At 37.4% G+C, this 72089-nt stretch overlaps 1 long non-coding RNA gene across 3 annotated transcripts; it reads right to left on the bottom strand.

The window, feature by feature from the left end:
• Window positions 1-37255: 37255 nt before the first annotated feature.
• On the bottom strand, window positions 37256-55409 carry LOC136794668 (uncharacterized). Of its 3 annotated transcripts, none has more exons than XR_010841744.1 (6): window positions 55074-55409; window positions 45327-45405; window positions 44563-44728; window positions 43189-43396; window positions 40292-40375; window positions 37256-38232 (listed from the first exon to the last, which is right to left on the bottom strand). It is a non-coding gene; the product is annotated as an uncharacterized lncRNA (long non-coding RNA). The 3 variants fall into 3 exon arrangements; XR_010841745.1 differs by lacking the exon at window positions 45327-45405 and adding an exon at window positions 39417-39625 and having other exon boundaries at window positions 37269-38232; XR_010841743.1 differs by lacking the exon at window positions 45327-45405 and having other exon boundaries at window positions 37259-38232.
• Between the last annotated feature and the right edge of the window lie 16680 nt (window positions 55410-72089).

Here is a 72089-nt window from a genome sequence, read left to right as displayed (position 1 = left end):
TTATTTGCATTAATTTTTCTAATCCACACAACAACCATATGAGTATTATTATTTTTATCAACTGTTTACTGATGAGAAAATTGAGAAACAAATAGTGGATTTTTTGCGGTACACGGGCCTCTCACTGCTGTGGCCTCTCCCGTTGCGGAGCACAGGCTCCGGACGCGCAGGCTCAGCGGCCATGGCTCACGGGCCCAGCCGCTCCGCGGCATGAACCCGCGTCCCCTGCATCGGCAGGCAGACTCTCAACCACTGCGCCACCAGGGAAGCCCAAAATAGTGGATCTTGGATTTTAACTGAGGCACAGCAAAACTATGTAAGGAACTAACATGATGTATTGTCTTCCTTACAATAATGAAATATTATAGCCGTTCTAGTCATAAATAAAACCAAAGAAAGCTGTTGGTACTTAACCCACACTTTTGAATACATTATGTTTTCAGATAAACTATAAAAATCACAAGGAAGTCTTTTCCTCTCTTGGAGTATCTGGGAAATGAAATGCAGTTACTATCATTGTCTGTAGTCAACAGCAATTCTTTTACAATCTAATGAAAGATCTACAGCATTTGAATGCACATGAAACACTTTAGAAATTGATATTAGCAGGGAAATTGAAAGGGAAAAAGTCTGTTACAGTTTGTAGGAAATTCAAACAATGGCAAATATCTAATGGGTTGCAGCATTAGAAACATGCATTTCTGGAGAAAAATCACTGCCCAAGTGATGTGTAAATAAACAGAATAGGATAAAAATTATATTAAAAGTAGGAACACATGAAGAAACAAAACTAAGAAGGAGCATTTGAAACTCTCTCTGCCAAGATTTTGCTTTCTGTGGGAAAGTCATTCTTTAGCAACTAAACATGGCTCATAAATGGAAAGGATTGAGAAATACACTCATTTTGACCAAACATAACACTACAGGTAACCAACTATCTCCACAAACAACAGTATGAGTGTTCAGAATTGCCCTTTTGTTATCCCTTTCTTCATTTATTTGCATATTCTTTCCAAGATATCTCTTAATAATATTCAAGATGGAAATGCTGTCAACTGTTAATTATATTACTAGCAACGGCTCAGACTTAAATAATTTAGTAAGTTCCACCTTTCAAATAATAACTGAAGAAATGTTGGCTCAGAAAGAGTGTGTCTTTTGTTTCTAAGGCCACATAATCAGGAACTGACTAGGTCTAGGAACTGACTAACATTTTATTTATATTTAAAGAAACAGATGCCTTGAGTAAGGACTTTATTATTCTGTCACTTCACAGAATCTCGATAGAAACTACTGCTCCAACATCTATTTTTGATTCCTGCTGTTTCTGCAACTTAAGACAGTTAAGCAGGAATCATGGTTTGTAAAATAGAATTTTGGCTAAAATGCATTTGTTCATTCAACAAAATGTAAGATTTGTGCTAGGCACTAAGAACACAAATATGAAATCATGATACAGCACATTCAAACTGAGCAAAAGAGAAGAAATTGATTAAGGACAAAGGATGATGTAGTGCCCCATAGTTAGTAGCTGTGGGGTGCTCTTTCCAGCCCTAGCCTGAAGGGCTAGAATCTAGAGAGCCCTAAACAGAATGGGCAATCCTTCAAGAGCCAGGGAATCAATACGAGTCTTAACTCCATCTCTACCCTGTGATCTCCTGCTGTTACCTCCTGCCAGTTGAACCCAAGCTGAAGCCCCCTAGAGCACAGAGCAGAATGGCTAAGATAAAGATTGGATCTGAAGAAGCTAAGGAGAGATATATAGCACAAACAGTCTACACCTTTCTTTAAGTAGCTTATTGGATAATGGGAAAAGACAGACATATAGACAAATTAAGACAGTGAAGTATTATTGGTTCTATAGTAGTTGAACAGTATACGAGAGGCTCTAGGAAGCACTCAGTCCTCACGTCGTCTTCTGTCAATCCATGTAATACATAACCACAAACCAAAGATATTGACAGTATGGGAAGGACCCAGTGAAGAGTGAATGAAAGAAGAGCAATAATAAAGAAGAAAGCTAAGAACACAGGAAAATGTAATGTTTGGTTTCCACATGGAAAAACCCATCAGGGTAATAAAAGTCTCCCCTAAAATTCAGAGCAAACAATATTCAGTTACTGACACCTCAGTCTAGGGCAGAATATCCATACTTGCCCACAAAGAAATCATTGATCAACAGAATCATTAACATTCAGAATGTTGGAAGGGATCTTAAGAAAAATCTTTTCTTTCTTCCTTCCCTTTCATCCTTTTTCTTCTCACTTGGATTTGGAACATTTATTATGTAGTGTGCTCTTTATAAGGAACTGGGAATAAAGTGTCAAGCAAAGTAGACACACTTTATGATATCATAAAACTTGTATTCTACTGAGCATAGCTGACGTGAACCAAATAAACATAAATATAAAGTACAATGTGGTTGGACTTCCATGGTGGTCCAGTGGTTAAGACTCCCCGATTCCACTGCAGGGGACTTGGGTTTGATCCCTGGTTTGGGAACTAAGATCCCGCATGCTGCATGGCTCGGCCAAAAAAAAAAAAAAAAAAATACAATGTGGTTAATCCTACAATGGAAAATTAGGGAGCAACCAGAAACTGTGTAAGAGAATAATCAACTTCATCTAGGGGTAGGGTGTAGGATCAGGAAAAATTTCCCTGAGATAGCAGTGTCTGAGCTGAGAATTAATAAGGTGAAGTGGTGAGAAAGAAGAAATGAAAATCAACCCTACATTTAAGCCTAAAGAAGTTCAAAATCTGAACATTTCTATGAAATAATAGGGAATATTGATATCAGAAATACATTTAGGATAACTATATACAAATAAATACATGAATGTACTTACCTCTACATATATGTTTTTCTATTGGGAAAATTGAAAACACTAGTCAATTTATAGAAATAAAGAAGCTAGAAAAAAAGGGAAAGAAGCACAGTGAGAGATACTTTAAAGATATTTGTAATATTTTCTAGAGATATCCAAGCCACAATACTAAAGCAAGTGGAAGATTTTTATTTCAGTCAGAAATTGAAGCAATTAGTAAAAGTGTGAAATCCATAATCATTTGTTGGGCTGCTTTTAAAAGTGTTTATCATCACATTTAGTAAATTTCACTATCATAATTGACCATATTCTTCTCTCCACATGGCAGGAAGAAGCACACATGCTCCTTATTGATGCCACTAGAAGACACGTGCACTGAACCCCAGGAGCAAAATTTAACTTTAATGCATATATAGGAAAATCACTTTACTCATAACTATGCACAAGTATAATCACTGAACAATGATGAAATGGCATGCAATTAAGTGGAATACCCAGGGATCAGCCAGGGCATAGTTACAGAAGAGAGGAGACCAAAGGAATAGCTGTTTAGGGGATAGCAAAAACATCCAAGAACAACGTTCCCTTTCCCTCTCCTGTTGACTTCTCAGAGGAGGCTGGGAATGTATCCTAGTGGATTTAGATGAAGAACTACTGTCCTCCCAAACAACCCTCTGTCTGCTCCTTCTGGTTACATCCAGATTCTCTCTAGAGAAATTCTCTCTCTACTAGAAATGTCTAGTAGACGTTTAAGGATAAGAAAAAAAAAAAAAAAATCAACGTAACAAAAATATAGGCTGGATTTGTTACAGCTCCCAAAAGTTTTATCTTGGTCATCACTGTACAAGAGATGAGGTCTAAAGTCACCAAGACCTTAGAAATTGACACAATGACATTATGTGTGATTATATAGCTGTGCTGTAAGAATGGCAATATGTCCCAGTTTTCCCAAAACAGTCTTGAGTTTGTGCCTATTGCCTCAGTCGAATTATTAATAGTATCCACTTTTATTTCCAAAGGTGTACCTATTTAGATGATAAATTAGACAGTCACCCCATCAATAAGGAGAGTACAAGGATACCATGCTGGGAAAATATGCTATCTGAGTGCATCATTGTATTCAAGGGAATAAAATTAAATTATAATTAATGAGTCTACATTTTCTCTGTGCACTGCTTCGTAGCAAATATGAATACCACAAAGAGACTTATTGGACTAAAAATTTGATACAACCTTTTATAAATTATGTATATTGAATAAAATCCCACTCTTACTTTGGGACAGTAACAAACTTTTCTCCAGCAGCTTGAGAGGTGAGTGCCATTTTCCAAACATCTTAATCAAGATTTTAACCTGTATCAAATCAATTGGGATCACTGCACAATTCAGTTCCATCATTACACCGATCTTTATATGCATTGACTTATTTTCCCTCCAGGGTCAAAGATACTCTCACAGTATGCTAACATATGACAAGGAAGGTGTATGACCTTCTTATCCCAGTGCTGTTTGGTATAGCGTGCCCTACACACTTCTTTACTCCATGACACCTGAATGTACTTACTGGAATTCATGGGCATTTAAATCAAATAACCATGGAAGAAGAAAATATCATAGCTCACCTCACTAATTGACTTTTTGTATAGACTATGCTTGATTTTTGTCTTAATATACTTTTTTAAACTTTTAATTTCTGCAGTGAAATTTTTGTGAAGACACTGTGTTATTCATATAAGATTTCCCTTGACAGCTGAGGCCTTTGGGTATAATTCTTAGCATAAAGTAGAAGGGAAGCACAATTTGAATAAAAAGTTACTGAATAAACTTTCAGATCTATCCATTCTTGTCTTGGAAACCATCACATCTGCTCTTCTCTACCAAAAACTGATCAGGAGATTCAAGGTTGCAATTGAAGCTTATTATAAAAGAGGATCTCTGAAATGCTTTCTACCTGTAGCTTAAGAAATAGTAGTTGAATCCTATACAGCAGTCATGCATCAGGAGATACATGGTGATCTAAGAGGGGAAGAAAAGCATGTGATTTATTTAAGTAATATATTATTAAGGTCTATGTTTATTTCACCAGAGAAATCAATGGATTGGATGTAAATAGAAAGAGTGAAGTAAGTTTCTGATGAAAATAAACCAAGAACAGAGTAAGACAAACAAAGGTGTAGCTAAAACTCCCATCATGGAGGGTTACATTTATTTTCTAGATAAATACGCCATGCTCTTTGGATTTGACTCCAATACCTATTTACATAGATGGAAAAAGAGAACCAACCAAATGTCCCCCCTTCGCCACTTCAAGGGGTAACTGCCGGGAAGAGGAAATTACAGTCAAATTGCTTACACCTTAAACCACAGGTGCTCTAGACGGATGCACAACCCCTACAGTGTGAGTCTGTAGCTCTGAGACTCAGGGAGTAGAGTAGGCAAAGTTATGACAGATGTGTTTTGTAAAAAAGAAAGCAGAAAGACCTTCAAAGTTAGAAGACTAAATAAGGGCCTGTGGGAGTGGGTGAGAGCCCTATTTCAACAACAAAAGTACATTTAAAAAAATGCATTTATCAAGGTAAAATGAAAATACAAAAAGAAGGAAAAGATGTGGGAGAGGAGGAGGATATAAATCAAAAGGATGAGTCACTGTATGTACAGGTTTCCCAGCTGGACTGAGCATTATATATTCAGAAAATATTCTTTGAGAAACTTTAATGCACAGGCTCTTTGAGGAACCAAAGATGAGTCAGATACATAAGGACCTTGCCTTCATGAGTGAGCTCTGAAAAGCAAAAGGATAGCTAGCCTGTAAATAGACAACATGGAAATACAAATACTTGGTTGGACAACTTAATAGAAATTGTCTTCAAGCAAATGTGCAGTGTTTGAGAATTCTGGCATCATACTTGCTGAGTTTGTATTCCTGATTCTACCACTAGGTAGTTATGTGACCATGGGCAGGTATATAAAACTATAAAATGAAAATCATGAGAATAATCTTCACATGATTAGGGTGAGGATTAAATTAAATAGTGCATATAAAGTATCTAGTGCTCTGATTAGTATGAACATTGAAATAGAAAGTAGTTATATTATTTGTCCTGACTGCTCTTAGGGAACCCTGCTATCCCCTCAAGAGTGCTGACTTTATTATCTGGAAAGACGAAGCTAATAATACCAACACATCTTACAGGATCCCAGTGTAAGGGAGGAAAAACAATTTTTCCTCTACCCTTCTAGATTCTTGGCTGAGACCCCCACTGTGATAGAAGACAGATGGACAGGAGAAAAACAAACAGAAGTTTAATAACATGTATACTCCCTGTATACATTCAAGACACCAAGGAAAACTAACTCCCCCAAATGGTCCAAGCTATCACCTTAAATACCATCTCCAGCTAAAGACAAAAGAAGATGTTGGGGGCTGGGGGAACCAGTTATTAGAGGTTACCAGGAAAAGCACAGTTAACGAGGGTAAGGTTGTAATGTAATGACTGACATCCATGCCTTCTCCACTGCTAAGAGTTTCTAGAGATTTGATCATCCTCCTCTTCCTGGTAGAGAGGGAGACAACCTTACAAATGAATATTTTCCTTATAAGTGTCTCTTACAAAAGAGTAATTTCTGCTCAGTTCTCAGAGCTTTTCCTGTGCCTGCAGTTTCTTAAAAAGAACCAACTCAACATAATCTGTATGCCAACGAGGCATATTTTGGCAAATTCTGCTCCCCTTCACTAGGAAGGTAATAAGTGACGTATTGCAAATAATTGTTATGTTTGCACATTTTAGATGAGTTACATTATCAATATGGAAAAACATATGCACATTAGATGAATTTTTTACTGATAAAATTTTCCCAATATTAGTTTTTATTGGGTAAAGGTTTTTCTCTACCAAGATCAAACCCATCTTGGATTTTTATAATAGGTTTTAGTTGTTTGCAAGGTTTCTATGCAAATCTCTACTAAGGAAATCCCAAACCAGCTATGAGCTGGTGTACCCTGCCCTTTAATTGATTTCCAGATAGAGAGCACTGCCCAGGGAGTCATGGAACACACACTCCTGTAGAGCCATTCTCCTTTATCTAGATTACCCTTGATGTGTTATCAGGAAACCCTGCAGTGCTCTCTCTCTTCAGGGGATCATTTTTTCCTTTGGGTGGATATGCCAGGGTTTTACAGATAACACAGTTGGGGGTTTTCATGGCCATACCTCTTATAATCACAAACTGAGAAGCAAAACCTCTCTTGCATCTAATTTAAGGCAGCCTCTTAAATTCTAGCAATATCCTATTCAACACAATATATGCTTTTAAATAAAGCACTTTTTTTTTTTTTTCATTTTGTTTGTCAACACACTGTTTGATGCTCGCGATGATTTACTCAAGAGCAAACACTATCAGATACCTGCGGTTTCTCTGTATTACCTCAGGGGGGCTTCAAAACCCACCACCTCAGATCTCAGCACTTCAAAGAGTTTCCCCTGAAGCTGTGCTTACAGCATAAGCTAACAAACAAGGTCCTGCTTGCCTTCACACACCTTTTGCCACATTAAAATCCTAGCTGCACCAAAATAACAACTCTCTCTGCATCAGTTGGTGGTGGATTTGGGGGTGCCTGCCATGCATTTTAACTTTTTAAAATCACAAACCACAAGCCAAGTGAAAAATTATCTAAGTGGACTTTTGCCAAATCTTCTAGCCAATACTTTTCTCTCCATAGGATATAGCTCCACCTTATGGCAGGAAATTATTTAATGTGGAGACAGGATATGGAAGGCAAGAAGATAGCTTGCATTAAAATTTTTTTTTTCTCTAGAAGCATACTTTTCCTTTCACTCCAACTGCAACTGCAGTTCTACATGCTGAAGAGGCAGCGAGACAGTCCTATTTGTCATCCTTGGGAGTGTGTAAACACCTGGCACTAAATCTACTTAATGACTGCTTTGAACACAGGAGTAGCTAAGGAGACGAAGGCTGGGTTTATAAAGCTGCAAAAGAAAAAAAAAAATCAAGAAATGTGATATTCTGGTTAGCAGGACTGTATTAATTTTCTCTGTTACCTTATCACCTTATCTCTCCATTTACCTTTTTCTGTGTGTCTTATCCATCCTTTAGGTTTGCTTGGCGCCAGTGTCTACAAGCTAACTCCCAGAAACCAAGAACCACCTACTCCTGGCTTTAAAAGTGAGTCAAGTTTTATTTTAGACTTTTCAAAACTCTACCATAAATACTTGCCATTCCTAGATCCCATTCTTTTACAGTAAGGTGACAGCTGGTTAATATTTGTTTTTCAAACTTTGTCATCAAGTATACTGGGTGCGTTTAGAAATATGTTAAAATGTCATAGGAAACTTCTGAAGCTTTTTCACCTATATTTGAAATTTTGGAAAAGGGGATTAACTTTTATTGCCATCCTTTCCATGTGGCTGTAACTTTGTTAGGCAATTAGAACATATTTTATCTAACTTAAAACCCACAGCTATCTTCCAAAATAGTCACATTCTCAGTTTACTTGTAACATCAAGTGGTTTTCCCAAGGGTAGGCAGCTAATAAATCTTACTACAACACTACATCACATTTTTCTACAACATCAATTGGCTGAGCCTTTGAAAAAAGAGTTATATGGCAGGTGAACATTTAGCATCTTTCAAATCCCACTGAAAAGATAGCTACTTTACCTATAAGCTTTTCCAAAACAATAAAGTGAGAAGGAATCTTAAACAGAACCTCATATATCTTACCTTAGCCCAGCAGTAAGCATTTATTGAATACCTGCTACAGGTAGGAAACTATACTAGGCATTATAAGATTATAAACAGAAAAAGGATATTGCTTCTCTCCTCAGTGGTACTGATAGGGACAGAGTAAAGGGACAAAGTAGGTGATTAAATAGCTAATCCCACTAGGGGATTATAAGTAGAAAAAATATGGGAGACCCCTGTAAGTCAATGATTACTCAAGAAAGCAGGTTTGCGTAACCATTAAACCAAGCAGGCTTGCTTAGCAACAAAACCATGCAACAGAAGCATGAGACATGCCCCAAAACAATAAAACAATGATGGCATGAGACCCACATCCTGCCCAGTGAGCTCAGTATGTTAATGATGCCTGGGACATGCTCCCTGCACACATGAAAACAATAATTTATGGACCTAGCCTGACCATGTAGGGACAAAAAACCCAACCTGGAGGAGAATCTGATGATGAAAGCATGCCGTCTACTCAAGAATGAGGAAGAAAGTCTTTTCCCCCTACCCATTTTTCCTTTGATTATAAAACTATAGCCCACTAAGTTCTCGGGTTGTGGCACCTGCTCGCCCACCCGCTTGCAAGCCTCACAAGCATCCTATTCTGAAAAATCACTTCTTATCTATCACTTTGCCTCTTGCTGAATTCTTTCTGCGCTGAGACATGAAGGACCTGGGCTCCTTGGAGCCCCCTGGAAACAACACCTATCAGTTTCAGTACTAGTGAAGTAACTCATTCAACACACATTGATTAACAACAGAAATGTTCCTGGCAATGGGAGAGAAGCTGAGGCTACCTCTGCAGGAGAAGGCAGATGTGTAAACAACTGCTATTGAACTCAGTAATAACTATTACACTCACAGAAGAAAGGATTCAATACTTTCCAAGTAAAAGAAAGGGAAACAGGAGTTTTGAGAACGCTTCTTTGGGGAAGACTCACTGGAGATGGATCTTGAGGGTGAATGCCTCAGATGTTTTATTTCACATCCCCTAGTATCAAATGAAACATGTTTCATTTCAATATAATGTTAAATGGGATTATATATACATAATATATATAATATACACGTGTCATCTTATTTTTTCTGTGGTCACTACCTCAAAATAGCCAGATATATATTAGTATAGCACAAATTTTCATCTAAGTTGGAGAAAGTACAATAGCTCCACTATGATTTCTGCAAATTCTCAGAGTGCTTACTACCATCTCCTGGTCAGCTGTGAATCTAAACTCCTGCCTCCACTCAAATAGTTCATTTTGGGGACTGTCTCACTATCTTGTGCTTTTGCTACCCCTCTAAGATAGAGAATCCAGTTTTTTCCCTTATTTCTATTGTATAAGTCACTCCCGTGAAGAATTTGTGAGTATATAATGTGCTTTGGGGAAGCATAGGTTTGGGGAAATTAGAGGAACTTAGATAGACAGATGATGATGATGGTGGTACAAAGATGATAGATGATATAGATAGACATCCTCTCACAAAAATGCAAAAACTCTGTAAACTGAATACTAGATATTTTGTAATTAAAATTTTTCTGGGCCATTTCCAAAACAACCTCTAGCTTCCTGCCAGACTGCTCAGACCTTCTTTTCCTTCTCACAACTTTCTTCATCACCCACCAGAAATTCCAAATTTTTCTTTGCCTTTTTGTGGGAAAATATAGCAATTACTCCAAACCCACACAGTCCATCTTTACTAATTCATCCTTATCAAATATTTTCTGGAGAGCAAAAGAGCCTTTATTTTACACAACCCATCAGCCTTATAAGACATACATAGTTTTAAATAATAATGTTTCTTTTCCTCAACTACACTTAAAGAGGTTTGTTAAGACAACAGGCCCAAAATGGAGTTCTTATGCTAAGCCCCACATCACCAAACAAGAGACAAGTTAACTACAGTTTCAGCTCTCCCAGAAAAGAAATCTTAAACCAGTCAATGAGGAATTGCCTGATTAACATTTGTTAGGCAGTCTGCCTGATAAAACTCTGTCATGCCCTACAAGGAAAATAACCTTGCAATAACCAGTCTGCTCTTTTGCCTAGACAACTTCTTATCCCTGCTCCCTTCCACGCTGTCTTTCATTTTGTACAGCTCCTTGGAGCTCCTTTCTGTCTGCTAGATTGGATGCTGCCCAGTCATGAATCGCTGAATAAAGCCAAGAAGATCTCTAAAATTCACTCAATTGAATTCTGTTTTTAACAGGTCACAACAGTGCATAACATAGCAACCCCTTAGTAAGTGATATTAATAAACTGGTAGTATAACAGTTATGTAAGAATTACCATGATATAGTTGAGACATAATGGACATGAAAAAATGTGTGTTATACATATGTCCTAGACAGACCTGCAATTTTAATTTTATTCACCAGAAGAACTAATTTGTCTGGCTTAATTTGTACCTTTAATATTTAACATGATATTGAATATAGAACTTTGGATTATACAGTTGAATATCTTAGGTTCAAGAATGAAACATAAACAGAGTGACTGCTTGCTAGACACAATACAATAGCCCTTCAAAATTATCAACAGGTTAAATATTTTCATCTTGACAAGTTGATGCAATTACCAAAATAATTATCCATCCATTAACTATCTATCTCTAGACACTATAGAGGAGGACTAAAAATAATATGGACTTTATCTTATTTAAAAAAACAAAGTAAACATTAGAAGGACACACTATTTCTTCTCTCTTCTGTCTTTTGTTTAGACCTTGGTTGACATCTTTATTTTCACCCTGCTTATGTCTTAACTTGCATCTTACACAAATTTCATTCATGTTTTAGCATCCAAGTTCAAGGTCAACTCTACTTGTTAAGTCTTTATTATTCCATATACATCATTCATCCCGTCTTCTGAACAACTATAGTCCTGGTTTATGATGAAATTTGGTAGTGAAGAAAATGCAATCCTGTATTACTAAAAATTGCCCCATATACTTTAATTTTTGGGTTGTTACAGTATGTAAACTCCAAGAGAGTATTTAACTTCTTTTATACCTACCTCTATAATACAGTAAGTCCCCTACATACAAACCTTCAAGCTGCGAACTTACAAAGATGTGAACATGCGTTCATATGTCCAATCACGTAAGTTAATTCATGTGTCTTGGAGTACATTGTCACATGCGTGCATCCTCTAAAAGTGGTTGTGCTTTTGTGTACTTTACTGTACAGTACTGTATAGTATCTTTACTGGAGATACTGGAAGAGGATGAGAGCTGTTACCCGGACATCACTGGATCGTTTTTTCAAGAGGGTAGATAGAATTGAATCCAGCAAGGAACCAGAACCTGTGCCATCAATGTCAGGCATGAGTGAAACTGGAGCTTGCCCTCCATCTCCTATTGCTGATGATCCTTCAGCTCTACCATCTCCCACCTCATCTCCCTCCTCCAGTAAGTAACTCTTCTTGCCTGTTCACTCGATGCCAGACCTGTATGCCGGCTGTTGTACTGTACTACTGTACTTTTCAAGGTACTGTACCATAAGATTAAAAATGTTTACTTTTTGCGTTTTTTTATGTATTATCTGTGTGAAAAGTAGTATAAACCTATTACAGTACAGTACTATAGCCAATCGTGTTAGTTGGGTACCTAGGCTAACTTTGTTGGACTTATGAACAAATCGGACTTCAGAACGTGCTCTCGGAACGGAACTTGTTCGTATGTAGGGGACTTACTATACTGTTGGGCTGCACCCCACAGGCCTACAAGGCCTGCACTTGCCCAGCTTTAAGACTGAAGAAAGAGCCCTCAGTCAGTAACAGAGACATCAATGGTTTAATGGATGGGGGAGCATACGTGTCTGAAGCAAGGTCCTGGAGCAACACCCCACCATGTGCAATGCATGGCGGGCAGGACAGGGTGGCAGTCTTCACTCCCGGGGGGGAAAGAGAGATTACCAGTTATAGAGGAATTGACATCAGGTGGGCTCATTAGTTACCAGGGAAACCAGCAGAGGGGCATGCCCCTCACTGCTCCCTGGATAAGAACAATCACCTGCTGAGGTCTGGGGCAAGTACTTAGGAAGGTTAGTGATGTGCTTAAGATATGAGTGAAACAGGCACTGGTCGGCAGGGGATTTACAGAGAGTAAAAGAACAGCCATCTTGAGTGGCCTGACCATACAGTCTACCCCTACGTGCCATGTATGACCCTTACAATCTTGATCTGCCCCTTTTCTGCGATATCCCTGGGGTCAGGTATGCAGAGGGCACCGAAACCAGATACCACAAATACAATACAGACAGGCCACCCTGGTTTTCACAAACTCAGAGCCCCTCCATGGGGAGGGGAAGGCCCCAGCTCTAAAAGAAACATTCTGGTGGCCTAGCCAGGAGTCAGCAGTCACAGTACAGGTCTGCCATCCCATGTTACGTTGGGTGCCATCAAGCGTGGACCCATTAGGTCTTTCCAAACAAAAAATAGTCCCGCTATTTGGACTTGTATGTCCAGAGCCAGCCTATTCCATTCCATGCAACATTGCCCAGGGGTGCTCATGGGCAGTCAGTTATACAGTAACATTTATGTCAGAAGATGGCCCTTCTGACGTATTGGCATAAAGGACCAGAAGTTAGTATAAAGTCATCAGGTTTTCCCTTAGGATACTTTCATTTCTTACCCAGTTCCCCAGTATAATCTGAGATTTATCAGAGTACAACAGAGTACAACTGTCTATAAATGACAGAAAGACTTAAAAAGTCACGGTTAGGGCTTCCCTGGTGGCGCAGTGGTTGAGAATCCGCCTGCCGATGCAGGGGACGCGGGTTCGTGCCCCGGTCCGGGAAGATCCCACATGCCGTGGAGCGGCTGGGCCCGTGAGCCATGGCCGCTGAGCCTGCGCGTCCAGAGCCTGTGCTCCGCAACGGGAGAGGCCACAGCAGTGAGAGGCCCGCGTACCGCAAAAAAAAAAAAAAAAAAAAAAAAAAAAAAAAGTCACGGTTAAACATTTGAACACAATGTAATTGACAAAAGAAACTTAGTTTCTGCTGTCACATGCAACATTTTAAGATAACTAGAATTATGACTGATTATAATCCTAACCCTTAAAAACCTTAATGTCTGGCAAAAACTAAGAAGCAAGTAATTGTGCATTTCCTGATTGGAAACTTATGCTTTAGTGAACTTCCTCTTCTAAGAAGGCAAGGGTAGGTAAACTCAGACCCACCTAGCAATTAATGTCCCCATATTTTAATCTATTTGAAATGACCCAGATAGTCAATGAATTCTCACCATTTAACTCAGGCTAGTTTCAAGTTACAAAAATCTGAAGAGACTATTTTAGATAGACATTCCCCAAACATAATTTTTCTATAGAGTTTACCTAAAAGCTCTTTTTTTCCCCTTCACTCTTATAGATCACACATGATTAAAGTTCCTGAGAGCCCAGGTAAGTTATTTACATCTCAAAGGCGCAAGAAGAGAAATACCGGTTTCTTCTAGAGACGAACCAATTACCTAAACCAATTACAAAAGGCTCACTTGGATGCAATAGCAGAGCCATTAGGGGCCATTGTTCTCCATCTCTCTTGGCAGCCCCCATTCCGCAAGGATAGCCACCACAAGCCCCACATACTGGTGGACGGCCACCCTGGGACTTCCCCCGCAACTTTCAGGATCACCCCTGGAACTTCTGGGCCACATGAGTTAGTGGACGGCCCTTGAAACATTCCATTCCCCGTCCTGTATTTCCCGACATCTCAGCGCTCACAGGAGCTTCCTCGGTCTCCTGGCTGCTCCTCCAATTAATGGGCTGCACCCCGCGGGCCTACAAGGCCTGTTCTCGCCCAGCTTCAAGACCGAAGAAAGAGCCCGGGGTCAGCGACAGAGACATCAATGGTTTAACCGATGGGGGAAGCTTACATGTCTGAAGCAAGGTCCTGGAGCGACACCCCACCGTGTGCGGCCAACACTGAGCAGGACGGAAGCAGGCTGCGCTCCCGGGCGGGGAGGGAGACTGCTAGTTATAGGCGGACTGACAGCAGGTGGGCTCATTGGTTACCAGGGAAACCGGCAGAGGGCACGCCCCTCACTGCCCCCTTGATAAGAACAATCCCCAGCTGGGGCCTGGGGCGAGTATGTGAAAAGGAGGTCAGTCAGGTGAGTAAGGTGTAGGTGAAGCAGGCACTGCTTGGACAGGTGACGTACAGAGAGCAAGAGAACAGCCATCTTGAGCGGCCTGACCATACAAATACCTTGTTTGGCCTTGTGATTGATATCTAAACAGTACTAAGTGCACAATTTTTATGTACTTGATACATATAATAAGAAAATCTTATAGCACAACTTTTGAAAATGCCAATTTAGAGATAGAAGAAAGGTTTTTTCTCAATAATATCTCCTGCAGTATTTTGAGAAAGTATATGTTAAAACCGAAAACTGTCATGCAATAAGTCCCTAATATCCATTTCTTGATTTTGAATTTGAACTTAGAGTTCTGTCATATTAGCCACATATTTCGATAATGATCTGCCTATATAACCTTAGGGGTTCACTTGCTGAACACCTGAGGAAGTTATTCTGTGTGTTCCCAGGACACAGCACTCCAGGGACAATCTTGCATGTTAGAGCCACTTTTCCAATTTCAAACCATGAAAGAAACATAAGTAAACAAAAAACAGGAGAACAAATCTGTAAAAATGATTAGAAAGTGATAAGGAAAATTTCTTTTTTTTTTTTTTTTGTGGTACGCGGGCCTCTCACTGTTGTGATCTCTCCCGTTGCAGAGCACAGGCTCCGGACGCGCAGGCTCCGGACGCGCAGGCTCAGCGGCCATGGCTCACGGGCCCAGCCTCTCCGGGGCATGTCAGACTGGGGCACGAACCCGTGTCCTCTGCATCAGCAGGCGGACTCTCAACCACTGTGCCACCAGGGAAGCACCAAGCCTGCTTTCTTGAGTGATCATTAACTAACAGGGGTCTCCCATACTTTTTTCTTTACTTACAATCCCCTAGTGGGATTAACTATTTATTCACCTACTTTGTCCCTTTACTCTGTCCCTATCACATGTATGTCAGTTTCTCAACCTCAGCACTACTGATATTTTGGACTGAAAATTTCTTTGTTGTGGGGCTGTCTTGTATATCGTAGGATGTTTATCAGCAGCTCTGACCTGTACCCACTAGATGACAGTAGCAAACCCCTCAGTTGTCTACAGAAATGTCTCCACACCTCGCCCAGTATTCCCTGGAAGGGTGGGGAGCAAATCACCTATGCTTAAGAACCACTGATACATAATTTTGTTTTGTAAATGAAAGATTCTCAACATTTCACTTTAAATGACAAAATCATTCTGAAGAACCAGCACAACTTAATTTATGTTCATACTTTACCAATGTAACAAAACTTGACTGCTTCTAGGCCAGGCTTAGATGGTGATAGATAGATAGATAGGTAGACAGATAGATAAATAGCTAGATTTTGTTTCCCACAAACCTTGCAACAAAATGTAAGTATTTGCTGAAAGTTGCTTAAAGGACACTACTTAAAGTTTACTTGAAGGCTTTTAGGATTACAAATAATAGTAGGTGGCAAATTCCAAGATATATGTCTCTTACTTAGCATAGTTCTATTTAAGTTTTTTTTTTAAATTTTTGTTGTAGCATAGTAGATTTACAATGTTGTGTTAGTTTCAGGTATACAGCAAAATGAATCAGTTATACATATACATATATCCACTCTTTTTTAGATTTTCCCATGTAGGCCATTACAGAGTATTGAATAGAGTTCCCTGTGCTATACAGTAGGTCCTTATTAGTTATCTATTTTATACGTAGTAGTGTGTATAAGATTTTTGAGAAACCATGTTACTCTCATTACATATGGAAAGTTATTTTCTCCCAGCTTTAAGGTCCTAAGACATAATGTAAGTACAATTCCAAAGTGGTTACACATCTTAATACGGAGAGGTCTAAAATGGTTAGCCAATGCAAGCTCAATAAAGTAAATTTATTTAAAATTTGTTCTTAGGAGAAGGTCTTGTTCTTCATCAAGTCATTTACTTCCATAAATTCTTCAATTACAGTTTCATCTGAAAGTATTCAATATGCAGTTTTCCATACCTTAGAAAGGATAACCCACCACTCTTGTAAAAATAAAGACCTAGTTGTTCATTTAATATGCTTTCAAACTTTGATATCTTTCTACTTGAGCAATTGAAGGTTTGTGTTCTCATTGTAATTCTTTATGTGAGGAGCAAGGAAATTTTAGACTTAACTCTTGAAGTATTGATTATTATTGAACTCTTTTTAATCTCATTGAAGAAACTCTGCTAAAAATAGCAGGACTCTTCAGACTTTTGATTAACTTTACATCTGCTATTGAGTCTATGGATACATTTTTTTTAAGCTCTGTGAGTCTAAGGTAAGTCTCCTGTTATTAATATGCTTGCAAAATCTATATCTGTGGTATCATTGCCAGAATCGAGCAAGACAGCAATTTAAATGTATAAGAGAAAAATGAGTCTTGGACTTTCTTTTTACTTTCAAGCTAGATATTTTTATATTCTTTGTAAAGGAATTGGATCATTGCCCACTTGCAAGAGTGAAGAGGCAAATAATTACCCTTCTTTATAATAAGGTCATTATTTTATTATCATGAATCGTGACAGACCTTAGTTATCTATCAAGCAGAGGTGCTTAACATTAATTATGACACAGGTACTTATTATTTTAGCAGGGCTAAATAATTCTCCAGTATTTAAGTGGTTAATATTAACTAATTTCATGCAGCAGAGTACTTAGTTCTGTTCTTGTCAATAATAATTTGAATTTTGTCAATGACATAAATATATTCAAAAGGCCACTATCTTGGGACTTCCCTGGCAGTCCAGTGGTTAAGATGTCACACATCCACTGCAGGGGGCGCGTGTTCGGTCCCTGGTCGGTTAACTAAGATCCCGCATGCCGAGCATTGTGGCCAAAACTAAAATAAAGTTAAAATTAAAAACAACAACAGGGCTTCCCTGGTGGCGCAGTGGTTGAGAGTCCACCTGCCAACACGGGTTCGTGTCCCGGCCCGGGAGGATCCCACATGCCGCGGAGCGGCTGGGCCCGTGAGCCATGGCCGCTGAGCCTGCGCGTCCGGAGCCTGTGCTCCACAACGGGAGAGGCCACAGCAGTGAGAGGCCCGCGTACCGCTACCAAAAAAAAAAAAAAAAAAACCAAAAGGCCACTATCTTAATAACAATATGACCTGTGAGAATATTATAGAGGGTTTTTTAATGACTGTTTTGGAAAATTAATATCATTTGCTCTGGTATTTTTCAGTAGTAGAATAAGTCTTACCATTTATTTATTTTGTTTACAAAACAGTAGTTTTGCTCTTAATCAGCAGCATAGAATACTATTAGTATTCACAATAATAACAGTTAATATTTACTGAACAATTACTATGTGCCAGACATCTTTCAATATATTATTTATTTTCAAGGCTCTCTTTTGAGATACGTATTATCTTTTGAGACAGAGATTATCATCCCCACAGATGAGCAAACTTGGACAACAATTATTATCATAATTGGGAAGTGACAGAGCTACAATGCAAACCAGGCTTAGAAAAAAAAATAGAGGAATAAATATCAATGCTACCTATCCATTCTCTTCTGCCTAGTCTATGCTATGTCTTTGAGTCAAATCAGGACACCAAAAGGCCTCATTTTAGTATTATTATTAATTATTTTTTAGGCAGAGAATATTTCAGGAACACAAGATTGGATTCATCATAATCTTTGTTCATCATGAATTCTTATCATTAGTCTAGGCATGGCTCACTTTTTTTTAGTTAGTAAGTTGATTACTTTTTATAATATGGTAAATGCCCAACACCAACCACTCACTAGAACCTTGGTAAAAACCTACGTATAAATTTAAAAATTAAAAATAAATAGAACTATAATAAGATCTTAACTTTTATTAATGGTTTCTCCACATTCATTTTTAAAATATTTTTAAATTGAGATATACATTACTTAGAGTAAAATGCACAGATCTAATCATAAATTTTGATAAGTTAATTTGGATAAGTTTGGAAACAAGCATATAAGCATTAAATTTATATCCTCAAGGCACAGGATATTTTCAAAACAAAAAGTTCCTTCATGTTTTTTCCCAGTAAACATCACCCCCCACCAAAGACACTACTAAACGGATTTCTATCACAACCACTTAGCTTTGGTTATACCTAAAACTTTATGAAACACATACTCTGTGTATAGCTTCTTTCACTCACATTAATGCTTTTAAGATTTGCTCATATTGTTTTGTGTATCAAGAGTTTCTTCTTTCACATTGCAGAGTAGTCTCCCATTATGTGAATATACCACATTCATATGAATATACCACATCATCCATTCTCTTGTAAATAGATTTTTGAGTTGTTTCTAATTTTTACCTGTTATTTATAAAGCAGAAATAAATATTCCTATTTAAGACTTTCTGTGGGCAAATTTCTTTTCTTGAATAATTACCTAGGTGTGTAATTGCTAACTCAGGATAATTTTTTAAATTGAGATATAAGTAACATATAGCGTTGTGTAGTTTTAGATGTACAGCATAATGATTTGATATATGTATACATTGTGAAATAATTACCATAATAAGTTAGTTAACATCCATCACCACACATAGCTACAAACTGTTTTCTTGTGATGAGAATTTTTAAGGTTTACTCTCCTTAGCAACTTTCACACATATAATAAGTAGTTAACTGCAGTTTCCATGCTGTACATTACACCCCTCAGACTCATTTATCTTAAAACTGGAAGTTTGTATTTTTGGTCATTTTCACCAAATTTGCCATCCCCAGCCCCAGCTCACCAATATGTTCTCTGTATCTATATATGTTCATTTTTGTTTGTCTTTGTTTTTTTTAAGATTCCTCTTATAAGTGAGACCATACAGAATTTGTGGTATTTGTCTTTCTCTGTCTGAGTTATTTCACTTAGCATAATACCCTCAAGGTCCATCCATGGTGTTGCAAATGGCAGCATTTCCATCTTTTTTTTTTTTCTGGCTGAATGATATTCCATTGTATAGATCACCACATTTTCTTTACCCATTCATCTATCAATGGACAGGCTGTTTCCTTGTCTTAGTTATTACAAATAATGCTGCAGTGATTATGGGAGCACAGGTATCTTTTTGAAGTAGTAATTTTGTTTCCTTCAGATAAATACCCAGAAGTGGAATTGCTGGATCATATGGTAATTCTGTTTTCAATTTTTTAAAGGAAGCTCTGTACTGTTTTCCACAGTGGCTGCACCAATTTGCATTCTCTCTGACAGTGCACAAGGGTTGCCTTTTTTCACATTCTCACCAACACTTATTTCTTGTCTTTTTGAGAATAGCCATTCTAACAGGTGTGAGGATATATATCATTGTGGTTTTGATTTGCATTTCCCTAAGGTGTTGTGCACCTTTTCATGTACCTGTTGGTCATTTGTATGTCTTCTCTGAAAAAAATAACTGTTGAGATCCTCTGCCCAATTTTTAATCAGATATTTTTTCTATTGAGATATATGAGTTCTTTACATAACGTTTCCCATGTTAACCACTTTTAATTATACAGTCCAGTAGTCTTAAGTGTATTCACATTGTTGTGAGACAGATCTCCAGAACTTTTTCATCTTGAAAACAACACTCCTTTTCCCCTTCCCTCCAGCCTCTGGTAACCACCATTCTACTTTCTGTTTCTATGAATTTGATTTCTTTAGATACCTCCTATAAGCAGAATCATACAGTATGTGTTGTTTTGTGACTGGCTTATTTTACTTAGCATAATGTCCTCAGGGCTTATCCATGTAGTAGCATATGACAGGATTCCCTTCCCTTTTAAGACTGAATAATATTCTGTTGTATAGATGTATTAGGTTTTGTTAATCAATTCATCTGTCAATGGATATTTGGGTTGCTACCACCTCTTGGTTTATTGTGAATAGTGCTTCTACAAACATGGGTATGTGAATAGCTCTTCAGGATCCTGATTTCATTTCTTCTGGATAAGTACCCAGAAGGAGAATTGGTGGATCATATGACAGATCGATTTTTAATTTTTTTGAAGAAATGTTATACTCTTTTCCATAGTGATTATCTCATTTTACAATCCTACCAACAGTGCACAACTGTTCCAATTTATCCACATCCTCACCAACACTTGTTATTTTGGTGTTTTTTGTGGTTTGGTTGTTTGTTTGTTTTGTAGTAGTAGTCAGCCTAATGGGTGTGAGGTGAGAAGTTTGTCAATCATATTGATCTTTAAAAAAAGAAACAGTTGTGTTTTTTTCTTTTTCAATTTCACTGATTTCTGCTCTTATCTCTATTATTTTCTTCATCCCCCTTGGTTTGGAATCATTTTGCTCTTCTTTTTTAGGTTCTTGAGGTAGTAACTTACATTACTGATTTGAAACTTTTCATCTTCCTTAATATATACATTTAGTGCTGTAAATTTGCTGTTCAGCACTCCTTTAGCTGTGTCCCAGAAATTTTGATGTGTTGTATTTTCATTTTCATTCAGTTCATTTTTTCCCCTTCAGACTTTCCATTTGACTCATGTATTGTTTAAAAGTGTGTTGTTTAGTTTCCAACTGTTTGGAGATTTTCTTGTTACCTTTTTATTACTGATTTCTACTTTGATTTCACTACATAAGAGAATATACTCTGTATGAATTCAATTCTTTTAAATTATTGAGGTTTGTTTTAGGGGATATGATCTATCTTGGTATAGACAGGACCACTTGAAAAGAATGTATAGTCTTTGTTGTTTGGCGGAGTGCTGTATAACATAAATTACATGATTTTCTTCTTCAATGTGTTGTGTGAATTACATTAATTGATTTCCATATGTTAAACCAACTTTGCATTTCTGGGATAAAACCCTGCTTAATGTCTTTACATCTTATTGGATTCAATTTGATAATACTTGTTATGGACCTTATGTCTATGCTCACAATGGATAGTTGTCTGCAATTTTCTTTGTATATGTTGTCCTTATCTAAATTTGGCAACAAGGTTATGTTGGCCTCATGAAATAACTTGGGAAGTATCTCTACCTCACTGCTATATGAAACAGTTTGTAGAATACTGTAAATTATTTTATTAAATATTTGATAAAATTCCCACGAGTTGCTTTGAATCTAAAGTTTTTATTGTGGGAATTGTTTTAATTACAAATTCAATTTAATAAATGTGTATAGAGCTTTTAAAATTTTCTATTTCTTGTGGTCAGAGCACATACTCTGTATGATTTTTTCCCGTTTACCTTATTAAAACATAATTTACATTCAGTGAAATTTATAAATTTAAGCATACAATTGTAGGCATTTTGACAAAAATATATAGTTATATAAGTACCACCAAAATGAAGATAATAGAGCAGAGGTCATCCAACTATGACCTGTAGACCAAATCTGGCCCATGGACTGCTTATGTCTGGCCCTTCAATTTTCTAATCTGCGCAAGAAATGTTATGTTCAGCTGCTAAAGAATTTTTTGAGGACGCATTATCTTTCTGTAGAGAAATAGAGCTTTTGGAACCCAGAAGGAAGGAAAAGTGAATTTCTGTGAGGTAATCTACTTGTCAAGGTCTTACAGAGGAAAGGAAATGTTTGGGAATTACCTTCAGCTGTTTCTATTTCCCTGCGTCTTAGAGCTGGGTTTCTCAAACCAGAAACCCAGCATATTTTTGTTTTAAAAAACAAAACAAGTGAAAATCTTGAACCTGTGCCCACAGACAGCATGTACCCTTTTGAAAGCTACAGTATGTTTTGACTCACTGTTATAGAACGTCCTGAGACAGGAAACATTTAATCCAAAATGTAGTGCCTTTTAGGAAAATGCCCCTTGGAAGCAGGGAGTCCAACTGTGTATCGGTGTGAATATTGTCACTGTCGTTGGCAAGATCTTCAGACCTAATGGGTGGAGGTGACATGGACACACAGTGCCTTTCCTCAGGAGTACTGTTTAATAACACACAAATACCTGAAACCTGATGTTGACAACAATGAGTATCTTCTTTTCTGCAGGAATCCTCTGCTTTAGTGAGAAGGAAGGAGATACCTTAAAATGAATGTGAGAATAGTGAAGTTAAATCTTAGTTAAAATGTTTTAATCATCAGACTGTGTGATAGAAATGAATGTCTTCACTCCAGAAAATATATAGCATTATCACAAAAGGCGTAAGGAAAAAGAAATGAATATGTTTGAGGGAAAATCTGCAAAACCTCCATAGAGGCTTTGTGTATGTGTGTGTGTGTGTGTGGGGGGGGGGTGATGGAAGGGGGGAGTGCTGGCAAAGGCACAATGCAAAAATATCACACTTACATTAAACTGAACCCAGAAGTTGAAATTCACATTCACTCTGAGCTGCCATTTTGCTGTCTTCGGGGTCCACACTGCAAGATCATGCTAAAGGATTACCAAGAGGCAGTGGAAGGAAGATTTGGAGTTCAAGAGACCTGAGATCTTGTTTGGTAACTGAGGTGTCCCTAGCTAAGTTACTTAATTCTTTTCTGATTCTTAGATCTGACTTCCTGAAAATGGGTATATAATGATAATTGTATCTCACATGGATTTTATGAAGTGTCCATAAAATGAAATATGGTCATGGTTATACAATGATAATGTAAATTTTTTAGCAATACAAATGTTAGTAACTCTTGTTTACATGTATGCAACACTGAACTTTAGAGAATTAGCCCTGTTAGATTCAGCACACAGTGAATTAATTCCACAACAAAAGCAAATTATTTTAATTTCCAGTTCATAGGTAATTTTAAATAAACTATTTTAGTTTTTTAGTATTATTATGATTTTCACAATAAAGAGTCTGCTTTACATAATTTATTGAAAGTTCTACCCTTAATCTACCATTCAACATAGTCTTCTACCCCTTTCCCTCTAGAGTTGGGTATATCTTACAGGATTACTTTAATTTGTCTCATAAGAATATTGTGTAAGACCTATATAATAAAAGGCTTTTTAAATTCTAATTTGAAGCGTAATGAACAAAGTTTGAAGATGATCAGATTCATGAATTTTCTTATGGCCTTCAAGGTACAAATTAATACTAACCTTGATCAATGGAACAATATTTCTTTCTCTCACACATATCCTTCCCGGATCTCCCTACATCCACCAAAGGCCTGACTTTCAAGGTTTTTCCTGTTGGCTCTGGCAAAATGAACATGGAGTTCAGCGATTCATTACGTGAAGTTTCAGAAAAAGTTTTTTGATCTAACGTATCAAAGAATCTGGCAACCTAAAAGTCACCCAGCAGAAGGCAGCATTATCTTTACAAACTATAGCTGTGCTTAGGTGTGTTTGATAAAGTTGTTTGGTTATCATTTTTACAAGATAGAGAACCTCACCAGTTCCTCTAGGGTTCTCAAATGAGAGATACCCTCAGCCCATATTGCTTCTACACTGTGCAACTAATCTTTGACGATACAGAATGACATTTTACCATTTGCAATAACACCTGGTAAGTGCCTCCTGTCGATAGTAGTACTGTGTTTTAATGAACAAATAAATGGCTTCTCTACCCTTCTTGGCAAGAAACCCCAAATATTGAGGCGAAGCACCAGCTCTCCCTATGTTACTTGGGCTAATTGACTCTTTGGATGAAGTTAAATCTCACTTATCCCCAGTGGGATGTATGTTTGCCAGTAATCAATAGCTCAACAAGATCCACATGGCAGGTAATTAAGTGGAAAGTAATTAATACCCATCAAAGATTTTATTAACTGTTTGCCATTCCTTCACTCAAAAGTCCCACTGTACTGTAAATAAGAGGGAAAGAGGCAAGAAGAGAAGGCAGGGAAGAAACTAGCTTTGATTTCTACAAAGTCAAAGAATTGCAATTTTCTTCCTGGGTTAATTCCATTTTGAGGCTAGGAACTGCTCTCCAAGTTATCATTTTATTGGTTTGTTCTCTTTGTTCCATTTTTGCAAGGACTCAAGTAAAACCAGGATCTCAAATAAATGCACTATTGTAGAAAAACGGTTTAATTCTGATATTATGAAGAAAAGGGAAAAAAATAAGATGCCACAGTATTAGGGACCTTTGTGTTGAAGAAATTGAGAACTGATAGGCTAAATTTGGGGCAAGAACTTCTACTCAAAAGAAAAGAGAAAACAGTTATCTTGGTGAATGGAATGCTCTAAATATCATTAATTATTTTTGTTACTATCTTGGATTCTTTATATTTCTTATAAAATATTTAACTTTAATTTTTATTGAGAATAAATTCTGCCTCCCAAACCTCAGCTACATCAAGAAGGATTTACATTTTAAAAGGATTATCCTTTTTAAAATCTGCCTTTTGTGCCAATACCTTTTGGAAGATACATTCAGAAGACTTTTCCTTATGCTGTTGCTTTTTGTTCGTCTTTTGATCTAAGAAAGGAATTGAGTCAGTTCCCAAAGAAGCCCTGACTGTAGGTAGGACTCTTGAATAAGGTAGGAAATTGGTATGGGAATGATGCATAAATTAATAAGACACAAAACAAATTAATCCACTGGGGGAGGCAGTACTTCATTTACTTGGAAATTTCTCACCTATTGACCTGGTAAGGGTCAGGGTTTTAAGGCTTGGATCATTATATTTTCAACCTCATTTATAGTTTTAAAAATGCAGTGGCATATGTTAATGATAGGGATCTGGAGAAGAGATTGTTCCCAACTTAGATCTTTATTACCAAACCTCTATAATATCATATAAGAATGCCTTTCTTATAATTATTGAGACCTCAAAACAGTTCTTTGGAAGTAATAAAGGCACACATGTTCAGGATGACAAAGGCTACTGAACATATGAATACTTGACAAAGTGTTACTTGCATATTTTACTCTATTAAAACAATTCTATGCTTATAGAATTTTTATAGTGCCAAACTAAAAAAGATTTTTTTTCCTTTAAATAGAACACTATTTTATTCATGAAACTGAGTATTTTAATTGTAAGTCTAGGGTCATAACTGAAAAATAGGCATGTCTATCCTTGTAAAATTGCTCTAGAAAGAGAGCTAAACCTATAGATGCTTTGAGAACTATCTAGTTTTTGTGTATTACCTTTATGCTCAGAAAAATATGCATTATTTAACTTAATTTAATGTTATTTATATTAATATTATTCAAAGTTTTTACAAATATTCATACATATATTACATCTATATACTATACACAAGTGAATAATGTGATCCTATTAAAAATGCTTTAGGCAACAAATATAATTTTCCCCTTTTTGCTTAATTTCTCTGCTTAACTCCCAGAGTACTTATTATCACTTATTACCTTATTGCATGTACTTGTATATATCCAATTACATGCATAAATATACATATATACATGCATAAATTCACATAAACATACCAACAATGCTGAACTTTATCTGAGTCCTATGCTCCCGAGAAGCAATAGTGGTTAGGAAGTGGCTCTTTTACTTTCTGCATTTCCATAGAGGAAGGCTCTGAACAGGTCACGTCAGATGTTGACTGGCCAAGATTCTCATGTTGTACTGGATCTGTACACGAATTTGCTTTTAGCAGCATGAAATTCCAGCAACTGGACAAATGACTAGGAAATGACTGAAAAATGACTAGGAAACCCATCACAGAGAAAGGAAATTCAGCTGAACAGGCAGGGTTTCAAGAATATGCAAGAGGTTGAACTCAGACAAGAGGATTGTTAAATGTCTTTAAGAAAAGGAAACATTAACTTACTTGCTGATTTCTATTAATATGGCAGAAAACATATTAGTAGAAAGTTAAGTCAGCAGTGAGAAGGTAACATATTAAAAGGAAAAATAATTTAGATTCTGGATGACTGATTCATGAATCGTAATCATCACGACAACATCATTTCAGCTACTATTTTTCACATGCTTATTACTCTGCATCTAGAATTCATTCCTTTAATAAATCTTCAAGGGGTTGTTATTATTAACCCCACTTTTCAGCTAAAAATACTGAGGCTTGGAAAGACGAAGAAATTTTCCTGAGTTCACAGAGCTAGTAAGTGGCAGAGCCTGGATTCAAAGTCAGGCCTTTAATCATTAGTCAAAGCCTAAAAAGAAGCAAATTCTTACATATGGATTTCCACAATTAAATAATTTTAAGGATCACAAGTAAATCCAATGCCCAATATTCCAACCTCTGACTTCTGATAGGAAGAAGGGAAAAGATCCTGCTACCTTGGTTTAATTGTAAGCAATTACCAGTACAAAGACAGTATTCCACTGAGCTACTGATACTGCGTGCTACATAGTTTTAAAGAGGAACGTGGTTCCTAATACACCCAACACGGGTGCCACTCTATAATTACACTGCTAGCAGCCCTGTAATGAGGACTTTCTTTTTCCCCTCCAATCAATATAAATGCCTATCAATGTAAAATAGCCACACAGCTTTCTACAATCTGGAGAGTAAAAAGCAAACCCAGGCTGACATAGTATCTATAATCTAAGCGTATTGCTTTTTTCAATATGCATTACTGGTATTATTTAACATGCATTGAGGGTGGCCAGCATGCAGGAATAATTAGAACAATGGGCACCTCAAAGGGAACACATAGATGCCCCGCTGTACTGATAATGAAAGGTGCTATCAGAGGCAAATCACACCCAATTAAGACATAAAAAGGAGACATTATTAGTGCTTAATTCTGACTGTGTCAAGAATCTCTGCCTTCCTTTATTACTGATAACAGCATTGCCTTGACCTTACTGCAAAATTAATGGTAGGCATTTCATTGTGTTATATTCACTGTAACCTACTAGAAATTTGTGTGTGTGTGTATGTGTGTGTGTATTTTTTTACGTGCTTTGTGATTTGTGTTTTTATATGACATATCACTTGGCCTTAACTTTGTTCATAATTCTTTAAAAAATGCAAAGCCTCAGAGCCAAACCAGATAAAAAAATCTCTGTTCGCAACATTCAAAACTATTCAAGACCAGCTTAATTTAAATTTGCATGAGCTATGTAGACCCGTGAGCTGGGTCTCCATCTGGTTTCTGTTTTTTTAATTTTATATACTTTACTGTACATATCTAAAGACAATACTTTAAGAGATATTGTCCTGTGTTATGTGTAATCATTGTACCTCTCCTCCAGAGGAATTGATGGTAATCCTTAAGCAGTGTGGCTAGGTGGCCTTTGTCTTTTTTTTACTGAAGTATAGTTGATGTACAATATTATATAAGTTACAGGTGTACAATACAGTGATTCAAAAATTTTAAAGTTTACACTCTATAGTTATTATAAAATATTGGCTATATTCCTTGTATTATATAATATATCCTTGTAGCTTACTTTATACAGAATAGTTTGTACCTCTTAATCCCCTATCCCTATATTGCCCCTTCCCCCTTGCCTCTCCTCACTAGTAATCATTAATTTGTTCCCTATATCTGTGAGTCTGCTTCTCTTTTTTATATTCACTAGTTTGTTGTATTTTTTAGATTCTATATATAAGTGATATCATACAGTATTTATCTTCCTCTGACTTGTTTCACTTAGCATAATACCCTCCAAGTCCATCCACATTGTTGCAAATGGCAAAATTTCATTCTTTTTAATGGCTGAGTAGTATTCCATTACATATATATATATACACACACATACATATATACACATATATATGTGTACATATATGTGTGTGTATATATACACACACACACACATACATATATACCACAACTGCTTTATCCATTCATCTGTTTATGGACAGATTGCTTCCATATCTTGGCAATTGTAACTAATGCTGTTATGAACGTTGGGGTGCATATACCTTTTCAAATTAGTGTTTTTGTTTCTTTCGGATATATATCCAGGAGTGGAATTGCTGGGTCATATGGTAGTTCTATTTTTAGTTTTTTTGAGAAACCTCCATACTGTTTTCCACAGTGACTGCACCAATTTACATTCCCACCAACAGTGCACAAGGATTCTCTTTTCTTCACATCCTCACCAACATTTATTATTTGTGTTCTTTTTGATGATACATGTTCTGACAGGTGTGAGGTGAAATCTCCTTGTGGTTTTGATTTGCATTTCCCTGATGATTAGTGATGCTGAGCATCTTTTCATGTGCCTGTTGCCCATCTGCATTTCCTGTTTGGAAAAACGTCTATTTAGTTCTTGTGCCCATTTTTTAAATTGGGTTGTTTGTTTTATGTTGAGTTGTATGAGCTGTTTATATATTTTGGATATCGACCCCTTATAGGTCATATAATTTGCAAATACTTTCTCCCATTCTGTGGGTGATCTCTTCATTTTGCTGATGGTTTCCTTTGTTGTGCAAAAGTTTTTAAGTTTAATTAAGTCCCATTTGTTTATTTTTGCTTTTATTTCCTTTGCTTTAGGAGACAGATCCAAAAAATACTGCCAGGATTTGTCAAAGAGTGTTCTGCCTATGTTTTCCTCTAGGAGTTTTATGGTTTCTGGTCTTACATAGATGGCCTTTTTCTCAATCTTCCCTGGCAGCTGTTCTGAGGCCCTCTGTTCTGGTCCCACACCATCTCTTTGTGCCTGTATGTATGGTTCCTGCTGCAGGACTCTTATTCAGTCTTAGTTTTCACTTGAAAACTTCCTGAAAGGACAATCTTTAATTTTGAGCCTGTTTTTGTTAACGTTGGGAATGTCTATGTAGTCATGCAAAACCTGTATTCTCTGTAGTGACTTGTGTTGTTTCTGTTTTACTTTGGTATATGATGATCTTTGGAGGCAACAAAACTCTTCCTGTTTGAAATCTAAAATAAAAACTGATCTTCCATCATAGCTGTGTCATGACACTTTCTGTGTAACACCATTCATGTTCTATAGGCCACAGGAGCTTGGTATTGGTAACGTGTATGAAAGTATAAAGGATATATTCAATTCAACTCAGCAAATACATTTTGAGTATTTAGTACAAGCCAAACCTATGTAAGCTGGTTTCTCAGCAGCAAAACAATTCATAAACTGATCCACCAAAAACTCATACCCACGATGACTCATGCTATAGAACAATTCTGAAGACGGTACTGATGAAACATAAGAGTCCACAGGATCCTCCCACACATGTTCTAAGAGAAGAGAGAGGCACGTTGCTCTTCTGATAATAGTACCTCTTCAACTGTGAAGAGGTACTATTATCAGAGGTACTCTTCAACCTCTTTAACTGTGAAAAGTTACACTTTTCACAGTCAGCATAGAAGGACAAACAAAACAAACAAACAAAACAAACAAAATATAATCAGGCCCTATTATCTCTACTGAGTTATCTTCACTGTTGAGTAACATGATACTTCACTGCTCTCTACATAAGTATTGTCAGCTGATGCTAAAAAGAGGAGGGTTATGTATGGCCAGTAAAGGGACTTACTAGGGCTGAGTCCTCTCTGAGGGCCGAATAAAGTGAAGAAATAGTGCCTTTTGTTTTGTCCCAGTGTTCTCTCAACCTCCTAAATAAAATGTTCACTGATAGCATGAAAAAGGTATGAGTATAGATTGGAGCAAAGGGACCGTATCAAGGACTATCTCCATCTCTTGGGCCAGTGACATACACTGTGAGCTGGGATCTTACCAGTTCCTGGGTTCCTTTATCACCCAGCAGAAGAGTTTAGCACCCATTCTAAATGAAAATAAGAATTCAATATGGTTGAATTCAGGTGACAGATCAATTTCTAAATTCACAGAGACAATGGGATTGTTACATTTTAATATCCCTTCCATTTTGAACATTGACTAAGGTATTCTTTTCTGGTCCTATATTATACATAATACTTTCCACAAGTAATTATACTCCAATAAAATATTAGTCTTTTTTTTTTCATTGGAGTATAGTTGCTTTACATTGCTGTGTCAGTTTCTGCTGTACAGCAAAGTGAATCAGCCATACATATACATATATCCCCTCTTTCGGGTTTCCTTCCCATTTAGGTCACCACAGAGCACCGAGTAGAGTTCCCTGTGCTATACAATAGGTTCTCATTAGTTATCTATTTTATACAGAGTAGTGTATATATGTCAGTCCCAATCTCCCATTTCATCCCACCCCCCTCCCCTTTCCCCCTTGGTAATCATATGTTTGTTCTCTACATCTGTGAAAATTAGTCATTTTTTATGTGCAGTATTATGCACATGGATGCTAACTAATTACTTTTTAAAAGAAGTTTTGCGTCTAGCCTGGAACTTCCTCCTTCGTATTTCCCCAAATCAGGAATGGCAGTTACTTGGTATATATGCTGATTATCTGCCTTCCCCAACCATGAAGACGTGACTAATTAATTACTGCTTGCATTCCTGTTGAGTCTCAGAATCCTTCTCAACAGAGCTCCTCTCCAGCCCCACAATCAGTCAGAGTTGTCCTGGGAAATTAAAAAACGTTTTACTATCCCTGGCATAGATAATTACAGAAACAATATTTGGGGCTTTGTCTCTTACATTCTTCTCTGCCTGGTGTACTTATTGGCTTGTGGCTATGTCTGTATGAAATCATTTTTTCTTGAATTATGCTTTTCTGACTTTGACCTGATGTCTTTTCTTACTATTTTCTATTTTATTTTATTGTGACTTTAACCAGAGTATGAATCAAATGTACCTCAGTATTAATAACTGCCCATTGATTTTCCCTCACTCACTTCAGGAAATGTCTTTACTTCTGCCATTATGATACTGTGGGCATTCAGAACAGGTCTCCCCAAGATGAACCACTTTGGCATGTGGATTATTTTGAGCTAAAGGCAATGGAGACTCAGTGAACTCAAGAAAAACTGCTGCCCCTCCTTTAACTACTTAGAAAAAAATTTAAACTGGGGATTTTTCTCAGAAAAAGAGTTATTTCCAGAGATAATTTTTTTATCTAAGTGGCCCCATTTATATCACAGAGCAAACATCTAATACATCTGTTCTTCTTCTTATTGTCCTGTGAATGACCCTCCTGTCCCTGGAAGCTCCAGGCCCCTATCCCATTCTTTAGCTCACGATGGCATATAGACCTCATTTTACCTTTGTCTTTGAACCTCTCATGTGTGTGGGCCTCTGACCCTCTCGTGTATATGAGATTCTTGTACATATGAAATTAAATCTGATCTCCTGTGATCTTTCTCACGTCAATTTAATTCTTAGATCAGCTAGAAGAACCTAGAAAGGTAAAAGAAAAGAATTAATCATTTCAATTTTCATTGTGACTAAAAGTATGGGCCCTGGAGCCAGATAGCCTGTCTTATGTGGCCTTCCTTTGGGTTCCTTACCTGAAAACCTCCTACAGCTGCTATGAGGATTAAATGAGTTTATGCTTACAAAGCACTTAGAACAGTTCCTGCCACATAGTATGTGTCTAATACATGTTAGCTGCTAGCAGTGCTTGTAATATTAGCCATTTTTGTTGACCCAGCCTAGGTGGATTTACTCTTTTTTATCTGCACATTCTCAATATGCAAGATCTGATCTCTTAATCAACTTTTACTCATGGAACCCAAGGTTCACAATTATATAAGTGGGGCACATAAATAACAACAATAGCAATGGCATAAATTTCACTGTCTCATTCACCTGCTTCCTTGGAGCCATATCTTTTTAAAAATTTTTTATTTATTTATTTATTTATTTATTTATTAACATCTTTAGAGCCATATCTTTTTGAAAGTGCTGTCAAGTGATCCTCCATCTCAGTGCCCTCATACTAATTTCTTTTCTACATTTTCTTTTTCAAATCAATCCATGCACATCGACTTGCTGGAGAGTACACAACAATTTGCTATCTAACATACACATGAATTAATTCAGATATTGTACACATGCCATAAAAACAATTTAGTGTTTACTGCCCTCAAAGCTATTAGCATCAAGAAGTAGAGAAATAGAAACTTTCCTATTTATTTCTTCTTTTTTAACCCCATCTCTGTGTCTACCAACCTCCAGGACTTTCTCCCAACATGTAAGCAGTTGGCCCACCATTGCACATCTTTGTCTTTACACTTCCAATCATCCCCGGTGTCTGAAACACTTGAAAAATGCAAATTTATAACCCTGTAACACCCTCGCTGTGCAGTTCCTCGATATTAACAAAACTTATTTGCATTCCTCCTTTATACATCTAGGTGTGGCCAGATCCCACCTCCTGCATGTTTTGGATCTAATCCACCCTCAAGCTCTCAAACCGAGAAATCCTCTTTCTTGAGCAGCTGTTATCCTTCCGCTCCCCTCACTTTGTTTTATGACATACTAACTTGGGTTATAATTACTTATATTTATTACTTATCTTTTCTAATATATGGTGGGTTTTTTGAGAGAAAAAAGTCATTTGGTTTCTGTTTACCAGCAATGCCTTGTTCATAGGAAGTGGCATTTTAATGTATGTGGAATAAATCACCATGTTGGATAATTATATAAAGATGTATCCCTCCATGTTCCTTAAATGCTATCCTGGGGCTTATTTGCATGATCTGTCCCTAACAAAACATGCTGCACCTAGTTTTCATAAAATAAATCCACGCCATTTGATCACAGACTTGTACTTTACCAGTGGTGTGTTTTGTAGGAAAGTTGTTTAATCTCTTAGAGCCTCATTTCTCATTTATATAGAAGAGAGAGTCTTTCTGGTATTGTTATGAAGTGATAATAATGAAAAGCACCTAGTACAGACGTACAGCTGTCATCCCTCTTTGGTATATGATGTCCCTTCTCAAAAATTTGAATACACTGAATACATTTTAATACATGAAAGATTATTTATCCCCGCATACTGGAAAAAGAGTAAACATTTTTTGATAATGTCTAGTTTTTATGAGAATATAAGGAAACAGGTATATGCTTATAAATGCTGGCGTAAGTATAAATTAGTGTAAGCTTTGGGAAAAGCCATTTGGCAGTGAGAGAAAGGAAGACAAGAGAAACAGAGTCCAGAAGGAGGGAGATGGAAAAGGAAAATCACAGGAGAGAAAGGAAGAGAGAGATCAACAAAGGTTGGGGAGCGAGAGGAAATAGGAAAAAAGTGTTGAGGTAGATAAAGAGAGTGGAAAGAGCAAAAAGAGAGCAGAGCAAAATAGGCTTGATGCCCTAGATAAGTAAAATGCTTCCAGGTAGAGAAATAGGTGAGTCCAGGAGTACTGACCACACCACCAGTGCTCAGCAGTTGCTTCTCCCTTTCCACCCCTCTCATATACTCCTGCTCTGCTCTTTTCCCCGCGGCCACCATCTGGCCCTGATCCCACAGAGGAGAGGACATACTGTCACTCTCTAACAAAGTCTTTCGTCCTGGGCTTTGCTCTCTCTGGCCACATCTAATATTCTTCATATTCTTTTGATGGTTACATGTGAAATGTAGGATCAATAAGAATTTGATCACAGACTACAGGAACATCAGAAAGCAGAACAGAAATAATGTATACTATTTTCTCATTCATTCCACATGGCAACTCTCAGTGTATGTGTGATATTGTGATTTCTGATAAGAAATATATAGATTTGGTTTTCATCCCCATTCCCGGCACAGAACTTGGAATTTCCTAAGTGATGGGGGGGGGGCGGTGAGGTCTCTTTTATTATGCTAATGAGATGACTTTTGGACCCCACCTAAAGATTAGGGGCGAGCCAACCGTGAGATTAGAGGGTTGGAACTTTCAGTACCACCCCAGATCTCCAGAGGGGAGAGAGGGCCTACAGGTTGAATGAATCTCCAGTAGCCAATTATTTACTCAATCATGTTTATGTAATGAAGCTCCTATAAAAACCTGGAAGGACTGAGTTCAGAGAGCTTCCGGGTTGTTGAACACGTTGAGATTTGGGGAGAGTGTCACACCTGGAGACGGCTTGGAACTGCTGCACCCTTTCCGCATATGTTTCCTTATGCATTTCTTCCATCTGGATGTTACTGAATGATATCCTCTTATAATAAACCTGTAATATATAAGTAAAATATTTCTCTGAGTTCTGTGAGCCACTTTAGCAAATTAATTGAACCCAAGGAGGAGGTCATGGGAACCTCGGATGTATAAGCAGTAGATCAGAAGTACAGTTAACAACCTGGGCTTGTGACTGGTGTCTGAAGTGTGTGTGGCGGGGAGGAGGGACAGTCTTGTGGGACTGATCCCTTAACCTGTGGACCCCTATGCTGTCCCTGGGTAGATAGTGTCAGAATTTGGTTGAACTCTTGGGGATTCATGCTGGCGTCCAGCTGGTGCTTGTTGGTGGTGTGGGGAACCCCCTTCTCCCCTCACACTTGGAATTGGTACCAGAAACTACTTAATGGGTAAATATTGGATGGCCCTATTTCTGCCACTCCTTCTATGGGTAGCTTTGACTCATTTTGCCCCTATCTGTCTCAGTTTTCTTTCTTTCAGTTGAAGGAATCAGCAGTTTTAGTTTGAAGTCTGAGTTTCCCAGAACCTGGAGAGTTCTGTGGCTCTTCAGTTAAGAGACTGAAGTCAGTGATTCCCACAGAAGGTGAGGAAGCATCTGGCAGACAGGGCTCAGCAAGGTGGCTCTGCTTTTTTACATTCCATGTACGACTTCTACTGGGGAAGAGTTTGCATTCTCTAAACCCTCATATACTGAGTGATCACAGGACTGTGTACTACTGGCCAGAGGACACACTCTTTTTTTTTTTTTTTTTTTTTCTTTTTGCGGTATGCGGGCCTCTCACCGCTGTGGCCTCTCCCGTTGCGGAGCACAGGCTCCGGACGCACAGGCTCAGCGGCCATGGCCCACGGGCCCAGCCGCCCCGCGGCATGTGGGATCCTCCCGGACCAGGGCACGAACCCGCGTCCCCTGCATCGGCAGGCGGACTCTCAACCACCGCGCCACCAGGGAAGCCCCAGAGGACACACTCTTAATCCCACCTGTCTCCTCTCACTGCCACATATTCATGGCAAATCTTTTACTTATGTCCAAAGTTTGCCCAGCTCCCTACAGCTTGTAGGTCCTAATGGGTTCATATTGACCAAAAAATTGCACGCCTCCTTGGCAGATGTACTTACCCCCATAAGGATGGACCACCAGCCCTTACAAGTCCCATTCCCTGAATTTCTCTTTGCATCCTCACTAATTATGCACTTGAGTTTTTCTGCCCCAGGCTGATCCCCTCCTTCATATCAGCTACCTCTAAAGCCATCTGAGGTCAGCCATCAGCCCTGTTTGTGAGAATGTGGGACTCTCTCAGCACTCTAGAAGTTAACCGTTGAGGAACCAAAGTAGCATCACATCCCCTACAACCCTGAGTGCCTGGAATCACAAGATATTTCATACAGAAGAGAAGTTACTATGTCCTTTCCTGTCATGCATTTTGTCCTCTGTGACTAAAACTATACTTCTTGCGCTTCCAAGGTCTTCCCTTTCTAGGATTAGTTCTTTCCTTCTATTTCTGCCTACATCCCCTTCTCTCCTCAGGGCTTAGGCACAAACCGTGTGAAGGTGATGGCGTAGTACCAACTTCTGACCTAGAACCATGCTGGTTTTCTTACCCACCATGAAAGCAGTGCAAACCTTTTCCTCCCACCTCCCCAATCCCTTTTATTGCCCCCAGGGGATTTATCACATGAAAATGGTTGCTTTGGCCAACCTAATTTACCGAGCTCTCAGGTATTTCCAGGCCCATGTGAATGAATCCCAGAAATGTCAGAATCCTAATTATATCCTAGCAATGAGCTTACAGATAGATTCCCATTCCTTCAAGACCATGCTCTTTACAAGTTGGTGAAGGGTGAGTTTGATGGTGTTCTTTTCCTCATGATTGAATACATATACTTTAAAACCCATTAGAATCTTTTACAGAAGAAGTAGACAAAATCAATATGAGTTGGTGAGGTAGGCAAGGGCTGGATGAGTCTGAAAGAGTTTAGATACATACACATAGATAGATACATACATACACATATCGATATGTGTGTGTGTATACATATATAGATAGACACATATGTATGTAAATAAGATTCCTTTTGTACATATAAAAATAAACATCAGTGACATGTCCTATTTGAATACTTCTATTTACTGATCCACCAAGGGGGAGAATGTGGAGCACTAATATAAGAAAGTGTAAGAAAGTAAGAGCTTACTATAACAGAAAAGTAAAAGTCAGAACCATGACCCCCCAAAGAAAGAAAGAAAAACAAGCAAGTAAATCATGTCCCTAACTTCCCATTGGCTATAAAAAAGGATTTAGACCCACTATTGCTGTTTCCCTGAAGCAAATATACTGATGTATATCATATACTTTATGCACATTAAACCATTTCCTGGGTTTATCGTCTCTTCTAGGATGATCTCATTTTTAATATTGTATGTGTTTTTAAAAACTGGATTATTTTGTTAATTTTATCAAATTGTTTGTTAAATGAAATTTGCTGAATTTTATTGTGAAATATATAATAAACACAAATATATACATATTTATATACAATCTATGTGTATGTGTACAAATCAAAAATTTTAAAATATTTTTAGAAGGATGAGATAGATAAAGAGTGTTAACTTAGCAGAGGCATATATAACAAAACCAAAATAGCTTTTGCTGAATCCTTATAATTATTATCAAGAATGTCTAGGTGCTTAGAATTGAGCTATGCAAAACAACTAAAATGATTTCACATCATCTGAAAATTTAAAAAACATATTTTTAAGAATTAAGTGCATATAAGAAAATGTGAGAATGAAGAAACAAAAAAATGAAAGAAATAAGGCATACTTCTAGAAACAGTGATGCTTACCAAATCCAGAAGTAAATTTATTATAATATTTTAAAGTATGCAAGTACAAGGAGAACTCATAGAACTCCAAGTTCAATCTAAGTAATACTGGTCAAACAACAATTTTATGGTGTGGTCTAGAGGGCAGTCAGGTATGCACACCTACATCAATGTTTTAGAAAATAAGAGTTAAGGCCCTTACTGAGTCATGAAATCAATAACATATTAGAAACATTTTAAGTGGAATAGAACAAAACAAAACAGAAAAGAATAGAAACATGAAATAGAAAAGATAACGTCTTTGTATTTTCCAAGGCAAGGGTGCTACTTCAAGAAACTTTGTTTCAGATATATATATATACCTACAGAAAGACAGATATAAGATTTTGTTTTGTTTTGTTTTTTTTACTGTGGCTACCTACCATATGTTTTGACAGCTCCTACCTTTTACAGTATGAGTGAAAAATAATTTTCATGACACCAATAAGGCAATGTTCTACTTTGAAAGTATTGCAAATGGTGACCTTTCTGCTAGTACAAATGGTAAAGCACTTCACAAATAAAACCCTGTAGTCGAAATAATCAACATGAAGTGATGATGTAGGGAAAGAAAAGGAGGGGAGGCCAGAGCAGTGGGGAGTGGTTGGCAGTGATAAAGAGCCACTTCAATCTATCAAAGAAAAAAATGCAGCTATTAGATTAGCTACTGTCCACAACTAGTGGTTTCTTCTCCACTTCCTCATCCCCTACACTGTTTTTCTTTTCAAACGTGTGAGCTCTCAGACAATACAGATTTTGACATTTCCCATAATATAGAATGGCTCAAAACTCATTACAATCAACAATCATTATAATCAACTGGGTGAAATGGCTGGAAGATGCTTAAATGCCTTTAGTGCCAGCTTCTCACTCACTGAAGCAGACCTCAGACCATCTCTCACCGCTGATTTGGCCACGGCTTAATGCATTGTAGCTGGGACTCTGATTTACTAGGAGAAAGGGAAAAAAGGAAAAAGTTGAATGTTTTAATATGAACTGAAAGGCTTCCCTCCTTCTTTCTATATTCTGTAACTTCCCACCAGCCATATTTTCCTTCTGATTATGCTGACGAGATATTTTTTGGATTCTACATTAGGGCAAGGTTCTGTATGCATCCCGTGTGATTTCTCAATCTCGAGGGAACTAACTTTGGGAAGGTTTTCCACACATGCATGTGATTTAAGCATTTATTATGAAAATGAGATGTATACTCATCTCAAAGATTTGGAGAAACCAATGGAGGGAATCTTAGGCTGTGAGTCAGTTCACCTGGGATTCTCACCCAATCATGAAATAGCTGTTTATATAAAATGGACACATTCCTGCATCTCTCTGGGTTTAGTTGCTGTAAAACATCTGCTCCTCATCTGTAAAACAAGTGAGGAACTTGGCTAAATGTTATTAGAATTTCCTTTCATTCTAAAACTCCTGGAATTTCTCCCTAAAACTATGGGATAAATACAAAAATGCTCACTATGTGTTTTTTTTAAGCACTGAGCCATGATAATACCAACTAAATAAAATATACCTATAGACTGCTAGTTAGTTGCAGCCTCCTGTTAGTTACTAATTGTTAAAAACTAGAACAATTCTAAGGAAACTATGTGAACCAAAAGAGGAAAAAAGTAAAAAATAAAGCCCATTTAAGATACTACCAAGGAAAGGATCCATACAGATGTGCCTTTATGGAGAAGTAATAATAGTAGAAAACTCTATTCTGTTTATCCTCTGACTGGAGATAACCAACAATGCCTCAGCTGAACAGAGTTTACCCACCATAATTCTATTTGAAAGAATGACTGAGGAAGCTTGGGAAGAAAAAGTGATCCTAATGGAAGAAAAAATTACTCAGGCTTGACCTATAACATCTCCATATAAGCCCAACAGGAGGGAGGGTGGGTGAACTGACTCACAGCCTAAGATCTGAGTTCTGGAAGAGCTCTTATTTTAACTTGTTTTCCAACTGAGGCTGTGGTGTGGGGTGAGGGACTAGGGAGGAGGAGGAAGCTAGCAATTATTTTGTTGGCAGCTTTAGCCCACACACTCCCCAGTGAGTATATTAAAACTGCAATGCAAATGACATTAAGTGGTACAAAGTTGAATACTGTTTTATTTTAATAGAAATATATTTAACATCTATAACTTGTATATAAAAACCCATGGGGCTTCCCTGGTGGCGCAGTGGTTGAGAGTCCGCCTGCCGATGCAGGGGACGCGGGTTCGTGCCCCGGTCCGGGAAGATCCCACATGCCGCGGAGCGGCTGGGCCCGTGAGCCGTGGCCGCTGAGCCTGTGCGTCTGGAGCCTGTGCTCAGCAACGGGAGAGGCCACAACGGTGAGAGGCCTGCGTACCGTTAAAGAAAAAAAACAAAAACCTATGAATTTTAAAGATATTGTTGTCTAGGATGTTGAGAGAAACTAAGTAATTGATTTGAAGAAAACAGGCAGTCAACGGCAATCCTGGTGGTGTGCAGATATAGCAAACATCTTAAAGGTGACCCATGAATGGCCAAAGTGCAGCCATTGACTTTCTAACTTGTCAACTTCCTTGACTTTCTAACTTCCTGTCTCTGCACATATGTTTGGACTTCACATATGCTTTCATTTCTGCTTCTTTTGAAGGCATTTGAGAAGACACATTTTAAAAGTTAAAGAATTAATTTAAAATGCAAACCACAGCTTCCTAGTTGTTTAAAGGGGGATTCCCCCACTTAGAACAAGGAAAAGTAAGGCTATGCACAGTTCTTTAAGACCAGGGATTTTGGCAGAAATGGTTTGCTGCAGGCACTGTTGAAACAGATTGGTTATAGCACCATGTCTAATAATACCAAGGAAAGCAAAACTATGACAGGTGTCCAACTTGGCAGTCCTTCCCCCAGTAAGACCATATAGTTTTTGGCAACCAAAAAATAAAGCTTCATCAGATGTACATAAGAGATGATTCACAGCATCTTATCTCTAGACCGTACTTTCCTTACTTCCATGGAGACAGGAAAGCCACAGCTCTTACCTGTAGAGACAGCATCACAGGACGATGTTTTCAAAGCACTCTTCCTGGTCACTAACTCCTACAGATTGGAGAATTGTCCTGTTTCTTCAGTGGTAAGGAATAACAGTGTTAATACAGATGTTCTACATCAGGTAGAGATCAAGCCTTTTGACCCTTAGGTGATTTTAGATGGAAAAATGTAAGTTCTTAAGTACATCACTGTTACAGAGATTTATCAGTTTGAGCTATGGAAATTATGACAGATACTAATATGTCTTTTTTTTTTCCACTGAAAAATGGTCAATCTTGAAAGGGACATTCTATTGCTTCAGAGCTGTAGTACAGAGCACTGGTTTGGGGGTCATATTTAACCTCCAGCTAGTTAGCTGTTTGGCCCTAGGAATGATATTAAACTTCTCTAGGCTTCAGGTTGGCTCTGCAAAATAAAATAATAAGAGACTAAAATTTAAAAATGTGTGTAAATATTAACTGATATATATTAAGTGCTTAAAAAAGCAACCCACACATTTAAGATTAAAGGCATTATTTTTGCATTGATCTTATACATACAAGTTTCAAGGTCAATTTGGTACTGTAGCTAAAATCCGGAAATGTCAGATTTTCTCACCTAGCCATACTTATACTAATGTCATTCATTAAATTTCTACCTTATTTTTCTGTTTTGCTCTGTTTCATTCTGTATTATCTTCTCTTAAAACCCTGTAGTCGCTTGCATCGTTTCCCTGCCCAGTGGAGGATGTTGGCAGCCCAGGTTTTTGTTGTATTTCACTTTCAGAGATGTGTCCTCAGACCCTTAAATGTGGCACTGCATCTCTTTTTTGTATTGCCACCTTTTTAAAAAGGTTGATTCATTTAGCTGTGCACCGGCATGTTGTTAGAAAGAGGCTCTCACAATCCACTTGGGAGAACAAATAAAATCTTCCAGCCTCTGCTGATGCATAATCAATAAGGACCTGGGTGTTTCAGATTTTACTTATCTTATAGCTACCTCTGCAGCGTAAAGGGAGATTAGAACACTCAAGGATTCTAGGGATACTCATAAACTTGGCTGAGGGATTTTGGTTTCTAACTTAATAGGCCCACAGTGAATATTTTTATTGTTTTGCATCTACTGGGGATAAATTATCAATTTCCCTCAAGACAGCCAATGTTAGCACCTGATTTACTCCTCAGTTAGCAGGTTCACATCCTTATCTCACTCCTGTTTCTAGCAGTGCTTCTGAGAGGATACAGAAACAGACGTTTCCTGATTTGACAGTTGGTGAAAGGTACTGCAAACTTCACTATATTATTTTGTCTTTATCATTTAACAAAATAGGTAACTCAAATACTAACTGTATGAGTTTCCTAGGGCTGCCATAACAAAGTACCACAAAGTAAATGGCTTAAAGAACAACAATGTACTGTAATCCTGGGGATGGAAGTCCAAGATCACTGTGTTCACAGGGCCATGCTCCCTCAGAAGGCTCTAGGCAGGATTTGCTCCAGGCTTCTCTTCTAACTTCTGATGGTTCCCTATCTTGTGGCAGCATGACTCGAGTCTTCATTTGGCTTTCTCTCCATTTGAGTGTCTGTCCCTGTGTCCAAATTTCCCCTTTTAATAAGAATACCAGTCCTATTGGATTAAAGGCCACCCCTTCACCGGTATAACCTCATGTTCACTAATTACATCTACAAAGGCTCTATTTCCAAATAAAGTCACAATTCAACCCATAACACAATTGAACACGTAAATTCATTTATGAATTAATTACTTTATTCTAAGACCTAGTCTATAATAAAAGCTTATTTTTTCAGATTGGTCTCTGGTAGATGAGTTTATAGCATAGGACTCCCAGGGATTTCATTCAGTATGCCGAGTGATAGAAACACCTGGAAGAACACAGGGACCATATTTCCTGACTGTGAGCTGACTGTACAAGGAGAAATAGCATCTATCTTTTCAATGCTGTGGCTGAGGTTCACAGTGTATGACGTCCAAGCATTCCCAGCAAATGAGCAAAGCATGTAAGGTTTTCATATGCAACACTGATTCACAACACAATAGCACATCTGCACTGTATAAAAAGTCTAGATAGACCACTTCATGAATTACACCTCAATTGAGGTGTAAAATTGTGAATATGTTAACTGCAATTCAGATAAATTAATCATCAATTCTTAAATCCTCTGATTCCTATTTCATAAAAGAGTGAACTTGATATAATGTCCATCTCTTCATCCAGCCACTCTAAATTATTTAAACTTACAGGGGTGGGTCCTCATCATTTACATCGGCATACGGAATTTAGTGAAAAGTGTGGGCGATGGATTTTTGCCGTGCCTTTTACCCACAGTAGCAGAGCTTTATCTGGGAGACAGTCGCTTAAATAGTTCCTTTAAAGGACTGTGATTTACTGAAAATTATGTTTATGCCTAACAATGCTAAGCACACAGCTGGTGCTGAACAAAGTATTTGTTGAAGAAATAAAAATGATTTACCAAGAAATCAGTACTTATCCAACTTTAAATTTTTTCCGTAAGCATTTATTCACCATGAACAAAGTTTGAACTGGAGACTAAAAGACAATAAAGGAGAGAAAACGCAGAAGACAGAAGGGTGGGGAAAAATGACAAAGAAAAAGAGGGAGAAAGAGAAAGGACATCATAGAGATTAAAGACTGCAGTTCCTCTGTTCTGTGCACTACACCACTCGGCTCTTTCAGAACTCATTCAAGTACACTGGTACTTCCAAACAGAACTTGGAATTTGAAATGGCTTTTAAAAATGCAACATATTCATTCAGTATGAAATAAATGGTTTGTTAAGAGATTTTTTTTTTAACAAAGTTTAAGAGGCTGAGTCATAGCAAGAAGTCTTAAATCCTATTGGCTTATTTTGATTGCATTTGCAAGTACCTCATGAAAATGTGCAAATCAGCCCATCTCAGCATTTCAGGCTTCCTGTTGATTGTGTGACAGAGTTGCCAGGCACATAACACATTTATTTTACAGCACTGCATGATGAACTCACAGTGTTTTACCTCCAGGACTGAAAGTCCTTAATTTGTTCTTTGAGGAACAGTCTGTTTTCATCAGGAGACACGCTTTGGTTGATCAAGAAATTCTACAGAGAGTGACAGTAAAGAAAAAGGATCTGAGGATAAGGGTTAGCAAGGAAGTATCTGCCCAGTGCCTGTGAAAACATAACAGTTCTTATTTTCCAATTAAACACATTTATTCTTTTTTAAATGAAGTTTCCAGAATAGCAATAGCAATAGCAATCCAGCACAATAGCAATGTCCAGGGCAAAGGAAAAAATGAAACAAAACGCAGAAAACATTGATCAGTGAATCTGTACTGAATGCTCTGTTTAAGGGAAGTCATGTAAATGTCAAGAAGTATATAACACATTTAAAACATGGTTTGGGGAAAACATTACTCTCTGCTTAAGTATCTATTATCATTTTTCTAAATCCACTTTACGTTGTGAGGTGAGAAAAATATATGTACAATAGATATTGCTTTTCTGGTTGGTATTAGAATTAGGGAATATCTTGATGTATTCATTTGATATATACATATATATTTATTATTTATCTCCTCCATGTTAGCCACTCACCCCCTAACACCCTCTTCAGACATTGAAGATTCACGGATGAAATGACAGACACTCTCCCTCCCTATGTGGAGTCTACGCTCTAGTATGAGCTCATCTTAACAAGCTACTGGGGGCAAAGGTGAGATTTGGGGGGCTGGGGTGAGGAAAAAACAAAAGAGACTCATAGTGTGCTCAGGATAGGAGAGGAGCATTAATTTAGGGATGGGGCAAGCACAAAATCAAGTAAAGGGTTTAGCAGAAAGAGAGGAACAAGAATAAGGTAAAAAGCTGAAACCTGAGGTAGTGAAAATGCCTGAGAAACACTGAAAAATCAGACTGGTTAATATCCAATTTTAAAATATCTGTTGAACAAGTGTTTTGTCATTACCTGTGAATAACCAGAATAATCCACTACACACCTGGAGCTACCACCAGACATAGAGAACTGGCATTCAGAAGAAGCTAGAAACTGGAGCAGAGATGTCTAGTAAACATTGCACACAGGGTAACTCAAGGGACTCGGGTGGGTCTGAGTGTGAGATGAAATCTGATCTGAAAGGGCACAGTGGGGCCGCAAATGAAAGCCATTATAGAAATCTCTCCTACTCTGTGTGTGTGTGTGTGTGTGTGTGTGTGTGTGTGTGTGTGTGTACATACCTGTGTGTAGTTATTTATCATATATAAATAATTACCTTTAAAGGAGAATTTAAATTTGAATCCCAAATTCAGCAGCCAACTATTCCTGTTTGGTCTCTTAAGTTGTAAAACTGAGCATGCCTGGTGCTTCCTGACTTCACAGAGCCTCAGTATTCACATCTGTGCAATAGAGGGTATCTCTTTCTGTTCCACAGGACATTTCTGAAAGCCAAATTCAACAATACACGTTAAAACAATTTGTAGATTGCCGCCTGCTGAACAAATAATGATAGTAATAACTTTTATTTGTACACCTCTGAACTCTTTTAAAGCTATTTACCATACATTATCTTCTTTTCTGTTCACAGCCACTCTGCAAGACAGACCTTACCGATCCTATTGAAAGGCAGTAAGACAAAGCTCCGAGAGGCTAATTGAGTATCTCAAAGTCACACAGCAAACGTGAGAGGTCACTTCATATTTCAAGAGCTGCACTTTTCCACCACATGCATTTTTAGAGCCATTCAATGAGCTGTTAGGTAATCTGCCTCAGCTTCACCTAACCCATTTTGCCTCTGACAGTGAACCAGCTCTGTACAAATGACCCACTGTCAGAGATCTTGAACTATACGATCTTTCTATTTAGTTAAAAACAAATATTCAGAGATATGGAGAAGGTAGACTAAATAGTAGGAAAGTGGAGAAAATGTTGAAGTTTGAAACAGAGTTCTTATCATGCTGGGTAATTGCTTTCCATAGGGTTTTTTTTTTTAAGCAGAAATTATAGAGCCATAATATGCTAATGAACATTCAGACTCACAGCGTGCGCTGTAATGACTCTGGTGGAGAAGCACGCAGCTTCCATTCACTTCTGAACAAGCTGCCAGATGAAACCATACCTAGTTTCAAGCAATCATAGATTAAATAATATCAGTACCTTACTTTAAAATATGCACACACACCCACCACCGCCATAAAATAATATACTAAATTACAATAAAATAGAAATCTAATCAGAAATGAAAAGGAATCTTTAGAGCAAATTGTGAAATGACCCCCAAATTAAGCATCTTATAAGGTTAAACAAAGCAGAATATGTTGGGGGTCTGAGGGCAACCTCATTCTCATCCAAGTTTGCTGTCAATCGCAATTCTTAAAATGCCAGAACCTGAGAAACAGAACATCAATAAAAAAAAATGTTGTAGTGATATTAAGCACAGGACAATCCTCTTAACACTTTCTCTAGACCAGTACAACTTCTCACCTCTCAATATGGATCAGTTGGAGTGTGGGTGTGTTTTACGTATATGTGAATAGACTACCCAGTCTAGCCCCTGCCACCGGTTCCCTCACAAAAACATAGTTGCCAGCATCTCAGATCTCAGCACACTGGACTTAAATAATTTACTAATTGTCTCGCCACATCATTTTGCCAACTGATAGGAAAAAATCCCGTCAGTAAGCAGCTGATTATTTTTATGATTCCTCTGTCTGTGCTGTGTGACTGCAGTACGGTACAGCCATGAATTCATGAGATGCTGTCACCTCTTTCTTCCTCCGTTTTCTCTACTTAGGACTAAAATGCATTTGGCTATTTGTCCTAATTTGAGTCTATATTGCTAGTGCCCTTCCTGAAGATAAAGTTCATGCTGCTCTCTTTTCCCTCCTTCTGAAGAATTCCATGCAAGGCTGAGACAATACTTTCTCAGTCCCAGAAATATACATCTTATCTAGTTGCCCAATTTAAGGCAGTTTTATGTATGCATGGATGTACAAGTGAATGTACAGATATATGTCTCAGTTTGGGTTCCTCCAGAGCCTTGAAAAAAGGATTGAGCACAAATAGTTGGTCTGGAACATTATCCCAGGAAATATTAGTGAAGGAGGGAAGTCATAGGTTGTGTTAATTCTCCTTTCGCTTTGCAAGAGGGCAGACCTGGCTCCAACTATCAAAAAAGCTGCTGGGCAAAGACAAGCAGAGTGTGGCATGTAGAAGTCAGAACTCTATGCATTACATGGTAAGGCCCTGAGGAATATAACCGGGCACCAGCTGCATTTGCTTCAGGATAGATATAACCCCCAAATGGGATAATAATATAGAACATACATGTCACGGTGCTGTTAGGATAAAATCAACACATATGTATAGACCACTAGGGTCTGTGTGTGATAAGTATTCAATAGGCATGTTATACCTATGATTATTATGATTATGATATTATTTTACCAATTTGTCATGTCTTCATTTTTATTCCATTAGTTATAATTCATTTCTGTGCTTTTTTATATATTTCTTGCCTATTCCAGAAGTTATTTTAATGACTTACAATTATAAATAAATTGTAAAAAATTTTAAATGTGACAAATAGAGAGATACAGTTGGAAATATAGACTGGAACAATGAATAGGACTAAAAACACATATCACAGTGACCTACACATTTGTCATGACAGATATATTACATATATAAGTATATAGATATTTCTTTATAAGCCATTTAAAAGACAAAATCAGCAAGATTGCAAGCCAGAGCTAGTTTCTTATTAAATCTGAGCAAAGAGGCCAAGAAAGGATTGAGAATCTCTTCTGAAGTCAATAGGCCTGGGCGTTTCAAGGTCCAAAGATAACATAAGGAAAATATTGGCCACATATTCCATAAAAATTGTATTCTTTTACAAGAGACATAGAACACATCAACATTTGATATGTTTGCCATTTATACAGAAATGCAGTGTGTGGATAGTCATGTGAGATGTGCCCTGCTTCTCAAATTCCAAATAACTTTAGTCTGACGAAGGTAAGTCTGTTCTAATAGACTCATATGGCCCATAGATGTTACCCATGGAAAAACTGCTCTCATCAGGTCACACACAAATATTAAAAGAAGAGGTAGATTAGTGGTTCTCAAACTTTCTTGGTTCATGACACTGTTAATGTTTCATAATACTTCTTTGGCACTGAGACCAGAATTAATACTACACAGTTCCATGTATTAAGTAGTTAGCTCCAAGCAATTGAAAAAGTATTTATGGTTCTAACAATGTAGTAATCATTTAAAAATACACATAAATTTAAATAAAAAATAATATTTTAATTTTTCTCTTACCTAATACTTATAATGGAATCTGCTTTCTGTTGGACACTGCATGCTAACCCTATTTGCAAATTCCAACTCTTGCATTCCTTCAACTAAGAATAATCTCTGGCTTCGGAGCCCATGTTTCTCACCTGTGATGGCAAGTGAGAAGTCCCAGGGAATCAACGTCCCACAAGGGCATTCCCAACCACCCAGTGGTAAGAGTTGGTGTATAAATACTCCAGTTCCCTTAGCTATGAAGGGGCATAACTCTGAGGTGTTTGTTCTACTCTGTCTCCCTGAGTTCCCTTAAGGCATTAAGCTTCAGTTACCTACAGTGGGAGTTTGCATGATAATGTACCCTTTTAATGGCTGTCTTCCCCTCTGTTTTTCTAGTGTTTCCTGGAATCACCTCCCAATCAATACCCTTCTATACTCAAACCCTTTCTCGGGGTCTTTTCCTGGAGGAAATCAAACTAACATGAATTAATGACTCATCGGCCTTACACCATGTGCTAACAATTCTTTCCTTATAAAGTTTCTCACTTCTTTCCTTTGCTTTTTATCACAGATGGTAACCTGAAGTGTTATGTATATGACAGGCACAGTTAATCATTATATTCTCACAGTGCCTAATCACACTAATATTCACTCAACTGAAATACATCAAGCACCCATGTTTTATATACTGTGCTCAGTGCTGGAAATACCAATATAAATAAATATAAATAGGACATACAATTCCTGCCTTCAAAAGTTTATAGTCTCCGGAGAAGAAAAACTTATGAACTGATGACTACTAATTTTTTTTTTTTTTTTTTTTTTTTTTTTTTTTTGCGGTATGCGGGCCTCTCACTGTTGTGGCCTCTCCCGTTGCGGAGCACAGGCTCCGGACGCACAGGCCTAGCGGCCATGGCTCACGGGCTTAGTTGCTCCGCGGCATGTGGGATCCTCCCGGACCAGGGCACGAACCCGTGTCTCCTGCATCGGCAGGCGGATTCTCAACCACTGCGCCACCAGGGAAGCCCCTGATCACTACTAATATTAAGTAAATGCTTGAAAACCCTTAATAAATAGTTCCTGAATACTTGAATAGACATTCGTCATGTCCCCATAATTTTCTTTTTTTAAACTGTTGTTGTCTTCTTCTTTATCTCTTCATACAGCATTGTCAGAAAAGAGCAAAAGCAGTGGGTATAGGTCATAAGTCACATGTTAGGAAAATCCCCCTTTTTTGCCTCTGCAGTCAATGTAGGGTCTGTTTGGTCCATTTGTTTAGAATAATGCATTTTGAGACCAAGATTATAAATCTCACTTTGGGCAGACATATGGAAAAGAAATCATGAAAGAATTAACACCAATCCATCACCACTGCTAAAGAAACAGCTTAAAAATCACTCATGGTGGGATAATAGCATCATGCTTATTAGTAAAGGAGACTGAGTCATGAAAAAAATCATGTGGAAATCTTCCCCCTTTCCCAAATTATCTCCACTCATTAATAATAAAGGTCCCTTGGGAAAGTCCTCTTCAGTGATCAGAGATCAGAAAAGTGCTACCTAGGTCCATATACATTAAGTTGAGCAGTCCTTTGCCAGATTACCCATGATTCCTCATATGGAATTAAGTTAAACAGCTAGCTAGCTAGATAGACATAAAGATATATATTGAAGGATATAATGAATTCTTAATTCCTTGCTCCCCATCAACAACAAAGATAAAATTAAATGACTTTAAAATAATTAGGAGTTATTTTCAATTTAGCTATATTTTCACCGAAGGTCTAGATAGGTCTTGTTAGGGGAGTAGAAGGAAAATAAATATACTATTCCATACAATATCATAAGGCAAGTTACATAGTGACCACGATCTCAACTAGTGATCACAATTTGAAGCCATCGAATATCAGGAGTTGGTAAAAGAGAGCAAAGAGGCTGCCACAATGAGGGCTTGAAAGGAAGGCCATACTTCCCTTGAACAATTTAATACTCTGTTGGTCTGATACAGCCTGCAATTTATGACCTGGAATTAAGCATTGAAGGAAGGGAGACTTGAAACTCAACTCAGAGGTTTCTCGAATGAATCATTGATAAGGAGATACTGTGTTTATATGGTTATGGTTGCCATGTTGCTATGGTTGCCCTGTCTAAACAAGGGACAAGGTAAACAGGAAGCTTTTCATTGCCCTCCCATCTCCTTCAGCTTCAGACAGCCAGAAAATCAAGTTATCCACACCCATGAATGCTTTCACACAGACACATACACAACACACACACACAGAGGCAAGAACATTTTAAACTCCTATAGTACCTACGTCCCTGACAATTTTCAAAGGCTGTCACTGGTTAAATACCAGGAATTAACAAGTGGAGATGAAATTTGTATTACATCATATTCAATAACTATGCATCATTGCCAAGGACAAAAGGAAAGGAATCATTTTAGAAAAATACACTTTAATTTTTTTCTTAATTATTTGTAATGACCTTTTAGAAAATAGTAGTAAATTAACTGTCCCTTTCACCTCTTTGTTAGAATCAATATCCCAAACTCAGAAACACTACACATCTTACATTTTGTAGTATCTTCTGGTAGTACTTCTAAAAGGTTTCGGGTTTTATGTGTTTGTATAATTTGGGGGATTTTAAATGGGTGCATTGAAGCAGGGAGAATAAATAATAGGTTTAGCAAAACCCCCCTATTCTGAACTAACTAAAAGGGAACGTCCTGAATTAATGACTATGTTGAAGTCAATGCTATCTTTTTCCCTCCTGAATATGTTCAGTACCTCACACTAGGCTAATAAAATGTTGCCTAGAAGCAGTCATTAGAGAAACTACTTTACTAAATAAGAATGTAAATAAGAATAAGTCACAATTTGTAGTGTATCGATTGTTTTAAGGGAATATTCTGAAGTACAATTTACATAAACCAATTAAAGGCAACCCTAACAAACTAGTTTACATGATAAAATCAAGCCATGGGCTCTTATAACTAGAGAACTAATAGTCCAAGTGTTGTTAGACATTTACACAGCAAGCCTAATACAAATGTTTCATTTCAATAAACGCTATACATCTACAATCTTGATATTACACCCATTTTACTTATATTGGACAAAGGAGCATTGACAATTCTCCATACACAGATATATGCATACACCCATCCTTTGTTGATATTTAGCACAGAAGAAATAAAAACCTCATGCATATTTTGCTCTTGTTATCTAGGGCCTATAAGAATACCATAAAGGGTGAAAAGTAGAATATCTAGAAAAAAAAACTAACATACTGATCACAAATAAATGGCCCCTCTGGAAACAAAACAAAGATAAATAACAAAAATAGTCATTTTATCTCCCAGGGAATAATAATTTAAAATACATTTTTAAGATGTAAAAATCATGATATCAAAGACCAAACCAAAAAAAAAAAAAAAACTGTTGCAATTGATAGTTATGGTCAAATGCTGATGAATCAATTCAAGGTAAAGTAGAAATGAGAAGACAATTAAGACAGCATCTTTAAAAACACTATTCTACTAATCAAACTAGGAGACCAGACAGCAGGCAAATGCCAAGAAATACAGGTCTGATGTCTGCTCTTTCCCGGACATTTGTGTTCAAGAGTAATGTAATTTTTTAAATGTGAGAGATAACAGTGCCTAGTCAAAGAAAACAATACATTTTAGGTGTGTAAGGAAGACTTTTCCTTGACAGACAAGGATAGCAAACACTGTTACTGGACTGATTCAGGATAACTTACCACCAATTCTATAAAAAAGAAAATTTTTTAAATCGTACAAAAATATATAGTTCTTTATTTTAGTTTCAGCCAACCTCTATTCATCAGTTATCAATAAGGAAAACACGTGAACTATTTTTGTCATTAACAAAACACTTAAATTTCCTCCACTGCTCCTTTTACTGTTTTAACTGGAATTTCAGAGGATCGTATGCAGCCTCCAAGCCAACATCAAAGATGCAAGAGGTGAAATGATTTGCTCGTCTCATAAATATTTGGAAACCTGGCTTCAACTAGAATTAGCTATCTTGATTGTATCTCTAAGAGAACTTAGTGGAGTGCATGTTTCTTTGGTGCAGAGATAGAACAATAGCTGACAGAGACAACAGCAGCTCATGTTTCCTTTTTTTTCCTCATCAATGTCACAGAATCATCAAGAGTTAAGTATCCTGGCACAAACCACATTACAATAATCAGCTGCCCAACAGGATGGGTCTTTTACTAAAATGGAGAGAGTCTGAAGAGAGTACTTCTTGAGCCTTTCAGAGTAGTTAGTCCTTGGCTTCTCTGCTAGGATGGTAAAGGAGAGTCAGGCTTCATTAATGTCAACTCTGATAAAATTGCTGGGGACATGGGGACTTCAACTGTAGAGGAGTGGAGTAAGTCTCTCAATTCTTTTAAAATCAACATCTAACAGAGCTTTCTGAAAATATCACATATGGCATGTATCAACCTATGACATGTGGCCAATAACAGATATAAATTTAACTTGGGAAATTAGATATGAAAGGCATAGTAACTCATTAATAATGTGCATTATTCAACTCTAGAGACAATACATGAGTAATTAGGCAAGACACAGTCAGTGGACAGTTTCAATCACCAGTGCTGTCGTGATCAGGGACGCAATGCAGGAATTTACCGTGGGGGAGATGGAGGTGTACCTTTTGAGTTGTTGGGGATGTGTTTGGCAAAGGTATTCCAAGAGACTTGATAGTGAAAGGAGCCGCCTTGCCTACATGTCAAGATTACACAGGAATGAGGAGGCTGGTAGCAGGGAAGAAATAGAGCTTTATTACTGTTGAGAGATATATTTTCACTGGAAGGGAAGTCAACGGTGGATAAATAATATTGTTTAAGGAGTAATAATGTTGTCATCTACTAGAACTGGTTATCATCCATGGGCAATGCCCAGCCTGGGTAACATAGAGAGAATTATAGAAATGACAATTATAGTCCTTCCATTAAGAAACTTACATTAGACTCTATTATATTAGAGATATCCTCAAACTAAAAGAGATGATAAGAATGCATAGCAGTATGCATAAGATATAGTTACCAAAAAATGTGATGAAGAGAATTATCATTATTGTTTAAAAAGGAAGTTTAGCATTAATAAGAGACAAGTCAAGAAAGGCTATAAGGAATTAAAATAAGAGTGGGCCAATTGAATTTCAAAGTGAAAAAGGAAAGACATGCATGCAAGGAGTAAGGTAAAAGTAGGTGTAGGTAGTAATGATCACACTCTTTCAGGAGGATGTTGAGTAAATAGATTGGACTGAAGCATTGGATTCTAGATTGTGGACTTCTTGATTGTCATGCTGAAAATGATATTATGTTCTAGAACAGTAGTATACAATAGAACTTTCTGTGATGAGAGATATGCTTTATATTGGTGCTGTCTGATGTTGTAGGAGTATGTGGCTATGGAGCACTTGAAATGTGGCTAGTGTAACTGAGAAATGGAATCTTAATTTTACTTAATTTTAATTAATTAAAATTTAAATTTAAGTGGCCACATGAGGCTAGTGGTGTCAGTGTTAAACAGCACAGCTCTAGAGAGCAGGGAATCACTGCAGGTTTTAACGTAGGTTTTAAGCAGGGAATGACGAGATAAATATATTTTAGACAGATTAATTTGGCAGCAGTGTTTAGGAAAGTCAGGGGAAGAATGAGTAGTTCTTCTGAGATTGCACTAAATTTATAAATCGATCTGGGAGAATTGACATCTTTAAAAGATGTCTTCCAATCACGAACATGATGTATTCTTCCATTTATTTAGGTTTTTCAATTTCTGAATGTCTCTTAACAGGTTTTATAAACTTATGGGAACACAGTGCAACAGTGCATAATAACAAAAGTGTGGAAACGACCCAAATGTTCATCAAAATATAATGTGTGAGTAAAATATAAGGTAATAGTCTATTGCAATAAAAATTAAAGAGCCACATTATGAATAATATTAGATAAATGAAGAGACAAAATGATATATAGTATTACTCCATTCAAAAAGGGCACAATAATAGGCAAAACAAAATATTATTATTTATATGCATAATAAAATCATAGAGAAAAACAAAGAAATGATCTACTATAAAAGTCAGAATAATGATTTATTTGACATGGAAGGGATGAAGTTGCAACATAGGGAATTTCTAGGGTTATTATTAAACCAGTTATTTCTCAATCAAGGTGGTTTGTGTAATAGGGCAGTTGCATTGTATACATTTAGAGATAAGTAAAGACATAGTAGCCATACAGATAAAGTTATTATTTACAACAAAAACAAACGTTGCTCAAATGCTTTGCTGTTACTGTCCACAAAATTTCTAGTTTTCTTTAATTCTATTACTTATACTGACATCAAAGCTATAAATACCTTGTTTATGCATTAAAAATCATAGTTTAAAAATTTTTGCTACTTATTGATTATAATTTGTCCCACTTGACAGTCTTCCATTGTCCTATTTCAAACTTGTACAATTTCATATTGATGATGAATCTACTCTTATTGACTGGTATTAAAAGTTCCAATAGCGATAAGATTCTGAAATCTGGTGAGCTGGCTGAGGCAAAAATAATGACAAGCACAGACCACTTGACTGTTAATTTTTTAAAAAATTCACTTCTCCCCTTCCAAACAAAACAAAACAAAATTAAGACTTCAAAATAAGTATACACATTAAAAAATAAAAAGAATGGTGATTTGAGTCAGTGTCCAGAGTTCTCTGTATTTTATAAATTTCTAAAGGATATAATCCATGTGAAACTAACATTGGCATATGTCACCTGGATGGTTTAGGAAATAGTACAGCAAATGAAAGAGAGATTAAGATTTGTAAGGGTTATAGAATTTGAATACAATAATCTCAGGGGCAGACAGAGGATTTAGAAGAGAAATCTTGCTTGCACTCGCTGAAATTTTCCTCTACTTGTTATTTAGTCACTCGCTGATTCCTTTAATAGCTTTTCAGTGGAAGAATTAAAAGAGAAGACTAGAGGATTGTTAGGGGAGTGACCAGAATGAGGGGGTGGGGTAGCTGCAGCGTCTTGGGAGAGAGGAGAGGATTCTGAAGAGGTGTGAAGAGTTATTAGACCCAACTATGGAAAGAAAATAAAAACATTCTGAATCCCGGAGGCCCCAGCAAAGGAAACCTTGGGGAGATTTTCTGGACCTGAAAAGGAATAGGGCCTGAGAAGCAAAGGCCGGGTGCAATTTCGTGATGTGGAGGAAAACTTCAATAAGAGCCTACAAAACAATTAATCCTGAATGCTGAGAAGCAGGTACACCAGAGGACTTGTCTTTGCTTTATTCTAGATTCTGGATGTGAGTACATGGTCAGCAAAAGCATCTTTCTCCTCAGCCAGTAACAGCACACAGCTAACATATTTAACTCCTTTCTATTTATATAGCTATAAATAGTTACACATATCTTTATATAGTTTCAAAAAAACCAAAAAACCTTACCTTTATTTCAAATGATGGTTTCACAAGAATCCAGATTGTCTCCTGATTAACTCCTCTGCCACCATTAAGAAAGAAAAGTTATACCTATAAAGACTTCATGGTGTAAAATTTAAGTGGTGTGAAAAGAAAGTGGTGTAGATCGGCCCCTTTTGAAAGCTTCTCTCTCTCTCTCTTTTTTTTTTTTTTTTTGCCTTCATTAATGGATTTAACACCATTAAATTGAGAAAGGCAGGACAGAAAGGTGATGTTTTGACAAAATGAGCTCGGTTGTTTGGAAGCGGCCCCTGAAGCAGTAGCTCTGAACTGGGGGCCTTGTGGATTTCTTCATAATGCAGATAAAACTTCATGATATATTTAAATCCTTTTCCGCAAACATTTCCCTGATTTGTTGCCAAGCTGTCACTGAATTTAGTAATCCAGACAGATTACCATAGAGGTTCTATTTTTAGGGTCCTTCTGTTACTGCGGCAGTTGCAGCTGATCGGATTACAGCTACATCCTACCCATGTAAAATGCATTGATGCTTCAAGAGAAACCTGCACTCCACTCCCGTAATTACAATGTCAAGCTCATTGCTGGATATTTCTCTCTGAGTTTATTTTGTAGCTGCATTGTGGCCAATCCATTATCAACTCATGAGATGGTGTGTTTTCTTTTAGTTTTGTTCTGTGTCTTTCAATACTAGCTTACTATTGTGTGTATGTGTGTTTTGGGGGGGGGTGATGGAAAATGCATGCTGTGGGTCACAGAGGACATGTATAATTTCTCTGATTCTGAGGGCAGGAAAATGTAACGCAGACATTACTCTCTCCTATAGATGATAATATCTCCATCTAGTGGTGAAAATGAGATTAACCATCATATTATCTTCCTTGTCAGAGGAGGAAAGGCCAATTTGCCTCAGAAAATAATTTGTATTTTACCTTTGCCTAGTATATAAAATTTTTCTTGAGAAGAATAGATGTTCACTAAGCCAAATTGGACCCCTTCCTGCAGTCTTTGCAAGGGGAAAAAGAATTCCATTTACTTCAGGGAAAGTTTGGTCTCCAGAAACGACTCTCAATATCCAGGTGTACAAAGTTGTCGATAATCTCTTTCATGATTTTTTACAAGGCTTTGGAAGGGAGACGGTTACAAAGTGTAATGAAATAAGTTGAACTAATGTCACATGGATTCTTGTATTTGGTCTAATAAGTTATCCAACAAATTTCTCATCTCCCCATAAAACTATCTTTTATTAATTTCATAGTATTTACACTCCAGTGAATTAGTGTATATTATAAACATAAGCAAGTAAATTATATTATTTTCTTGGAGGCATAAATGCTAAAGAAGAATGTTAAGATTTTCACATTCTGTAAGTTATTGCAACCTCAATTAAAAAGCTCTTGTTGGGGTTTCCCTGGTGGCGCAGTGGTTGAGAGTCCACCTACCGATGCAGGCGACACGGGTGCGTGTCCCGGTCCGGGAGGATCCCACATGCCGCGGAGCTGCTGGGCCCGTGAGCCATGGCGGCTGAGCCCGCGCGTCCGGTGCCTGCGCGTCCGGTGCCTGCGCGTCCGGAGCCTGCGCGTCGGGAGCCTGTGCTCCGCAACGGGAGAGGCTGCAGCAGTGAGAGGCCCGGATAACGCAAAATAATAATAATAATTTTAAAAAGCTCTTGTAATATAAAGTCAATAATTTAAGGCTGTCTTTTACAAATGTTCTTGATTATGTTGTTGTTATTTAATTTTGCAATCTCAGGATTGCTTTAAATTAATCTTCCAACTCCTATCAAGTTACACAGCTTTTAGTAACAAATTCATTTACTTAAGTATAGATAGTCCTCAGAGAGCCAAGATGGTGAAGACGGCCGCTGAGCTTGCAGCAGAGCTCCACCAGGTGGCAGCACTCGTGTGGGCATGTTTCAAATCCTGGTCTTTGTACTCAAATTCCCCCTTTTTTCGTCTGCCACAGGAATTTGATCTCTCTAGAAGGACTGAGTAGGGTAACCCAATGCAAAACAGTCAGATCTTTCAAGTCAGAATGCCAACTGATTTGTGTAAAATTGAGGATATTCCTTTCCTGAGTCTGTAGTGTCAAAATACACAGAGATCAGAGACAGTTATGAAAATAAATACAAATACATGGGCATGTACACATGTCTATTTTCTAGTTCTATGTGCTGAGCAGCCATAAAAACAATCACACTCCAGTAGCTATGCACATCTAGTGACCAGATCTTGGTTCCTAAAATCATTCTCCTTAAAAAGAAATGAGAAATGGAGAAATGAATGATTCCAGAGCTCATTTAGGGAAGTGCAACATGAGCCTAGAGCATATTTTTTAACCAGAAAATATGGAAGTTCTCAGATAATGATGAGAACATGTCAAAATGACAGAGTCCAGACTGAAGAGGCTCCCATGGTCCAACATCAGACAATATGTACATCAAAATAAATTATAATATTAATAGATTATAAGAAATCCAGGTTATGATTGTCAAAGATAAACCGAGGAAATCTTCCAGAGCAAAGAAAACTAAAGAGACAGGACAACTAAACACAACGTGTGATTCTGGATTACACCTTGAACCAGATATTGGGTGTCGGGGGGAGGATAGCTATAAAAGACATTAGTGGGACAATTGCAAAATATAAAACAGGTCTGAAGATTAGATAGGAATACTGAATAATGTTAATTTTCTGACTTTGGTACTTATAGTTTTGTGAGAAAATATTCTTGTTTTCAGGAAACATACGCTGAAATATTTAGTGGTAAAGCCTAAAAGTTGCTTTCAAATGAATCAGAAAAAAATGTGTGTGTGTGTGTGTGTGTGTGTGTGTGTGTGTGTGTGTAAAGAGAGAGAGAGGACACAAATGAGGTAAAATGTTACAACTGTGGGGTCAGAGTAAAGTGTATATGAAAATTATTTGTACTATCCTTACAACTTTTCTATAAGTCTGACATTTTTCAAAATAAAGCAATTTAGAAATTTAGTGTCTAGAAAAATAACATTAACACAGTTCCTGGCACATACAATCTTCATAAGTGTCAAGCTTAGAATTCATGATTTCCATAGAACATTGTGAATTAATCATGCAGTATGATGAAATAAAGTAATATGTCCCTGTCATTCAACATTTAATAATTCACAAGGTGAAAAATAAAGTATCCATATGTTATGTTTAAGTTGGAGGAGACACTTTAAAATGATGCTTACAAACTGTTAGTTTAAAAAACTGAAATGAGGGCAGTATTTTTCCTTCCTTCCTTCTTATGATCTCCCTGAAATAATAGTAAATACACACAAGAAGAATAAATCACAGTGGTAAAAGAAAGAAAAGATGTCATCAACCAACCACATAAATGTTGCATTTCTGTAATAGAGAAAACTGGTAAAATCCTATTGATGGACATATTAGAATAGAGAAAACAACTCAAAACATGTGCAGGGGAAGCCTGAAAAAAGATAGGAACAATTTCTTTCTAATGAATCCCAAAGTGGCCAAGCTCAACATTATCAAAAATGGGGAATGTAGGGGTGCAGAAGCTGTCAGAGGAATTAGGAAAAGGCTGAGTATAGAATGGCTGAGCCTCTGTATGGTCATGCTATAAACCCCCAAACAGTGGCACAAAAGGAGAAGGTAATCTTGTGGATACACCCTTCACTAGCTCCCTCTTGGGTGCAAATGAGTGAGAAAAGGGGAGAAGGCCAAGAGACTGCAGAGTTGTTGCCAGTTAACCTCTTGGCCAGCCCTGGGGCCATATACCTCTAGGCTTTTCGTTATGAGCAGAAAATAAATTCTTAATTGTTTAAGCCATAATTCATCAGGCTTTCTTTTATCTGGAGCCAAAAACATTCCAAAATTTATCCAACATTTAAATGTGCCAATGCAACCATTAGAAAAACTCACAATAATAATATATGTAGTTGACAAGCATTTGTAGGAGTAGGTGGGGCTGGGGAGATGGGGTAAGAAAGATATCTTTATGTTTCACAGGAGAGATGTTAACAGATACTTTCTAAAGTTTATAAATTAAGAAATAGATGTATAGGTTTGTAATACAAATTATTGAGTTAAAACATATTAAAATATAAATATTCAAATGGATTTACCCATAGAAAGTGGTGCATTCTCAAACAATAGAAGAACAAATTAGGAGAAAAGACTTGACTCAAATGCCATCATTTCAAATAAAAGCAAACAAAATTTTATATGTTAAGAATATGAGATGAGAGAAGATACCATATAAGGTGATATATCATTTTCTTGATTTAATAGCATGTGAATATTTATTTGTATAAGTTAAAAATACGTAAGTACGTACAATGATTATTTCCCATGTGTCTTGTTTTGCAATTTTTTTCTCAAGAATGGACAAAAGAAAGCCAAAATATTTTTCTCTTTTTTTTTTCCCCTCTGCACAGTTGAGAAAGAATAAAATGTTCGCAGTGTAAGGAAAATAATTTACTCAGTCTTTGAGAATAGATTTTAAAGACCCCTGGAAAGAAGTAATTGAATGATTATCTGATTTCATATGCTGTCAATGGGTGCTTTTTTTTCTCCCTCACATTTCCATTTTCAGTACTCTCTTTCCATTACTTCTCACTGTGTCAGGTACATACCCTCCGTTTGATGCTAATGGTCTTAAACATCTGAAAATCTTCCTTTAGAGTGTGACCTGACTTAAGGCAATCTACAGTAAATCCAAGAGTCCATTGGCACAGCACCAAGGACAAGAAGCAAAGAGTATTTAAAAGCAAGATCATTTATCCAAGAAACAGGACTGCTTTCTGCCAGCTTTCCGTTTTCAAATTACTAAATTCTAAATGGAGTTATTCATTCTTATGTGGCAGTTTATGATGTTAATAGCCAGCAAAGTGCTTCTGCGAGTAAACATTACTGTTTTCTCTTGTGTGTTTGTTTCCTCCCCAGAGATAAGCACTGGCAGCAATCAGTGCCCCCACTATGTTTCTATTTGTTACCAGCACTGATGATTCTGGCAAAAGGTTGCTGTACCTTATCCCTTCTCTTGCAGACCCATTCACTTCTTTATCAGGACTAAAATTCACTTTCAGGTTGAAAGTGTGGAGCTTGAGTTCCTCAGGGAACATCCAAGCGTTCAACGGGTGACTAGATGTGCAAGAGTAGAGCTCTGGAGAATCAATCCCTAACACGTTAGATTTAAAGTTCATCAAAATATGGGTGAAGGATAAAAACATACATGTGGATGACGTCATGTGACCATTCGTGAGCCAAGTATACCACCTTGGGTAATACCAATGCTTGCAGACTGAATGTTTGTGTCCCCCTCCCCCCGCCAAATTCCTATGTCGAAACGTAATCCCCACGGTGATGATATTAAGAGGTGGGGCCTTTGGGATGTGCTTAGGTTGTAAGGGCAGAGCCTTCATGAATGTGATTTAGTGTTCTTATAAAAGAGGCCCCAGAGAGACCCTTTGCACCTTCTGCCATGTGAGGTTACAGCAAAAAAGAGGACCTTATATGAACTAAGAAGAAGGTTCTCACCAGACACTAAATCTAGACTTCCCACTTCCAGAACTGTGAAAGATAAATTACTGTTGTGTATATAACCCTCCTAGCCTATGGCGTTGTGTTATAGTGACCCAAGGGACTAGGACAAGCAATAGCACTTAAAGAGTAGGCAGAGGAAGAGGAAGCCATGGAAGAGGAGGGATGGACAGCGAACCAGAAGGGACCAGAGGATTGAAGTCATGGGAGAAGGGGAAAGCAAACAAGAGCATGTCACATGCGGCAAAGGAGCCCAGGAAAATAAGGACTAAAAATGGTTATTGTATTTATTGACAAAGTCACTTCTGATGGGCCAGGGTCATTTCAGCAGAGTACTGAAGAATAAATGAGCAGGAAGCAGCAGTACCAGCTGCCGAGGTGAACTCTTCTATGTAGTCTGGACAAGAAGGATTTATGTGATTTTTTAAAATTTCCACTCCATTAATCAAGTGCCATGTACAACTGACTTAGGGAAAATGGATGTTAGCTTTCTAAAACTTCACTTCAAATAAAAATATCCATCATAATATACAAAATCGCTACTGCTTCCCTAGTACACATATAGCTTTTTCCCACTGTTGATAATTCTTTTATATTCTTTGAAAAGTGATTTTCCATATTTTCCATGCCTGCAGCTTATGTCTCCTGGGCTAGACTATAAATCCTGTGAAGAAATAGAACATGCTTTCTAGTTCTTTTACTTTTTTTTTAAACAGCTCTTTGTTTATACAATCGGAAGGAAGTTTATAAAGTTGATCACTAGATGGCGGTAAAGATCAAAAGTTGAATGAAACCAGGGCAGACTTCCAAGAGTAATAATTTTGAAATAAATTATGAATTTGCACATTTGAAATCAATTTAAAAGTTATATTGCCAAATACAATAGCTAATACATATCTGAAAAAGTATGCTGACATACTCTCTGTGCTTAAAAAGAGGGTTATCTTGGGGAAAACAATAGAAATATTGAAGCCAAATGATTAAAAAACAGAACCTAGTAATGACATGCCTGTTTGTATGACAACTACGCCTTCTACAACTACCCAGAGACAAACTTACAAGCTTTTTACATTATATGAGAATCATGTCTAAAATATTAAAGCACAATTCTGTGCCTTCTGTCAGAAAACATGCATTCCCCAACGAGTAGAGAAATTTCTTCATTTAGTATTTTAGCATTCTTCGTTCCAGTATTTTCTTCATTTTTCAGGAAAAATTAGAAAATACAAAAAATACAAAATAATATTAGGATGAAGCATAATAATTCTCACTATATTTAATGGCACTTTTGAAAAAAGCTTTAAATAATTCCACAGTTACTAATTTTTGTGCTAGTGTTTTATTTTAGAAAAGGTATAGGGACTTCCCTGGTGGCCCAGTAGTTAAGACTCCTCGCTTCCACTGCAGGGGGCATGGGTTCGATTCCTGGTTGGGGAAACAAGATCCTGCATGTCACGTGGCATGGCCACACAAAATAATAAATTTAAAAGGTATAGTATTTGTTGCTATCTTTAAGCATAATTATCATTTTGCTTCTTTGCTTAATGTGAAGAGTTATGATAAAAACATTTTAGTTATATAGCCTTTGCACTCAAAACAGCACCATTTTTGTTCTTTGATCAGAGATCAATGGAGCCTTGACAACTACATGGACAGATTCACCTCCAAGAAAGATCACACAAGTAGGATGGTTTAGTGAATTGCCCAGTGGATCAGAAAGGTCTCCTCTCAGCTCTGTTTTGATGTAATTTTTCACTAAACAGTCCCTGCAATGAGTCACCTATGACTTAATTAGAGTGGGTAGCTTATGCTTATGGTGGCACCAGGTGCCAGGGACATATACTGGACCAGACACTATTTTTGTTTTCATTTTGTTTTAAGATAAAAGAGTCTTGACTCTTTTAAGTGAAGATAGCAAAGAATCAATAAAGGGAAGGATTTAGAATACAAATAAACAAAAAGCCTCATGAAGTATAAATGCTTACCCATTGGATACATTTATATGTTTTCTATGCAATCCATCCAAACACAGAGAAGCAAGAGGAAACAATGGGTTAACTGTATCCATTTAAAAATAAAAAACAAAAAACTTTACTGATTTTACTGCAGGGTTCTTTTAAATAGGAAGTCGAATTTGTGATTTTATATAAAAGTGGGGGTTTTTTGGTTTGATATTTTTATTTTTTTAGAAAAAGATGAAACTCACTCCAAACATAAATTAATATTTACTTGTACATTTTAATGGAAAATCTTAGAAAAACTATCATACATGACTAGGTCATAAATTTTATGTGTCCTAGCTTACTTGCAGAGCAAATGTACAAACCTCTTATTTTGTCTTTGGTTAATCGGGTCTTTCTCCCATGCTCCCAAACAGTGGAAGAAAAAATTAATTTTGAGCCCTATCGTGTTTAAAATCCAATAATGACAGTGCCTCTAGGAACATATGGCTAGTATCTCACATCCTAAGTTAAACTCCAATGTCAAGTTCCCCCCAGGTAGACAAGAGATATGAACAAGCAAACAGAAGGGCCAGGAGACACTGAGCCAGAGACCTCAATCCTTCCCTCGACATTGACACCCTTCCCCATGGTACACTCCAAAAATTCTTAGAGAGTAGCCAAGGGAAGAAGAAGTGGAGGAGAAACTAAGAAACTATGCTCTTTCTTCTAGACAGAGGAAGATCTAAAAATAGATTATTAAATCAGAACGAAATTCACACCAGATGGCACTAAAAGTTCATTTTTTTTCTTCCTTAAACTGAGTATGAAGGTTTCTGAAGAATAGATTATTTTTAGACAGCATAAAGGAGTTACATTCAGGGTTGGCTTCACAGATACACAACCTGTGCAGTCACACAGGGCCCTCCTCAGAAGACCCTATATTTGGTTCAATGGTCTGCTCTCACTGTCTTGAAATTCTTAATAATTTTTGACAAGGACTCTTACATTTTCATTTTGCCATGTAGCCATGCTTGGTTATATTTTCTCTGCTCCTTCATATTATGATGCAACTTTAATTTTTTTTTTATCCCACTAGAGACAAACCAATAAGGATTTTTTTCTTTCTTTTCGTTTTGAAAATTAATAAAAAACTTGGTTTTTCTAGGACTATATAGAGAAGTCTTATGTGTGCTTTTCTGACGTTTTTCTTCTATGGTAATACATTTAGAAAGACTAAAGTAGACATCTGAATATGGAGAATTTAAAAGAAAAGGTATACATGCTAGATAAACCAGGATAAACATATTTAAAGTATAAAAGTTGAGACATTTGAAATTAATAGTTGGTTCACATGCTGACAACACAAAGTTTCCCGTGGTCACGATCTTTATGAAAATGGAACAGCAATAATTGTTTCCAGTCAGAAGCAAGAGACTTGAAGTTTATTTCCATTAGATTAGCCAAAACGAAACAGACTTCTTTCCAGATGGGTTGTTTGGTAGATGACTCAGCTTGGGACTAAGCCTGAATTTCTATGGACTCCTGTGGTGGGCCCCAAAAAAAGAAGAAAAGAAAAACTCCACCCACACAGTGAAATTCTTGATGTACAGATATGTTCAAGCCGTTTTCCTTTCTTTTCCTTTCCTTTCTCTCATACTAAGTCTTTGCCTTCTACTCCTGCTTCTTTCTCACAGGTATTTTTCCTCCTTTTACCTTGGACCCATTTGTAGTTCCATATTCACAGAAAAAGAGAGGCAATAAACAAGCTTTCCATTGCTTGAAAGGCTGACACTATTGAACTTAATAATCTACAGTGAGGCGAGAATATAAAGAATATAATCCATAACTTAGTTTACTACACACAAGAAATCTCATTGCATTTCTCTTTGCAATAGCTAGCTAGAAATGATCTGATATTTCTGATAGGATAGAGCATTCTATACTGCATTCTCATATTAAAGGAAGAGTTCTGTGGCAGAAATGCATGGCAAGCCCCTCATAGTAGCAGCAGCTACTGTGTATTAATATTTATTGGGTTCTTTATGTGGGCGCGATGCTGATTATCTCATTTAGTTTTTATCACAACCATCAATATTCTCATTTTACAGATGAGCAAACTGAGACACAGAGAAGGTAGAAAACTTATCCAGGCCTCACGGTCAGTGAGTGGTAGGGCTAGATTTGAATCAAGCAGCCTGATTAATTCTGAATTATGATTGTGAAGACACTGACCTCCTGTGAATCAGTCTTCACAGCCAAAAAAGCGAACAGTGATTATAATTGCAGGAGGATGCATTGTTTATACATCAAAGCTAAAGAAAGGATTTGGAAGGTGGGTCACTTTGGCTATTGAGTCAATATCCCAAGTTTCTACCACTGCAACTAAAGAAAGGGTCATTTCCACATGACTGCATTTTAGGTTTCCAGACACTCAAAAGACATTTCTTTTCGTGTATTTCTGACTCAGCCTGAAGCAGGTACACAAACCTCAGTACAAGGATATCTTTTCAGGCCATTCAATTTTTAAAAGTCATTTCAGTTTGGAGCTAAGAATTAGCTTAATCCTACTTTAATCACAACAAGATCTGTATCATCCATAGCAAAAGAAATGGATGAGAAATAAACACCATTCAATCATATTGACTGCTTGGCGTATCATTACCAATTACCTTAGTATTTGAAAGCATTGATTTTTTTTTTCACTTTCTCTTAGGTGGTTTAATGGTAGGTGTCCTTCCAATTTCTTATGTACCTATTAAGTGTCAGTCACTTTAACTCCATTATGTCTAATCCATATAGCAATTCTGTGAGGCAGGTAGTAGCAGCAGTATCAGTAGTAGCAGTACTTTTTTTTTACCGATGAAAAACTATAGCTTAGAAAAAGTAATTACTATCCTCAGGGTCACTTAATAAGTGGTAGAGATTTGATTAGAATTCGGGTCCCTCTGGATCCAAAGTCATGACCCTCTGTACCACTCTGCTGTCATATTATAATAAACCCTTAGCAAATATCCACAAATATCTTTTCTTGTCTCTCTTCTTTGCTAGTACTATTCCATGACTTTCACAAAGAAAAAAAAATCATTATTAATCTCAACCCTCATTTACTATGATCTTTTGAACTATGAGGTAGTATGCCAATAAATTGAACATGACTTGTAAACACCCCACAAAAATGTTTCCCAAAGTGGTTATCTACTTCTTGTATTAAAATAATCAGAACAGGAGAATCATGACTTTTTTTTTTTTTGCGGTACACGGGCCTCTTACTGCTGTGGTCTCTCCCGTTGCGGAGCACGGGTTCCAGACGCGCAGGCTCAGCGGCCATGGCTCACGGGCTCAGCCGCTCCGCGGCATGTGGGATCTTCCCGGACCGGGGCACAAACCCGCGTTCCCTGCATCGGCAGGCGGACTGTCAACCACGGTGCCACCAGGGAAGCCCCATGACTTTCTTTTTTAAAGCAATGACTACTTGTGAATCTGCATAGCCACTCCGTGGAGGATATTGCAAATGATGTTACATGGAATGCAATGACATGCTATTGTCCTACACGTGGCATATTTTCTTTCCCCAAAATGGCTGTCACAATATCTCTATTCTTCCCCCAAATCATCTGGGACCTTGCCACTTCCCCTTTTAAGAGGTGAAGAGTAGGGGGCTTCCCTGGTGGCGCAGTGGTTGAGAGTCTGCCTGCTGATGCAGGGGAAGCGGGTTCGTGCCCCGGTCCGGGAAGATCCCACATGCCGCGGAGCGGCTGGGCCCGTGAGCCATGGCCGCCTAGCCTGCGCGTCCGTAGCCTGTGCTCCGCAACAGGAGAGGCCACAGCAGTGAGAGGCCCGCGTACCTAAAAAAAAAAAAAAAAAAAAAAAATAGAATTAAATGAAATTATTCAATAACTCACCTTCCGGGCTTCCCTGGTGGCGCAGTGGTTGAGAGTCCGCCTGCCAATGCAGGGGACACGGGCTCGTGCCCCGGTCCGGGAAGATCCCACGTGCCGCGGAGCAGCTGGTCCCGTGAGCCATCGCTGCTGAGCCTGCGCGTCCAGAGCCTGTGCTCCGCAACGGGAGAGGCCACAACAGTGAGAGGCGCGCGCACCACAAAAAAAAAAAAAAAAAAAAAAAAAAAGAGGTGAAGTGTAATTACTCTTCACTTGACTCTGAGCAGGCTTGTGACTACTTGTAACCAAAATAATGCGGCAGGAGTAATGTGTGACTTCTGAGGCTAGGTTGTAGAAGATGTTGTAGCTTCTGCCTTGGTATTTTGTTGGAGCCCTGAGCTGCCGTGTCAGTCGGCTTACTTTTCTAAGGATACCATGCTGTAAGGAAACTCAATCTAGTCTACTTGGAGAAGCCCTGAGATAAAGAGAGAGATGCCTGGCTAACCCTCAGTTTTCCAGTTCCAGCTGACCGACAACTGCAAGAGTTTCCTCTAGCCAGAACTGCCTAGCTAGGAAGAGAGAGGTTTGAAGGTAATTCCCCGCAGAGGTCTTGGTGAGAGCAGAGAGGTGGTCTCCTGATTAAGGTGTGGGAATATTAAGAAGGTTGCTGTACATTTTCCCTCCTGCTTTTCATCCCATCGTGGATCCCAATTTTCTTGCCTATTTCTAAACCTGGACTCCCAGCCTGCTATCCATTCTCAGTCCCTTACTCCAACACACTCATCCTTTTATAAATTCCTCTTTCATAGGTTAGCCAATTAGTTTATCTTGCTTTCAACCAAAGACCTAACTGATACTCCTATCATTCAAGCTCATTGGAGGCCTATTGCTTTATATTATCACAGATACACATAATCATCCAGTTATGTTTCTAAGCAAAAGAATAGGGAACCTATGTGGTTCCCAAACATGATGAGCCTAGACATGATGTCTGGATCTCTAGCAGCCATTTTGAGACCATGAGATAACCAACATAAGGAACATGCCAAATGATCATAGGGTTTCCTGGTATCATTCAGTCTCTGGCCCAATGCCAGCAGCAGTCATCTCCTGGATTTCTTGTGAAAAAAAATTCTATTTATTTAACCATTATTAGTCATCTTCTCTGTTAATTACAGAGGACCACAAAATTAATTGATACATACATAGAAACTATCCCTGTACATTCCATATGAGGCATATAGGAACAAAAAGAAGAGAGAAAGAAAAAACTCAAAAAGAGTTCAAGGACTTAACCTAGACACTCTGGTGACAGGTGTTACTAAGGTGTGATACAGGAAATAAAGAGCAGAGGTGGGTCACTGTGATGGGTATTTTATTTATTATTTAATGATAAGAAGAAAAACAAACGAGGATAGATAAAACTAATAGAGAAGCAAGACTGAAGAAGCTTATGAGACATTTTAGCCATAGATGAAGTATGTAGAGCATATGTGTGCTGAGCTTAGATAGAAAGGGATGAAACACCAATTATTAATACATGAGAGATGGATAATTTTGCAGTGCTAAATATTTTCTCTTTTGTACTGTTCCTAGATTTATACAGATTGTTGAAAATATCATTACTATTTTGTTTGAGAAAATTTTCATTGACAGTATGTAGTTTCTACTCCTTCACACAGAATTTACAAGTATCCTGTGTGTGTGTTTTAACAAAATCACTGAAAGTTTACAAAAACTCATTTAGCAAGCAAGGAAGGGTGACTGAAAAGTTTTTCTGCAAATGCAAAATACTAGTACTTTCTTTGTGTGTTTGTTCATTTATTTGTATTTACAAATTTAAGTATGTATTATCTAATAGGGTCTGGGTTAGGCATTAGAGAAACAGAAGTGAATAAAACTGTCTCTACCCTTCTGAAACCTAGGGAAGACTAAGGGCAAATGAACAGGCAATTATAATGCAGTATTATGGGAGTACAGGGGAGATTTTAGGTGTCAAAAGAAGACTTTTCAGAACTAATGTCTTATCACATAGCTGAAACTATGTTAGAAAGGTAAATATAGGGAATGGGGAGTTTTCCTAGAGTTTAACCCTTTTAAGCACAATATTGTCAGAGGTTTAACTTTCACCACAGTTTATCTGTTTATCTACATGGAAGAACTTTCTTATTAGCATTATGCTTAATTTCAATATCTTGTCATGGAACCTGAGACGATAGTTTTTTTCCTTCTTCTTTTTCTCCTGGATTTGGACAATGAACACATTTATCTTTAATATATGATATTTACATCTCTTATTTTTCCTTTAAACCTGGCCATTAAAGGGAAATATGCCATCAAAAAAGAAAATAAAATTACTTTTCATGGCGTTGTTTATTAGAATCACACACACAAAAAAATCACTGTACTTATTTATATGCAACAGAGGACATTTTAATTTTTACTCATTAATTAAAATAACATCTTTGTCAAAGACCTGGTGTCTGAAGTAGGTTCTCAGTCATTCTCATTTCTTTCTTGGTCTTTCTTCCTATAGGTAGCTTTGGGGGTCAGAAGAACTGTGTTCAAACTTATGTTCATTCATTCACCTAGGGCAAGTCATGTGACCTTGGGAACTTCAGATTCCTCCTACGTAAAAAGCACATGACACTTTCCCCACAGGCTTGTTTGAAGACTAATTTTTTTTTTTTTTTTAAATTCTTAAACATCTAAGAATAGTTCCTAAGAATGAGAAATTCTCAATAAATTTATTCATTCAATAATTCAACAGGATGAAGTACCACTAATCCTTCAAGTATTTTCCATTTTGTAGCTTTTCCCGATTTTGTTACTCTCTTATTTTACTAAAGTATTTCATATATGTCTGTATATAAGCACTATTACTTTATACTATCATCTTTTGCATGATTCTTTCTTTCTGGATATATTATAAGCTTCAAAAGTCGAGAACTGTTTTTTTAATAGACTTTATTTTTTAGGAGAGTTTTAGGTTTACAGCAAAATTGTGCTGAGTTGCCATATACCCTTTCTTTCCCTATCTCACAGTTTTCCCTGTTGTTAACAGATTAGCAGGTACATTTGTTAAAACTGATGAACCAATATTGACACATTATTATCTAAAATCTATACTTAGGGTTCACTCTTTGTATGATAGAGCTCTACAGGTTTGACAAATGCATAATGCATGTGTCCATGACAGTATTATACTCAATAGTTTAATTAACCTGAAAACGTCCTGTGCTTCACCTATTCGTCTCTCCCTCCTTCTCCCTAACCTTTGACAACCACTCATCTTTTTACTATCTTCATAGTTTTGCCTTTTCCAGAACATCATATAGTTGGAATCATACAGCCAATTTTCAGATTGTCTTCTTTCATTCAGCAATATGTGTTTAAGATTAATACATACCTTTTCCTCCATGTCTTGATAGCTCATTTCTTTTTATGGCTGAATAATATTCCACTGTGTATATGCTAGTTATCCATTAATCTTTTGAAGGACATCTTAGTTGCATCCAAATTTTGGAAAGTATGAAAAAAGCTGCTATAAGCATTTGTGTGCAAGTTTTCGTGCAGACATAACTTTTCAGCTCATTTGGGTACATACCTAGCAGTGTGATTGCTAAATTGTATAAGACTATCTTTAACTTGTAAGAAACTGCCAAACTGTCTTCCAAAATGGCTGTACTATTTTGCATTCTAATGAGCAATGAATGAGATTTTTCTGTTACTCCACTTGGAATCGATTTTGGCCATTCAAATAAGTGTAGTGGTATTTCATTATTTTAATTTTCCATTCACTAATGACATATGATGTTGAGTGTCTTTTCATATGCTTATTTACCATCTGTGTATCTCCTCTGGTAAAGTGCCTGTTGAGATCTTTTGCTTATTTTTAAATTAGACTGTTTTCTTATGTTGAGTTTTAAGAGTTCTTTTGTGTGTTTTGGATACCAGTCTTTCATCAGATATTGTTTTTCGAAGATTTTCTCCCAGTCTGTGGCTTGTTTTCTCATTTTCTTAACAGTATCTTTTACAGAGCAGAAGTTTTAAATTTTAATGAAGTCTAATCAATTTTTTCTTTCATGGATCATAGAGAGCTATATATTTTTATCTTCTAAAGTGTTTTTTTTTGTATCTCTACTGACTACATACTCTCCTATTCAAGTATGTATCCACTTACCTATTCTAGAGTCTAGAATTTAGTCAGGAGCCTGTCAAGTAGTTTTTGATAAAATAATTAGGCTAGCACCTTTGGAAAGTATCATCATACAGATTCCTAGCTGGAAATGGCTGGCACACCAAGCTGGGAGTTTTGTGATAGTTTTAAATAAGGGACTATTTACAGAGGTGGGAGCAGGTTAAAGGAACCAACATGGAATGTTGCAGCACCCAAGGGCCAGCACCAGCAGGAATTCCAGGACCCAAGTGACAAGAAATCAAAGTGTTGAGAGCTTGGCCAACCAAAAGATGTTATAATTGTAGAAGAACACACACTACTAAATCTCTGTAGAATCAGGGAGGAGAGCAGAGGATATCTCCTCCTGGTCTCCCATCTTCTACCAGCTCCCCCAAAGGGCTGAATTCATCCAGAAGTCAGAAGGAGAAGGTAAGAGAGCCTGCACGGTAAAGTGTTCAGAAGTCATCTTCCAGAGGAGAGCAGATAATGGACAGGGATGGTTAATCTAGGCAAAGAAGATTAGGTTAGGCAGTTTCTTTAAAATTAATTTGGAAGAGGAAGAGCGTGGACGCAATCTTAACTGGCAGAAATATTTGTACCACCTTGACCTTGTTTAGAACAGTGATAACAAACATACCTGGATAAATCCAGCTTGTCTCAATGAAGCAGCCCCAGGTTCCGTCTGATTTCCCACTCAGGTACTTCTCCTTCTCAATCCAGCACACAAGGAAGGTGTCATGTATAATAACAAAATAACTATAAAAAAATCAGTGCTGTAATAAGCAGCATATCTGCCAGCCTCAGTTTGGCTAATACGTTATGGGCCAAGTCATCATGGTTGTTCTGTAAGATGCGTGGGGCAGGTGTCCATAGAGGAAAGTGAAGGACAGTAATTAAGGAAAATAAAGCTACAGTCAGGTAAATGAAGGTGAAAAGAGTCAGAAATTCAAATACCCAACTCACTCAATTCTTTTGGGAATGGATAAATTAAATTACCACCTATGTGGTAAGAATACTCTCAGAGGAAAATAACTAATTTTTTTTTTTTTAACGAATCTGCAAAAACAATTCAATGGAAGAAAAACTACCTTTTCAACAAATGGTATGAGAGCAACTGGATAGTAAGCAAAAAAAAAAAAAGAATTTTGACCAAGGTATGATCTCACACTTTACACAAAAATTAATTCAAAACAGATCACAAACTGAAATGTAAAATGGAAAACTATAAAACTTTTAGGAAAAACAGGAGAAAATCTTCAGGACCAAAGGTTAGGTAAAGAGTCTGTAGATGTGACACCAAAAGCAAAATCAATGAAAGGAAAAATTGAATCTCATTAAAACTTGAAATGTCTCCTCTGAGAAAGTCTTTCTCTATTACGAAGATAAGAATACAAGCTATAGACTGAGAAAATATTTGCAAACCACATATTTGACAAAGGACTAATATGTAGAATATATAAAGAATTCTCAAAAGTCAGCAATATAAAATAAACAATGCC

Source organism: Kogia breviceps, chromosome 8, assembly GCF_026419965.1.
Source record: "Kogia breviceps isolate mKogBre1 chromosome 8, mKogBre1 haplotype 1, whole genome shotgun sequence".
Classification (NCBI taxonomy): domain Eukaryota; kingdom Metazoa; phylum Chordata; class Mammalia; order Artiodactyla; family Physeteridae; genus Kogia; species Kogia breviceps.
Note: the sequence above shows the minus strand (reverse complement) of the source record. Positions and strands in the feature narration are given on the sequence as shown.